Source organism: Pinus tabuliformis, chromosome 7, assembly GCF_031772625.1.
Source record: "Pinus tabuliformis cultivar Carrire ecotype Pingquan chromosome 7, CPIR1, whole genome shotgun sequence".
NCBI lineage: Eukaryota > Viridiplantae > Streptophyta > Pinopsida > Pinales > Pinaceae > Pinus > Pinus tabuliformis.
Genome location: NC_142293.1, coordinates 1,136,085,311 through 1,136,157,399, shown reverse-complemented (window position 1 = coordinate 1,136,157,399; position 72,089 = coordinate 1,136,085,311). Strand labels below are relative to the sequence as shown.

At 38.7% G+C, this 72,089-nt stretch overlaps 1 protein-coding gene across 1 annotated transcript; it reads right to left on the bottom strand.

Annotated features, from left to right (window-relative positions):
* Window positions 1–15,509: 15,509 nt before the first annotated feature.
* LOC149251514 (uncharacterized) lies at window positions 15,510–71,742 on the bottom strand. The gene is made up of 12 exons (XM_089459477.1): window positions 71,199–71,742; window positions 69,484–69,611; window positions 69,062–69,124; window positions 19,722–19,843; window positions 19,447–19,562; window positions 18,295–19,120; window positions 17,455–18,189; window positions 17,100–17,321; window positions 16,878–16,973; window positions 16,467–16,661; window positions 16,234–16,347; window positions 15,510–15,933 (listed from the first exon to the last, which is right to left on the bottom strand). Exons 1-12 carry the CDS (start codon window positions 71,345–71,347, stop codon window positions 15,673–15,675), a joined length of 3,027 nt encoding a protein of 1,008 aa, XP_089315603.1. The 5' UTR covers window positions 71,348–71,742; the 3' UTR covers window positions 15,510–15,672.
* Between the last annotated feature and the right edge of the window lie 347 nt (window positions 71,743–72,089).

The window sequence follows — 72,089 nt, the reverse complement described above, 5'->3', positions numbered from 1 at the left end:
AAAATAATTTCATCTTATACTTGCCCTCTCCATTGCCTCTCCTCTGGATACCTTAGATAATTGGTTGATTGATAGTGGTTCCTCAAGGCACTTCACTGGGTATAAGGAGGCTCTTTCAAATTTGATAGAAAATTATACAAATTTGGAAACCATTCTTGGAGACAATACCACCATTCATCTACAAGAAGTACTTTATGTACCCGATCTAAAGAAGAACCTGGTATCTATCTAGATGATGGAAAACAAAGGATTCAAGGTGGCATTCATTGATGGAAAGGTACATGTTTGGAAAAGAAATTCCAAAGAAGCTTTCACCCTTGGATTCAGGGTCGACATCCTATATCAAGTTGGAGGAAATCCAATGGGAGCTACGTCTTGTGACACATCTCTTCAATCAGAATTATGGCACTGAAGCTTTGCTCATCTTCATTATAAGGCTCTACCCGATGCAAAGAAGATGGTGACAAGTATGCCCGAATTTAAAGTAGAACATGAAGGTGTTTGTCAAGGTTATGCCGAAGGAAAACATACAAGGGGACCATTCCCCTTAAGTGATAGTAAGACTACTGACATTTTGCAATTGGTTCATTTGGATCTATCTGGTATGTTTCTTGTGACATCTTTGGGAGGATATTTGTATTATGCTATTTTTGTGGATGACTTCTCTTGCAAAACTTGGATTTATTTCTTTAAGAAGAAGGACAAAGTGTTCAAATGGTTCCGCTCTTTCAAAGCCTTGGTTGAAAATCAAACAGGGAAGAAGATCAAAATATTGAGGACTGATAATGGAACCAAATATGAAACAAATGAGTTCAATGACTATTGTAGATAAGTTGGCATTAAGAGGGAGACTACTACCGCATATACTCCCGAGCAAAATGGTCTTGCTGAAAGGAAGAATTGTTCCATTATAGAAGCCACTCGTGCCATGCTTCATGATCAAGGCCTTTTGAAGTTCCTATGGGGAGAAGTTGCCAACATTGTCATGTATGTTCAAAATATATTCCTTCATCAAGCATTGGACTCGAAAACTCCTGAAGAAGTTTTAATCGGTAAGAAACCTGATGTTTCTCATTTTAGAGTTTTTGGTAGCCTCGTGTATTTTCATGTGCCAAAAGAAAAGAGAAGCAAATTGGGAAGAAAGGAACATTTGTGGGCTATAGTGAAACCTCAAAGGCATATAGAATCTATGTGCCTTGTCAAAGAGAAGTAGAAATAAGTCATGATGTCACCTTCGATGAAGGTGTTTCCCTTGGGAAGGTTAGAGACCTTCCTATTCCAAGGAAGGAAAAAGAAGAAGATACAGGAAAGCAGGAAGCACCGAAGGACGAGCTAATGCCCGATGTTGAAGGACCAATGGATCCCATTGATCCACCTCCCCATGAGCCCTCCTCCTCAAAAAGGATACCCTCATGGCTCAAAAACACTCTTGAAGATGTCGAGAGACATATTGCACCAAGGGGGACATTTTGTGAAAGTAAGAAGCCAAATAGGTACCAAGGGTACTTAATGCCATTAGCACCATTGTTCAAACTGAGCCCTCCACATTCGAAGAATTTGTGAAGCACCAAGTATGGAAGGATGCTATGAACGAAGAGTATGAGTTGATTATGAAGAATGATGTTTGGGATGTGGTCCCTAGACCTAAGGAAAAATCTGTTGTCACCTCAAAATGGCTCTACAAGATCAAGCATGGAGCTGATGGAAGTGTTGAAAATTTCAAGGCCAGGTTTGTTGCTCGAGGTGTGGACTATGATGAGATATTTGCACCAGTTTCCCGATATACCACCATTCGTTTGATCATTTCCCTTGTTACCTCTCAAGGATGGAATTTACATCAAATGGATGTCAAAATCGCCTTCTTGCATGGCTCACTTAAGGAGGAAGTCTATGTGGAGCAACCTGTGGGGTTTGAAGTTCAAGATCGAGAGACACATGTATGCAAGTTGAAGAAAGCCCTTTATGGGTTGAAGCAAGCTCCCCTGGCTTAGTATGAGAGGATCTACAGCTATCTGATGAAGTTGGGTTTTACAAGAAGTGAAGTTGATCTGAACCTTTACTTCAAGGTTGAAAATGATAAACCTCTCATCTTGGTACTTTATTTGGACGATCTCTTTCTAACAGGTGCAGACCCTCTCGTTTATCAATGCAAGAGGGATATGGCTTCCGAATTCGAGATAAAGGACCTAGGATTGGTGCACTACTTCCTAGGCTTGGAGGTTTGGCAAAAGCCAGGTGAGATTTTCCTTTCTCAAGGAAAATATATTGTGAAGCTACTTGACATATTTGGGATGGTGGATTGTAAGTATGTGACTACTCCGATGGAACTCAACTTCAAGAAGTTATGCGGAAGTGTTGTTGGGCCCAATTTAGGAAATCCTTCTGAGTATCGTCAACTCGTGGGGACCCTAATCTTCTTGGTGAACTCACGTCCGGACATATGCTTTGCAATGAATACATTGAGTCAATTTATGCTCGAGCCTCATCACATACATTAGATTGTTGCCAAGAATCTCTTGAGATATCTCTGGGGTACAATCACCTATGGACTAAGATACACTGTCGGTAATTTGAGGCTCCATGGTTATTCTGATGTTGACTGGGCTAACAGTGTGGTAGATCGTAAGAGCACATCCAGATGTTTCTTCTCACTAGGTTCTGCTTCGATATCCTGGATGAGCAAGAAGCAGAAATCAGTTGCTTTAAGCATCGTTGAGGCCGAATACATTGTTGCAAGTATCGCCTCTTGTGAAGTTGTTTGGTTGAGGAAGCTCTTTAGTGAGTTGTATGGGCATGTGTTGGATACCACCGTGATCTACTGCGACAACCAAAGTAGGATTCATCTTTTTGAGAATCATGTGTTCCTTTACTGCTCCAAGCATATTGATATTAGGTACCACTTTATCCAGGATATGGTACAACGGGGAGAAATAAGGTTCCATCACATTGGGACTGATGAATAGGTCGCAAATATTCTTACAAAGCCCCTGGGGAAGGTCAAATTCTTAACCTTTCGTGAGAGACTTGGAGTCGTGGAAAGACCCTCTCATGAGGGTCCCATTTGAGTTGGATATTGAGCTTTGGGAGCTCCAAGGGGCTTGGGGTACTTCTTGGAGCTATGAGTGACCATAGGGTGAGTGGTTCACCTTCCCCTAGTCGTGCATTGTGCACAAGGTGAGTGGTTCCCCATCCCCTATGATACCCCATGATGGTTGATATATGCATAGAATGAGTGGTTCACCTTCTCTTGTCGATACATCCTACCCATGCAATCCGGGACTCATGGGAAATACCTCTCATCTGGCCAATGAGTTGGGAAATGAGGATAGGGACCATAGCAGTACCAATGGACGCATCGTGTATTGTCATACTCCCTATGCTAGGATGTTTGATATTGATCTGGGATCAATTGAGACTAACTCTAGGTCAGTCGATAGTGGCAAGGTCTTGTGACTCACTCTCGATCTTTTCTTCTTCATTATTTCTTCATGGTTCAACTGAGCAGAGCAGGGATGTTAGAGATGGATATTGAGCTCTGGGAGCTCCGAGGGGCTTGGGGTACTTCTTGGAGTTATGAGTGACCATAGGTGAGTGGTTCACCTTCCCCTAGTGGTGCGTTGTGCACAGGGTGAGTGGTTCACCCTCCCCTATGATACCCCATGATGGTTGATATATGCATAGGATGAGTGGTTCACCTTCTCCTTTCGATACATCCTACCCATGCAATCCGAGACTCATGAGAAGTACCTCTCATCTAGTTAATGAGTTGGGAAATGAGGATAGGGAACATAGCACTACCGATGGACGCATCGTGTATTGTCGCAATCCCTATGCTAGGATGTTTGATATTGATCTGGGATCAATTGAGACTAACTCCAGGTCAGTGGATAGTGGCAAGGTCTTGTGACTCACTCTCGATCATTTCTTCTTCATTATTTCTTCATGGTTCAACCAAGCAGAGCAGGGATGACAGAGATGGTACAAATTGATAGATGATTTGGCAGGTGGATTTCTCCCTAGTTGAGAGAAAGTGTAAAAATTGGCAACTAGGGCCAAACTCCACCTTTGACAACTCATATGATGGAGATGATATTTTTATTGGATTCCTCCTTTCGAGAGGTGCAATATTGATCTAAATATCATCTTGTTTGGATGAGTAGAAGTGAGATTTTGAATTTAATTCTCACACATGCAAATTGTCAAGGTCGACCAGAAGTCTAATGTAGGCTCATGATGCTGCAATAGATGTGTCTCCACCCCCCATCGAATTGTATAAATAAGAGAGACATTCTCCTCATTTGGATCATCGCTCAACACATATTTCTCTCTCTTTTCCTCATTGGTTTGTACAGCAAAGGAGCGGCTCTTTTCTCTTCTCACGTTGACTTGGGTTGATCGAAAATTTCAGGCAGAAATCGCAAAATTGTTTTTGGGCTATTTGCAGGGGCATTGACCAACGTTGACCAAGGGTCAATTCATCTACTTTGGCTACGGTTTTCAGGCAGTTACTCTGATATTTTGACGCTGCATCTTTTGGCACAAAAACCGAGGAAATTGGAGCAAGTTGACCCACATTAACCGCAGAAATTGACTGCAACATTGACTCTGTGTTGACTGATATTTTTAGCACTGTTTTGGGTTGATGTTGATTGACTTTAGAGACCGAGTTGACTAGGTTTGACGAAGCTCATTTGGAGGAGATTTTCTACTCGTTTGACTAACGTTGACTTTCTGGTTAGGGCATCTTGTTGACTGTTGTTTGGTTGGACTGTTTTGACAGTGATTGAGCAAGTAAATTTTGTATGATGTACTCTCTCTCTCTCTGTGCTGAACTTTTGAAGAATAATAAGAAGATTTGATCAAAGGGTTTCCCCACATTGGGGTTTTTCCCCGGCATCCGCCAAATATTGTGTCCTCTTGTCTTGGCTTGTCTTCTGCTTATTGTTTATGTTCTATCTGCATTTACTATCAATGTTAATGTGATTTCTAATCTGCATAAGAAAAATTGAAGTAAATGGCTCTAAAGCATAGAACACACCATTGTTATCTAAAATTAACAACAATCCACATCCTCTTGAAAAAATCACATGGAAGGCCATCCAATATTGGGGATTTATCAATTTCTATGAAGTTCAGATCTTTAAGATGTTCATCTTCCAAAACATTTGCACCAATCATATCTTTCTCAATGCACCATACCTTCAAAGGGGCTACTTTTAACAAGCCTCTTTCAAAACCTCAATACTTATGAAACTTGTTTGTGATTCCCGTTATTAATTAATAGGTAATTACGTCATGAATTATAGCAGTAATTACGCTCTCGAATCCAGTTTACTACTATATATGTAATTATGCATTTCTATCGTCAATACGCTTTTCATTGAAATATCTCTATTTACGTTACCTAAATGGCATGTGTGGATCGCAGATGTTGCACATAGGATATTCAACAAAAAATGTTTTGTAACCTAAACATAACATGTATTTAATATTTTTATAAGAACCCATCAAGATTCCTCAAAAAATATTTTTCTAACATAGTTTTTGCTTAAAATACTTGGCATAATACCAAATAGATTCATCACCCTCCGTCTATTGTGACCAAGCACAAATTTTAGCTCCATCGATATAATATTCATCCAATATCCCTCCATGCAAAGCTTAACACTATGCAAATCCTCTTTATGAATATTCAAATTTTCACGAATATTTTCCTTGCCTACTTCTACATTCTCCAAAATCAAGTTACCATCTTACCCCAACCCCAAAGAAATTTCACTATTCTTTTGATAGTAGTCTATGAACATAAAATTTATCCAAGTTCTCCATGAGATCCTAGCTTCAAATTCCATGCATTTGCAATTAAAGTTCAATAGTCCTCAAGTCTAAATTGATACATTTAATTTGAAAGGAAGCATAATTGGAAAAGGAGAAAAATCCACAATCTTCATATTGGATACAAAAGGAGATGGTCAAATCATGTTCATTTATGAAAAGTTCTAATTCACCATCTCCTAAAAATGAAAGAGAGTTTTCGATACCAATTGTCTTATCAAGTCCCACTTGAATTGTGTTAGTTTCTTTCTTTATCTTAGACTAAGTGAATGAACCCTCAAAATCTACATGTTTTTGGTTCTAATTGGTATCAAATACTTGGAATCTATATTTACATCAAATCCCAATACTTTTTTCTTCTCCATAGATAACAAGACCCTAATGGCCCTCGTTTGTCACATTCCCACTCTTCCATTCTAAAATTTCTAAGAAAACAATAGTGTCTAGAAGAGATGCAACGAGCCAATTTAAAAGAGAGATACAACCATTTGCATGACATTGAGCATTATTTGATCAAAACCAAACACTCTATTGACAAGTGTACACAACACCAACACGTGTTATGTGGATCCATCCCTTAAAGACAGTGTTTAAGCTTCACCATGAGGAAACCCCAAGGATAGTAAACCCCCCTCCACTAAATCCTAGGTCATGATTAGTATTCCGAAAAGAACCATTGCAATGAAATGTCATTCTTTCATGATGTTAAATACTCAAAGTATGAACCTCTTGTAGGCATAGAATATTTGAGTTGTGAATGGAAACAAGATGTTTGACTAGAATTTTTTCTAGCATAGTTTTTGACTTAAAATAATCAAAATAAGACTAGATAGATTTATCACACTCCATTTACTACAGCTAGGTAGAAATTTTAGCTCCATAAACATGATATTCCTCTAATAGTTATCCATGCAAAGCTTAACATTATGCAAATCCTCTTTACGATTATCCTAATTTCAAATAACTTTTCCCTTGCTTAGTTCCATGTGTTTCTCCAAAATCAAGCTACCATCTTCCCTGAACCTCAAAGAAATTTCACTATTATTTTGATATAGTAGCCTCCCACCATAGACTTTGTCAAAGTTCTCCATGAGATCTTGGCTTGAAATTCCATACATTTACAACCATAGACACTCAATTTCAAAGGGAGCATAATTAGAAGAGGAGAAAAGTCCCCAATCATCATATTGGATATAAATATATAATAAGGAAATGGTCAAACCTTCCCCATTTCCTGAAATGAAACAGAGTTTTTCCTTGAAAGCATATATCCTATCAAGTCTCACTCGAATTGTGTTAGTTTCCCTCCTTATGTTGGACCAAGTGAACCAATCCATAAAATCCATATGTTTTTATTCAAAATGACATTAAATTACAAGTATCTATCTTTACATCATGCCCAATAATTATTTTCTTCTGCATATATAACAAGACTGGGTGTCCCTTGTTTGCAACCTTCCACTTTACCATATTAAAATCTCCAAGTAAAAATGATTCGATGTTTAGAAATAAGCAATGGGCCAATTTAAAAGAGAGATACAACTAGCCACATGACACTGAGCATAAATGGATCAAAACCAAGCACTCTTACGACAAACATAGACTATACTCGCGCAAGTGTTATGGATTTGTCCCTTAAAAACAAGGTTTGAGCTTAACCATGAGGCAAACCCAATGATAGTAAATTCCCCTCCAATGAACCCTAGTCAAGATTACTATCCTAAAAAGAGCCATTACAATAAAATGTCATTGTTATACAACATTGAATACTTGAGGCCTTAACCTCTTTTAAACATAGTATATTTGAGTATTGAATTGAACCAAGATGCTTGACTAGCATTTTTTTGGAGGGGGAGATCATCCCCCTTTGTCCAAGAACATACAAATATACATATCCTAACAAATGATTAAATTTCTCCAATGCCTCTTTACAAATTAGTGACCTATGACCCAAGCAAACCACCTTGAGAATATTATGACTTCTTTGCAACCACATCTTAATAAGAATTAGTTTTCTCAACCCCATCTTCTTTGCAAGACTTTGGTTGTATATTGGTACTTTCCCTCAAATTGTTTAAACCTTTTACTTTCCCACCTCATTGGACTTTCCATCCCTGTAATCATGAAGAGGAAGTTGGGAACACCATCCAACTATTGCACTCATACACATTGTTACATTTTCATTGCCACAAAAGAGGGATTGTCTTTAGTTTATCCATTAGGAATGTTTGTAACAATTCCCTAGCTAGAACTCCATTAGCCACAATGGAATGTGGAGTGACCATAGTGGCTTTCCTTCAAAGGGAAAAGAAAATTACATGATGGCTTGAAGCTTGACATATAAACTAGCATGTTTAAAAAATTCGCACCCAAAGCATCCAATGAATACCTTGTTGTATTATTTTTATTTAATCGCATTTGAGAAGCATCTAGGTAAGTCTACCTTAACATTACTCTAGCACTAAGTACATATGTAAAATATGAATGAAAAATTAGGCCATATGGCCCATCTCATGCATTAAATTTGCTTGACCCAACATGTTTGTAAATGCTATCCACAACAAAAATCTAAGTTATTGGATCAAATTTCATCACATCAAGATAGAAAATATAGTGTGCATGTAGCAATATGCCATGTATACTAGAGCAACACTTTACAAGCATCTTGTTTTGTGGCAAACAGTAAGGAAATATAAATAAGACCAAGTCCCGTATAAGACTCCAAAAGTGTATTCACTCTTTCCTTTGTTTTTGTTCACGTCTACTTTGGAAGACCTAATCTTGAGACATTTTTCAAATAAAATTAGAATAATATTTCTCCTACCCTATTCAGAGGCATTTTTTAACCAAATTTAGAATAATACTTCTCTTTTGTAATCTCTACATTTCAATAAATAATGGCCCTTGATAGAGCTCAAAAAGGGGTATCCAAAATGCTTTCCATCTTCCTCGATGTCCACGATTATGGATTGTAGGCAATCAACAACCTCTCTATAACCAATCCCTAAGTTATTACAATGGAGGAGGTTGCTCCTTGTTTCCATGCATTGTCTCATCCCCTTAATAAACCAAGACTATTTGAATCTTGAGATGTAGATTGGCTCTTTCACCTTAAGTTCGCCTTTGTCATCCACAAAAAAATCCTAAAGTTTATGTACATAATGTGGTCAATGGTCAAAGGAAAAAGCCCTAACATGGTTCATTATAGATTGAGACTTTGTACCCTCAAACATAGTAGATGGAGGTATCTATTCTTGAACCTTAACACGCTTGGAAGCCAAGCCTAGTGGACCATTGAAAGTAATATGGGTTGAGACTTCATACCCTAAAAATATCACATGGAGCTATCTATTGTTGAAATTGGACACCCTTGGAAGCCAAGTCCAGCGGATCACTAGGAGTAATAGTGGCACCCGGATTACCAAAAGTTGCAAACCAAGGTAAAAATAAGGGATTAAAATATAAGCAGTGAGACAAGTTTACCAATCCTAAAGGAGAATGAGGATCAATAGTACAAGTATCAACTTGAATAGCCATCACCAAAAAGGGTATAGACACTTGGGTTGTTGTAATAACATTGATTGGGTTGAAGAAGAATAGTTTATGTTCATCTATTTCACTCATGGCTTAAGAAATAGATTTGCATGCATCTCATTAATGTTAGTAGTATTAAACAAACTTATTAGGGCCAATGAAAAAATACTATCACAAGCAACAAGAATCTTAATTGAGCTTTTAAAAATTGATGCTTTCACTGTGTGAATCCTTTTGGGGTTGGTTGACATAGAGATCGAGTATAAAAGAATAAGCATATTGTTTGGTGTGATCCTTGATTCAAATCCCTAAAAAAGACATATCAATGCTGCCACGCCATATCAATGCTGCCACGCCCTAGGTAAGTGAGGATGTTAATATGCCACAAACATAACAATTTTGATGCAAACATATGGGTAAAAGAACATGCATTTGGCATGATCCCCAGCTCACCTCTCAAAAAAATGTATCATGCCATGTCGTAGGTGCATGCGCAGATGCTAGTGCTCCACAAATAAAATGAATCACATAAGTTGTCATCCCTGGTCCTGTAACCAACACACCCTGCCTCTTATAAATTGTTGGAGAAATCAAAGCAATGCTTGAAAAAATCACATGATTACGAGACATAAATTGTTGGAGAAATCAAGGTAGTGCTTGAAAAGTCACATGATTATGAGCAGTGTTGCAGGGAACGTCCACCCTCCCCGAATCAAAACCCCGAAATGCGATCCACGGGTGGCCCGCGCTCCGAAATGCGTTTCATATAGCGGATCGGCCATACAATCCGCGTCGTTTCTGAGTCGGATCCATACAGATCACAACCACTTAACCAGACAAGCAGCCATTTCCGTCGCGCGGGACACAAAGTGGTGCATTTTTTATATTTTTTCCCTTTTTTTTGTTTTTCTTTGTTGGGGGTGGGTCCACCTTGGGTTAGGGTGAGGAGTGAAAGAATTAAAGACCCTTTCATCTCTCATTTTCTCACTTTTATTTTATGAGAGCTTGGAGAAGAGAGAAGAAGAGAAGAGAGGAGAAAAGATGAGAGCTTAGAGGAGTGGAGGAGGATGAGTTAGGAGAAGGAGGAGCTTGGAGGACTTCCATCTACAAGAGCTAAAGAAGTGCGTGCAAACCCTAAACTCTCCCATTTTTTTGACATTGTTTTTTGTATTTTTCTCCTCCCTCTCCTACTCTTTCCCATTCTTTCTACTTGCTCATTTAATTGCAAGTTGTCCACCACCTATATCCATATTCCAAAATGGTGTTCTTTCGGCTTCTATGTATCATTCCCATATTAGTGACCCAATGTATGATGAGGAAGGGTTTGAAAAAGAAGGGGATGAACCTGAAGGGAACACCGAAACACTAGAGGGGCAAGCTGCATTAACACCCTTGTGGAACTATGTGACCAAACTTGAAGGGGGAAAGGGTGTTGGAAGCTACAAATTTTTGTGCCCTCGTGGTTGTCATGGAAGAAAACCATTTAGTGGTTCATATACCTGTGTGAGAAGCATCTTTGTGGGGTGATGGATAGTGATGATAAAAAGGGTGTTGTTGGGATAGAAATTTGCCCAAATCAAGTGCAACCTCTAGATTTGGTAGCTCATATCCTCATGGTACTTCTGCAAGCTCTGGAGGTAAAAGAACAATAGGGGATTTCCTGAATGTTGCTGGGAGGGATGATGTGGATGGAAAGATAGTCTGATTTCTTTGTGCTTACGGTGTACCATTCAATGTGCTTTGCTCTCCCTATTGGCATGAAATGGTAAAGGACACCAATGAAACCCCACAAGGATACAAGTCCCCCAACTATGAGAAAGCTAGAACAGTGTTATTAGAAAGAAAAAAAGCAAAGGTTCAAAGAGCTTTGACACGTTTTACAAATGAGTGGGTGGATTGTGGGGTATCCATTATATCAGATGGGTGGACAAATATTAAAAAACTACATTTGATAAATGTGCTTGGTGTTTCTGCTAGTGGTGCAGTATTTATTACATGTCATGACTCCTCCATCAGTGCATCTTCCCAAAACATTGCAAATCGCCTATTTCAATCAATCAGAGATGTTGGTCCGAATAATGTGGTTCAAGTGATCATAGATAATGCAGCGAATTGTAAGGCAGCAGGAAAAGTTATTGAGCGTACTCATCCACACATCTTTTGGTTTGGGTGCCTAACTCACACATTGAACCTTTTGATGCATGATATTGTGAAGCATAAAGAATGTGAGTAGATTAATGAGTTTTACAGGAGAGAGAAGCAACTCATTAAATCCATCATAGGGCATATAAGGGAAAAATACTTCTATGGCACTTACTCCAAGTTGCAATTGCTTGAACTTGCAAAAACAAGATTTGCCAGTTATTACCTCACTTTTAGGCGGCTAGTGAAGGTGAGACAAGATTTAACTAATATGGTGTGCGTTGAATCATGGGAGGAAATTAACATTGATAGAGATGGTGCTAATGTAGCCAAGGACACTATTCTTGACATGTACTTTTGGTCACAGGTTAAATATGTTTTACAATTCACCAAACCAATTTATTACATGATCAAGTTTGGAGATTCAAATCGACCAATAATTGGGGAGGTGTATGAGCAAATGGATAGAATGTTGGGGCAGATTAAAACATTGTTGAACCTAGAGATATCACCTTGTACAATTATATTCATGCAGAGGTGGAAAAACGATGGAAAATGCTAAATGTTCCATTGCATGCATTAGAATATGTTTTGACACCTAAACATTATCATCGATCATGGCTTTCAACACCAACACCTGGGGGGAGCAGGAGAAAACCACACCGAGATCAAGAGGTTCACAAAAAATATATGATTGCATCGAGTAAATTAGTCCCTGATGAGGAGGCTACCATGGTACGGAGACAGTTGAGCAATTATACGCTAGCACTGGTCCATTTGGGGGCATGCATGCAATTAGAGATCGAGAGACTTTTTCTTCTCTTGAGTGATGGAACATGCATGGAGGTGCTACTCCACTTCTACAGACTTTGGCATTGTAGGTGCTATCACAGGTGCTAAACACTTCTTCTCCAGAGAGGTGTTGGAGCTCTTATTCGTTCATCCACAGTGTTGAAAGGAACAAGTTAAATTTAGACCGGGTAAAGAGCTTGGTTTATGTTCATTACAACTTGCGATTGTTGTCCCATTACTGTGATGATGCAAAGACTAATAAAGACCTTAAGGTTTGGGACAGGAATCCAAAGGAGCCCAATTTGGAGGATGGAGTGTTGTGATTAGAGCAATTAGAGGATGCCCTTATCCAAGTATGTCCATTGTGGTATGAATTTTGCTTATAAAGCATTTCTCTAATACCTGTTTTTAATTTTTGTGTCAATTAGTGGTTTTTTTTTTATGAATTTTGAGTGATTCCAATATGATGATGATCGAGTTGAGATGCCACCCCCATATGGTCCCTTGGTTCTCAATTTCCATGGTTCAACACCAACAACAAGAGGTTCGTCTTCATCAGATTCAGTGCCACAACATCCACAGGCACCATCTTCTTCATTGCCACCACGTGGAGGCCCACCACCATATTCTCTTCGTGGTGGAAGGAGGAGAGATTAGTATATATATTCACAATTTACTACTTTTGTCATAGATTAATCATTAGACTTGTAGGCTTCTTGTGAATTTGAACCTTTTTGTCTTGTCGATAACCAAGTGACCTATTTTGTAAACATTATTATTTGAACTTTGGACATGACAAATGTTGACAGTTGCTCACTTGCTAGACAAATCATAATATGCTCTATGTTTTATGTTTTATAATATGCTTAAATGTTTTATGTTTTATAATATGCTTAAAAAATTGATGTATGTTTGTAATTGCTAGAATATAGATGGTTGATGCTCTAATAATTAATCATTGATGTATAATGGAATCATGGATGCCATATCTATCTTGATTTATGTAAAAATATCCATGTTTTCATGTCTTCTACCATTAACTTGGTATTTGGAATGTTTGTTTTGAATATAAATGCAAAAATTATAATATATATATATATACAGTGGACGCTTCCGAGATGCTTCACTTCCTAGATTTTTGGAAAATGAGGCTTTCGCATCCCTGCTTCGTGCAACATTGATTATGAGACACAATTTCGAGGGGAGCGTCAAATACACAATGGAATCATGGATGCCATATCTATCTTGATTTATGTAAAAATATCCATGTTTTCATGTCTTCTACAATTAATTTGGTATTTGGGATGTTTGTTTTGAATATAAATGCAAAAAATATAATATATATATATATATAGTAGATGCTTCCGAGATGCTTCACTTCCAAGATTTTTGGAAAATGAGGCTCCCGCATCCCCGCTTCGTGCAACATTGATTATGAGACACAATTTGGAGGGGAGCGTCAAATACAAAATCACCTGATAATTTATTCCAAATTACTTTCAAAATAAGTATTAGTCAAGGTTTTCAAATTATTCAATAGCTTCAAATCTCCCTAGTTTTCAGAAACAATGGAAGACCTCACCAACTGCCTTAGTATTTTTACCCTCTAGTGGTTCTGAGACTCCTTGGCAATTTTATTATAGGTGCAGATGATGAGCATGATCAAATCCCCTTTCCTTTGTGTGGCTTATCTAATTTGGACCCTCTAGTGCTTTGAAAGCACTTATTTAGAACTAGATTTAGAATTAACCACAATTAAGGAGTAAGCTCCATTGACTTGTTTTGGTGAGAATTGTAAACATCAATAAAATTTCAACTTTCTAAGTATTTTTTATTTCCATGATTGAATTATTAATTATTTGGCAATTCACTCAAAGTTATCATTCTATACTTAACTTTGGAATTCCGCAAACATCCTTGGATATGTTGTACTCGCAACAAGAGATACTAGGATATCCTGGGTAATGGAAGAATTATCATTGAAAAATAAAACAACAGCAATATAAAACATTGCTCATCCACATTACTTTCTTAAGAAGTGGAAACCCTAGCGTACAGTTGAAATTTCAAGTCAGGATGAAGCTGGCTTAAAACTAATTATGCTCTTTAAAAGAATTAACCAGTAATTTTCACCTTGTATCATAGTAAATTAAGCATCGGTTACATAGAGGTAGTTCATTTACATTATGGAGGACCATCTAATATGTAGTTTGCATTTCACTACTATAATTGACCTGCTCTGCATAGAAATCATTAGGATCGTCAATAGCACAAGGTATAATATTCTCCCAAAGTTAATTTTAAAAGACTGAATGTTCTATGAGCTCGAGTTTCTACAAATTTAGCATATGTCTAGCATGGCTGAACACCTCTCTCAAGACAGCATAAGCACCACTCGGATCTAGCCTCTTACCTTCCAAGATCAAGCCAATGTACCACAAAGAATTTAAGTATATATAAACGTAGTACCATACTGGAAGCCATACTCCACCTTGTTAGAGTAGCTCAAACTCTTAAAATTTGCTACTGCTACAATGGCACAGTGAGGCCAAACATGGATGGGTGATGCATTCAAGTAGTTAAGAATCAAACTCCGAGAGTCTGCCTGGAAAGATCAACCACAAACTGTGTGTTGCTTCCATGAAGCATGACAGTTAATATGCATAAAATCCACTAAAAGGGATCACAAGGACAAAAATTAATAACTTTAAGCTTGACCTAAAAAGAGACATAAGTTATTAATAAAAAAATATTATGAACGCTGAACATACAATGTCAACTAAAAGAGGATGCAGCATAAGGACTAACGCAGTTTTCCTATAGTAAAATTTGAAACAGAAAATATTTAGCTTTGCATTATATGGTTGGATATTAAAAATCAAAAAAATAATAATGGTCATATTAATGAGGGATGGAATCCTCAACAAGGGATATGCCACTGAGATTTAGTAACCTTACATTTAAGAAGGCATCACAAAGACAACCACAAGCAACTCACTGGCATGAAAATAAAATTTAGATTAGCATTCCTGTCAATTCAATCTCAAGAATGTAAAATCTACTTAATCACATTGCAACAGTTTACCACTAAAGAAAATAAAGATTACAAAACTTTGAAACAAAAGGTTAAATCTCAATTCTGTAGATCAAAATCCATTTCTCATTCTCAGCGATATGTGAATAACATTACCCATTATGCAAAAAAATAAAAATGGGGTTGAACCCAATCTGGAAATTCAAATAACAAAGAAAATGCTTAGAAAACAAAATGTTACTTAACAAAATGATTCTTGTCCATTCTTCCTTGGACATCTGTGATATAAAATTAGTATCACTAACAAAACTGCAATGGCAAGAAGTAAATTGATCTTACCTCCACTTCTCTTTCAGTTCTTTCTGCTCAGATAAAACCCATGTTACAATAATTGCTACGACAAGGGCAAAGATAGTTATGAGAAGAAGAGCATAACTAAAGTCCTCAGTCAGAGAATCATATGTCCGAGAAGGCGCAGTCCTTGTGTAGAAGAGATCAACACCGTAAACAAAGACCAAACATGTAGACTCAAGCCTAGCAGGAACAGTTACAATTCCTCGCAAACCCTCCACTTGAAGTGAATGTGTAATATATGACTGCAAAGTACAACCCATGCTCAATTCAATAAAAATATATATATAGTAAGAGATATGTTCAGGGCTAACCTTAGAAACTTCACATAGATGTGATACAAACCAACCAACCACTCCCAGTATAACAAATTACTAATGCTCTAAAATGAAACACTTGTAAGCTAAATGCCACACTCACGAGAAGAAAAAACAAGCACAAACAATGAAGACAACATGAAGCTAGCAGAAAACAAAACATATTTTTGAACTTAGGAAGAGAGTAATAACCATATCAACTAAATAATAAAGGAATGGAGTCACAACCTGGGGAAATATCGGTATTCCCTCAGAAAGAGGTAAAATTCCATCTTCCCTCTCTGCAGGAGAAGGAATTTGAGAACGGCGAGGATCAAAGAAACGCTTGTCAAGAGCTATAACCTGTGATTTAGTCAGGTGTTGCTATTCAGAACATGACTTCTAATTCACAAGAATTAAAATTAACAATGATCAAAGAATTTGGGCAACAATCCCATGGTCCATACAAGACCTTTGCTGACCTGATCACCAATTGTTCCAATGAGAAGTTGCTTTGATGTTATACCCTTGGCAGTTGATGTTGTTGCTATTGTTTTAACCGACGGGCTAAAAAAGTAGCTTTGTGATTTTACCTCAACATCAACATGAGAATATGAAGAAATTGGTGAAGTAAGATTATGGTGCCCAAGCATAAGCTCTAAAACATTTTTAGTGTCCTGTTAAAAGAGATCAGCACAGCAGATAATCAGGGCTCGAACAGACAAGGACAATCTTACAAATGCTTTAACTGCCTTAGACAAATGCTGAAGCGATTTCAAATATCAACATATCATAGGCTACAAAATGAGTAGCACTGTAAACCAACAAAGAGATCATGTACTGTGAAGAGATACCAGTTCGAAAAGATTAGAAGATATGTATGGAAGACATACCGCACGAGATCGATCATATATTTCAATCACTGACATCTCATAACGATGAGCCCTCACATTGAAGTAGTGGTAAACCACCCAGTTTTCACTGAAGACCTTCAGACATAACAGAAGAGGGTTAAAGTTTCCTGCCTTGATGATAGCACACTAATCCTTGAGGTATATTAATATGAAGGAAATTTTGCCCAAACGAGTCAGAATAAGGCATTGAATAGTACTCACTGCATGGACAGGTCCCTGCATTCCTTGGTGAGTAACTCGGTGTAGTATCCGTCCAGTGACTGTGTCTATGAGATATGCCACCAACCAAGCCTCCTCTGGAGTAGTGGATCCTATTGGACCAGCAGCTCTTGGTGAAACAGTTACAACAAAGAGTACATTCTTTCTGACGTATTTGTATAAAACTTCCTGATCTGTTAGAACCCTTGCTTGTGTGTGAACCACCTATGAACCAAATGACTGTTAGATGAACCATGCATTTTGGGGTTTAGCAAAACGAAACACGCGCAACCAGGGAAAATGAAGCCATTGTCACAAAGAACTATCGTAATAATTGAAGCATGAAAAAAAGAATCACCTCATCTGACATTTTTGTGACAGTGGCAACAATTTTCTCCAATTCGGAAGGAAACAATACAGACCACAGTTCTCTAGTTTTGAAGCAATAATCCTTAAACACCATATCTGACATGTCCTGATTGTTGATACCATAACCTTGGATTGATCCTTTTTCTATATCAACAAAATATAAGTAGATATTTGACATCTGTTTAAGAAACATAGTCAGTGCTTCATTGGTTCTAGGAAACAAGTGTGCCCTTGCATTGTTATCAACAAAAAGATGTAGCCGTTGCTCAGTTGAATCTGTCATTGGCAGAGGAATCACTTGAGATATGGGATAGGAAAGCCTATAAGATTCAAGTTCTTTGCCACTGTGAGAATCTACAAATGAAAGAATCCCTGTCTCATCATGTCCTAGACCACATTTCCCCATTATCAGAACAGCTGGACTCTCATCTAAAGCATGCTGGTGAGGGATCCGCCAAGGAAGGACCTTCAACACAGAAGGAGCTTGGCATTCTTCTGTTTTCCGGAAAGCAGGGAGCAACTGTGACCATACAATGCGACCATCTCCAGAGTGAAGAGCCAAAAGTTTTCCTGCCTTCGTTAATACTATAAACAATTTTCGAAATCCATTATGATCCCTGGTCATTTTTGTTTTCTCTGCATTATGCAGCCTCCTTGCTTGTATAACAGCTATCTCATCGGCACTTGCTAGCATCAAGGTTGCCTTCAATTTCAGCAAATGACCCTTTCATAAACCAGCAAAATATAACCAATCAGTACAGTTCTAAGCATGATGTAAATAAAGAAATAAGCATCAAAGAAGGGAAAGATGTCATTTCAACCTAAATACCTTCAGCCATTCGAATAAGTTGTGCTCCACTTCAGCAACTGAGACGCCATCCCATTCTAATGGTAATTCTGCAGTAGTTGCATCTACGATTTCAGCAAGACCATCCTCTCTACTCCAAACGATTTCACCTTGTTGCAATAATGCAAGAGAATGGTCTTCTGCGGTTACCAAGGCCCTAAATCCATGAGACATATCTACACGCAGATAGTTATTTATAAAAACCTTTTGTAAGATACCCCTTTGAGGATCTAGTTCAACAATCTCCCTCAAAATTTCATTCTTTTGACCATCATCCAGCATGACAGTCAGGGAAACCCTGTTCTTGTCTAGGTGTTGCACCACTGCAAATGCTTGCTGCTCTGGTGATAACAGTAGGCCATCGCTAATAATAGCCGGTTCACTTACTTTCTCAAGTAAATAAAGCTCACTACAAGTATTTCCAACTTTTATTAGTAATATATGTGAAGCAACTTTTAATGCAAAAGCACCTACAAATTTTAATGGAAGGAGTTCTGCCTCAGATGAAAAGTCTTCAAAAAGACTAGAAAGAGTTGTCTTATGTAGTGACAGCTCTCCATTTGTAATGCCACTTGTAATAATAGTTGATCTTGCAGAATCCAAAGCAACCAATGTATCCTTTGTCACAATTAGCTTGTCTAGTGATAGGCCTCCATCATAGGTTGCCACTTCATGTTTCATTATTTGCCCATTCCCAGGATTCACTACCCAAACAGCCACACTTGATTTCCCAATAAAACCTATTGCATAAATGCTTTCTCTATCAGGAGATAAAACAATCCTTTCAACGCTGACTTCAGTTTGCTCACTGCCCCAAAACAAAGTCACCATCAATTGATTGAAGGATTAGTTTCCAGACTATCAAATTTAAATTACTAGAAATCAGAGAAAGCTACACTACAGTGAGAGAATTACACCCGTGATAACATGTTTGGCAACCAATATAGAAAATATCATGATAATTCTCTGAAAGATAAAACCAGAATCATGTGTTTGGAATGCTCTGAAAACTGATGAAATGAACAAAACATTTTGTATAATAAAATTTAATTTATAAGTCAAATACTTCAAAGCTCTTTATTTCTTGCAAAATACTGCAAAAGAGCTCCAAAAACTGCCTCATGTTAAGCTAACCTTCCAATAGAAAAGTCTGTTCGCCAAAGTAGTTCTCCATCAATGCCTGACACGGCATTTATCCAACCTCTACCATAAACAAGAATAGCATTCTCCTTGTCATTTTTTAAATCCGCCTGCAATATTGCAAGACCAATCATGAGTCCTAAAAATTACCTACAATAGTGAATATTATAGAATAAATATTCCAAATGTTCAGCAGCATATGATCATTGTAGTTTATCATCAAAGTTGGTCAAATATTCAAATAAAAACTGCAAATATTCAATCCTTACCGGTACAGATAAAAGGCTCTTAGAAGAATTTGAGCCCTCCAAAAATGATTCCCATACCAACTGACCATCCGGAAGGTTCCAAGCTCTTAGAACACTTCCTGAACTGGACAAAGTAATGACATCTACAGCCCAAAAATCAAACATTCAAAATTAACTATCTACATCAACCTTAAATAATAATAGTTCTCCATATAAACCACCGTATTGTATAGTTAGCATTAATTGAACAATTCCAACCTTCACAGAAGTTAAAATCTGGCAATTCTTAATTCATCAAAAGTGAAATAGGCAGAAAATTCTCAGAATAAAAGAAATATCAATATGTCTTGGTAACCAAAAGTAGTTAAAGGGTCTCTAAAGTATGTCACAATATTCAAATTTCAAACCTCATGCCTCATCTGAGAAATTAAAACTAAGATCTAATCTAGTAGAAATAAAAGTTCAAATTCAAATGCATGTAGTGAGTGTTCTTTTTCCACGATCTTGGGTCTAGGATAGAATCTTAGAATCTCTGATGCTACAAAACCAAGAATCACAACGATACTACTTTGCACAGCGGAATATAAACAGCAGTACATCACATATGCACAAAATATGGACAACCTTTTACAATTTTCAACCCAACTTCATTATATTAATACAACAGTCTATGGCTCTCGTACCAGGGATAATGGCCCTCATACATCCACTAGTACAAGATACAAAACTGGGGCTTGTGGTCGATCCATCGACAACCAATCTACCCTCAACAAGATACTTTGACCATCCGGCTGTCGCATGCTCTCTCAACTCCTCTCGGTCGTACCCTGTACTTGCCCGGTCCTTCAGCCCCCGATCTGCAACCCTTGCCTCTATCAATGCTCCAAGTCCATCTAGCCACTGAACCTCAGCTATCAATCTTCTCACTAGTTGTGCCTTAGTCCATCAAGGGCACAACACATTGAGACTCCTGTTGATTTGTTCACAGCTCCACTTGTGAACAACTATCAACTACCCACTATTGCCCCTCAGCTACTCAGGGACATCAACCCACTATGGTCTTCCTGCACTGCTCCAATGAAGACTAACATAGGACACGGAGGGCTACCACCTATCACTGCAAGATGTCCATCTCCCACAATGAACATGGGCTAGGAGGATTGCCCATCATCTGTTATAGAAGTCCCTCTCCACACACAAGTCTAGGGCTCCACAAACTGCTCTTGGTTGATCAGACCCTTAAGCTCAACAACTTCCACTCTAGCAGATACTTTTGTCCATCACAGTGTTGCACACTGAGCTCCAACTTAGGCACTATCACGTTGTCCTCTAGCAGACCATAAACGCCCAATCCATGTCCACACTTGGTCCACTCTCACGCTGCCCTCCAACAAACCACGAGAGACCAATCCTCAATGTAGCATTTGCCTCTGGCTAGGGCATCATCACACCTAAGAAACCCTCCTCTTGGCTGCCAACAAACTCCATCAATTTTCCAACCCTTGGACACCCATCCAACTAGCAATCAACTCTATCAAAACACATACCTCTACAAGTCCTTAAGGGTTGATGGCTTCCTTTGCATGGTTGTTGCTTAGTTGCTGCTATTCGGTCGTCACTCAGCTACTATTACTCGGTCGTTGCTGCTACTCAGTGGTTGCTCAATTGTTGTTACTCGCCCACTGCCGCTACTCAGTCGTCACTCAGCTATTGTTACTCGGCCACTGCTGCTACTCGCCTGTCGTTCAGCTGCTATTACCCAATCGTATTTTCTCAAGAGATAAACGCACTTTTGGATATTTTCAAATGATCCTCACCTCATATTTATACACAAACATGAGGGTTACATGTGGTGTCAACAAGTCTAAATTGGACACAAGTCGACATGCTCTTTTCTCCCAAATTAATCCACAACCATATATATTAACTTCAGAAATTCATGACTCCATTTCTACCAATGTTTTAAAACTCCGACTCGACCGAGGGTCGACTTTGACTTCGACTCCGACTCGGTATCGACTCGATCGGCTCAATTTCAATGACTCGGTCATTGTAAAAAACACGTTAAATATTTATTTTTTAGAAAAAAACATAATTTTAAAGATTTTCATTCATGTTTCCAAACACACAGCATTAGAATATAGATAGAAGACAACATATGATCAAAGTAGGCTCATGAATATATCCATTATATCAAAATGGCACCCAATGCACTGTCCAATACATACATGATCATGATATAGAGATCAAAACAAAAATGCATAACCAAGGAGGCTAGAAATGGCCTCCACAACAAAAGTAAACTATGACCAATACTACTGGCTACTGCTAGAGGAACCGAGATCATGTGCATCAATCTCTAGATCATCATCAAAGTCAGGCATGGGGCCCCATGGCTCCTCCTCATCATCATATCCAACTGCAACTGTAGAAGTGGTAGCAGTAGCACTAGCAAGTTGTGCAGCAGCTGCAAGCTGAGATAGACAAGATATGCACTTTTGTCGTGGGCGCCTGCAACTGGAGGACTTGTTGGCTCTGAGGCTGAGGCTGAGGCTGGTACAAGTGGATCAGGATCTGCGTTCAACTGAACATTATGTTCGAGTGATGCTATCGTCTGTAATTCATAATCCATATCCTCATCAAAAGCAAAATCTGTTGGATGACTCTCCACTACCCAATCTGATGTTGGATCAATGTCTTCCAACACAATGGGATCTGAATCAGGTCTTTTGTTCAACGATTAGTTGCACCTGAGCCGGAGGTTGTATTGGACATATACTAAATCATTTAACCAATTTTTATCGAAACGGTTTCTCTTTTTGTGTGAATCCTCTCAAAGACAGATCAATTGCGCTCACACCCAGTCGCACTGCAAGTTTGACTCAAAATATGAATTGCAAACTTCTGCAATTCAAGACAATGGCTGCCAAAAGCCTCCCACCATTGTGCTGCAAAAAACATAGGAGTGTAATGAGTTAGCTCAACAAAATTACAAATTATATCCAACTTTCAAATTATAAACAATTTAACAAAATAAGTATTAAGAACTTGAAAATTGAAATATTTTGTTCACCTGGCTCATCTGCTTCCCTTGCAATCTTTTCTAGGTTCTTCCCAAAGGTACCTGAGGCATTGCTAAAGGTTGTGACTTGTCGGTGTATCTCCAGCTGATCACACTCCAATGCGATCATGCGATCAATGCAATCAATCAATCCATCTCTAACCTCCCCCCTCAAAGCTCCTGTAGCCTTAGCTTTATAATGATACCGTGGGTTCAAAAAATACCCAGTTGCATGTATAGGGCGATGGCGTTGATTGTTCCATCTTTCATCAATGATTTGCCCAAATGGGCCCATACTTAGCCACTTTATCCTTGTATGCCTTCTTTATTTGCTCCTTTGCTTGATCCATAGCCTCATAAATGAAGCCCATAGCCAATATTTCCCCATCCACCAACCGCAATACCTTAACCAGTGGCTCAGCAATCTTCACAATCTCTGTTGCCTTTCTCCAAAATATTTCTTCATTAACTTTCTTTTTCAATTCTTTGCCTTCCAGTTTGAGAGACCACTGGCTTTGACTCCATTCTTCACTGGAAAAAATCTTTTGCAAGTTTCTATGTTGTGAAAGCATAGATTGCAATGTCAAAAAATGAGTAGCAAATCTAGTGATGGCAGGCCTAATAATATCCCTGCCCCCTGTGTGTTTCCTCATCAGGCTCAAAATCCATGAATGATTGTAGATAAATTTTGTTATGCTTTTGGCATGATCTACAGTGTTTTTGACCCAATCTAATTTGCCAATATCCTCAAGCATGAGGTCTATGCAATGTGCAGCACATGGGGTCCAAAAGATGGTTCTGTGTTTTTCCTCTAACAGTTTACCAGCAAGAACATAGTTAGAGGCATTATCTGTGATGACTTGAACAACATTAGCCACCCCCACCTCCTCAACAACCTCATCCAATAGCTGAAACAACAATTGCCCATCTTTTACCTTATCAGATGCATCATCAATTGCCCATGAGTCCTTGAAATCTTTCAAATACTCATTAATGGAGAAAAAATCTTTCTGCAAACGATACCCCCTTAGCTCATGCATAGTAGGGCCTTTGAAGCCTTTTCCAACAGCATGTATGGCATCAAACATAGGCTCATAATATGGCGAACGGGAAGCATTAAAGGGGATATCAGCATCATACCACCATCTAGCTATATAATCACAAGCAGTATCCATCAATTCTTTCTTCCAATGGTCATCTAAAGTGGGCTGCATATGACTTCTACTAGCTTGAGGACCATGTGCATCTGATGGAGAGGAGGGAGTGAAATAACTTTTGATATTCATATCACCCTTTTTCATTTTACCCTTTCCCTTTTTTTGAATAGACTCAAAAGAGGGAGGAACATATCAGAAGGGGTTGGATGCATCAGTACAAGGGATAGAGGAAGAACCCTCAAAATCAAAATGGGGGTTGGTAGGCATCATTTTTGTATATTCTTCTTCCTCCCAATTTCAGCCTCTAACTCTTATTGCCTAGCCTTATCTTCTTTAAACTTCTCAAAGCTGGCTAACAAATCCTTCCTAATCTCCCCAATTTCCGGTGAGGTACATGGAATAATTTGGCCTCTAATCCCCGCCAAGTGTTGTTTTAGCGTATTAATGCCCCCAAGACCTCCTTAATTTTCCTATGGCAAAATTTGCAATGCATTTGACTATCAACCATTTCAACATATGCCCAAGCAGCATCTTTCACTCTAGATGCCATTTTTTGACTTGGAAATGAAAGCAAAAAATCTGAAAATGAAAACAAAAACAAAAAAACATTGATTCAATGTTCATTTCTTTCACAAAAAACACTCTTTAGGATTTCCATATTTGCACATAAAATTTAATAAGCAAAAACAGATTTTTCCAAGTGAAAAAAAAAATACCTCCAGGCACAAACTACCTCCTCAAGCTTGCTCCAAGAAACCAACTCCTCAATGGCAAATGCTGCTCCAAATGGCTGCCCAAGAAGCTCCTCACTCTAGCTAAAATGCTTGCCCATGACTCCTCACTGCTGCTCCAAAAATAAACTCAACAACTCCTCACAAACTCTCACTAAAATTCTCACTCAAATGCATGAGATGGTTGTGAGAGAATGAGAGGGGTTGGGTGGATTAAATAAGGTTTAGGAGAGGGGAATGGACCCCAAAGACCAAATAAGCAAACTAAAAACTGGTTTGGAGTCCCCCAAAAAAACTTTTTTTTAAAATCGTTGTTTACGGATTTTGTGGGCCGCTCTCCAACTCGGCCGAGTTATTGCGGACTCGACCGGCTCGGTATTAACCTAGCCGGCCGAACCATTTCCATGGCCGAGTCAATTTTTTTGGCATCGGCTCGGACCAACTCAGCCGAGTCGGTTCCGAGCCGGCCGGCTTTCAAAACGCTGATTTCTACAACTCGGAATCGGGCGATCTTCGTTGCGTCAGATTCGTCTCAACGAGAGCTATCATCCTCATCCACCACATGTCGAAATGTGATCATGGTTTTGTTCCAAATCACAATGGGTGCAAAACCCCAAGCTTGGGTTTCAAGCCCATAAGACCGCTTGTGGATCTCCTTCCTCCAAACCCTCGATCCTCAAAGCTTGGAGTACCTCCCAAGCTACAAAAATCAACACTCCCTCTTAGCAAGGAAGGTTCCAAGGCTAGGAAGTACCATCATCCGGCGACACTAACCCATCTGGCGTCCATCACTGTAGCATACCCTGTAAAATGAACCTGACAACCTCGGTAGTGCCTCTGTCTCATCACATCTAATCCTGAAGATCCAAAACCTCCATAGGGTTTCTCCCTCCAAGGCTAGACTCCATCTGAGCCTACACAATCTCCACTCGCTCAGTCATGTAAGCACTCATCCTCCTAGATCATATACTAGTGCAAATCCCTCCAATCTCGGATATGCAACATCACGATCCGATGAAGACTATAGCCTGCCAATTTGTAGTCCATCACATGAAGCCATCTCAATCAACCTGATCTCGTCCAAGCCAAAGAAACCCTCGAGTTGTCCCAAGTACCAATGTTGCGAAAATCACAATATTATCGCGATAACAATAATTGAAAATGTCGATATTATCGCCCGATTACTACGAAAAAAATCTCAAAAAATCGTGAAATTATCGCGCTAACTTCAAATTATTGCGATAAGTTCGTAATAACCGCGATGCAATCTGATATTATCGTGGGGGTGGCGGACAACGGGTTTTATAAGGCAAAAAATGAAAAGAAAAAAATATATATATATTTTGAACAGACAACGGCAGCGACGTGGATTGGGAGCAAGAGGTGCAGAGGAAATCTGTAGTATTAGACTTTAGTTATTTGGTTCATTTCATTGTATATGACATTATGACTCATGATATGAGATACATTATTATATTTTTTGTTGATCTTTTGAGGCTGAGTTGGGACTCAGGAGTCAGGACTTACTATTCAGGGCATGATTCACTTTTATGTGTGATGTAAAACTAGAAATGATATTACACATCTTATATATTAGTTCTTTTATCATATTTATGTGTCAATGTATTTATTTTATGTTGTAGATGCTTTAGATATTTAAAAATTGAAAAAAAAATGAATATTTTTGTATTTGTCGATTTTTATGATTTTTTTCCGATTTTTTCCCTCGCCGATATTATCCCGATAACGATTTTCGCAACATTGGTCCCAACCATCCATGGCAAGTCAAAGGAAGTCCATGATCAACAACTTGCCCTACAACAAACTGTTGTTCACTGGGCTCACCACCAATCCACCAAAACTCCCAGCCAATCTCGTTGCCAAGCCAGTCAAGACCACATCTCCATGTCTTCAACTGAACCCTCTGCTCCATGATCTAGACACTCACAACTCCCTCTGAGTTGCTTCGCAGTGCACACTCGGATTCACTGTCCCTCAAAGTAGCTCACATCCGCTCTGATACCATGTTGAATTCCCACGATCTTGGGTCTAGGATACTTAGAATCTCTGACACTACCAAACCAAGAATCTCAACAGAACTACTTTGCACAGCGGAATATAAACAATAGTAAATCACACATACACAAAACATAGACAACTTTTTACAATTTTCAACCCCACTTTGTTATATTAATCAACATATAATACAACAATCTAGGGCTCTCATACCAGGGATAATGGCCCTCATACTTCCACTAGTACAAGATACAAAATTGGGGCTTGGCGTCAATCCATTGACAACCAACCTACCCTTAACAAGATACTTTGACCATCAGGCTGTCACATGCTCTCTCAACGCCTCTCAGTCGTACCTTGTACCTGCTCGGTCCTTTGGCCCTCAATGTGCAGTTCCTGCCTCTATCAATGCTCCAAGTCCATCTGGCCACTGAACGCCTTAGTCCATCAAGGGCACAACACATCAAGACTCTTGTTGAGTTGTTCACAACTCCACTTGTGAACAACTCTCAACTACCCGTTGCTGCTCCTCAGTGACTCGGGGACTTCAACCCACCATGGTCTTCCTACACTGCTCAACTCTCAACTACCCACTGCTGCTCCTCAACGACTCGGGGACTTCAGCCCACTATGGTCTTCCTACACTGCTCCGATGAAGACTAACATAGGGCACAGGGTTGCCACCTATCACTGCAACATGTCCATCTCCCACAATGAACACAAGTTAGGAGGACTGCCCATCATCTATTGTAGAAGTCCTTCTCCACACACAAGTCTAGGGCTCCACAAACTGCTCCTGGTTGATCAGACCCTTGAGCTCAACAACTGTCGTTCTAGCAACTACTTTTGTCCATCAAAGTGTTGCACATCGAGCTCCAACTTGGGCACTATCACGTTGTCCTCCAGCAGACCATAAAATACCAATCCACGTCCACACTTGGTCCACTCTCACGTTGCCCTCCAACAAACCATGAGAGACCAATTTGTTTCATTTGTGTTGTTATCTTTCTCGATTGTTCGATTTCTTGTTTCGACATATTATTTTAATGGTGTAGGCTGCAGTGTATGTATTTCGATGTTTATCATAGGAAACTACAAATAACTTAATCATGTAAATCTAACAAGTAGGAGAAATATCATCAGTTGTTGCAGTAGGGATTCCAGGTGTTCTAACATGCATTTTTATTGTTTATAATTTTCATTTTTCATTCAAAAATGACTTGAAAATACTTCAAAAAAAGAGATAAAAGCAAGATGAAGAAGTGATAATGGCATAGCGGAATCGCTAAAAGAATTGTAAAAGAATCGGCCCTGGAGTAGCCAAGGTTGCTATACAAATCACTATATAAATGGTTATATGGAGCTAGACCCGAAATATTATAAGTTGTGTTTTATAAAGTTCGGCGGGTCCATAATGATATGTATGACTGGTTCCGCTGATAGCGTTGATTGCGATTTGCAATCGCGGGCTAGACACGAAAGGTATATACATCGTGGTTTAAAATCCCGCCAGGTCCACCGGACCGCAGAGCTATGGACGTTGGGATGCGCCGATTGCGACTTGCGATGGCGGACCTGAAATATATACATGTTTTGTTGTAAAGTCCCGGCGGGTTCGCGATCATCGCATAACACTTTATATATATATATATATATATATATATATATATATATATTGTGTGTGTGTGTATATACATATATATGTGGCTATGCCGATTGCAATTTGCAATGATGGAACCGAAAACCTATATATTGTGTTTTATGATTCTGGCGGGTCCGCGAGGCGTACGAAAAGGCGGGTTTTAAGCTAAAAGGCGAAATTTCGGGCGGATGCAATGGGGTAAGTGGTTTTTAGTGGAGCTCACCCAATTCCACTTATTGTTCGACACGTAGCAGCTGGGCGGAGAGAGAAAACCGCCCATTTCGGGCGGGTATTCTCCAGGCTTATGTCCCACCCGAAATCTTTGTAGACCGTCTGATCCACTAAGCGCAAATCTACGGTGGGGATCTATCGGGCAAATCTGTTGCCTAGAGAACTATGTAGAGGCTTTGAAAAGTGCGAAAAAGGTATGTTATGCATGCTTTATGGGTATGTTCATTATAGATGGTTTATAATGAATTTAGCACGGATATAAGGGTTTATAGGTAAATACCATGGTATAAGCATAGTTTTTAAAACCGGAACCGGTGACCGGACCGGTCCACCTAATCAACCAGTTTACTAACCAAAACCGGTCTAACCGGGACTGGTTTGGTCTAAAGAAACCGGTTTTAGAAAATACATTAAATAATTAATTTTTAATGAAACAAAACTATTTTTAAGATTTAAAACCATGATTCCAAGCCAATAGAGACAAATATGCAAAGTTTTCTCATTTATATACCATGTAAAGGTGAATATATCAAAATGGCACCGAGTGCAATACATATCATCGACAAAATAGCAAAATACATAAGCAATGAGGCTCTAAATGGCCTATAAAGTCCAAAAACAATGTTGCAAGCTATAAGGCCATTGACCTACGACAAGTCTACAGTGTACACATGATCAATCATCAAGTTCATCACCACTACTAGCCACAAGATCATCATCAGGAGCTACATAGACATCAACTGGTTCAGAGTCTGAGGATGCCTCAACCTGATCTGCAACTTCAGTATCAATGCCACCAATAACAATAGAAGTGGACCTAATGGAAGCATGAGTTTGTCGACCTGCACGACTAGTGCATTCCATTGGTTCTTTGCCTTTCCTTAATGCCGCTATTGATCCTGGTTCTGATGCCACCACATAATCTGCTTCATCCCCCGCTAAAGCCATGTCGATATCAAAATCAACCTCAAACACAGATTCTTCAGTCTCCTCCACCCATTCTGATGTTGGATCAATATCGTCCAACACAATGGGATCTAGATCAGGAGTTTTGCTCATCATTTGGAGCTCTGATTGCATTTATTGTTTACCCCGAAACCATGAAATCCTGAAAACCATTAAGTCTACTGAACTTTGAGTGAAATCTAAAATTCCAGTTTCTCCATATGAAATCCAATGAGGTCGAAACCACTCTCAAACATCCTAAGTCATTTCATGGTAATGTTAAAAATTTAAGTAAAAGGATGAAAATGAAAATTAAAATAAATGTCACTTTTACTTTAAGAATTTAACATTACCATTAATTGTCAACATTGTTAGGTTGAAATGTGTCAAGAAAATGAGAGGGTAGGCATGTTTTTCTTGGAGGGACTATTTTTGGAGGAAAACAACCCCAAATTTCCCTCAAAATAGCTTCAAAACTCACAAAAATGCATTTTGTGGGGGTTATACTTGCCCTGGCAATAAACCGGCCGGTTTAGGACAAAACCAGCCGGTTTGACCACAAACCGGCCGGTTAGGACCGGTTAGCTCCAATTTTTGGCCAAACAGGGTGTCTGACCGAGTTTTTTGACCGGTTCCAACCGATGGGCTTGCTAACCGGCCGGTTAGACCAGTGACCGGTTAGCTGGGCCGGTTTTGAATACTATGGGGATAACCAATGTTAAGGAGTGACTTAAGCGGGCATATATATATTTGGGTTAATAAAAGGATATTGAACGTTTAGAAGGGTTGATTGAGTCCCGATAAGTGAATGTGACTAAGGGTTAGTCTATGTTGGGTTTAATAAATCATTCCGCATAGGGATTGATGAAAGGGGCCTTAACCATTATGGATTAAAAATTTGACTCGGAAGATCATTAAAGACACAGGTCCCGGTACATGCGTAAGCCCATGTTTACACAGGTCAACACCGTTCATTACAGATAAAGCGAACTAAACATCATTTAGGGCATTTACAAAGGAACTCGACAGCGGATTAACAGAGCAAGCCAACAGTTATCGTCCTCTTTTGAATTCAATTATGTTCCTATTATTTCATGTTCTTTGAGGTGTCTTTTACCCTCTGTAAAATTCTGTAATAGTTTTTACTTCATATAGTTAGAGAAACAATTAAATAATTTGGGTGGTTTTAGATGTTTCACAATGTATAAAAAGATGAAAATTTACAAAGAAAGGATTCGAATTTTGGAGAACCCGAAGACTAGGCCACTGTATTCCTGATATCATCGTTGATTAATGAAAGAATCAGAAGTTTCCATGAGTTGTTGGGTATATTTTTGTAACCTTCTCTGTCATGTGCCATGTTATGTTTTCTTCTTTCAAGTGTGGTAATGAAGTTGCAGGTCTTTATTTGCTTGTCTAGATAAAGTTAAAATTCCTTAAAAAGCGCTCCTATACTTAAAGTTTCCACCTTCCTTTCTAATTTATAGATAATAGTTCTGTGAAAGACCAGCATATTATCTTTAACTTATCCAAGAGTCACAAATAGTAGTTTCTGTGTTAAGCAGCATATTGTCTATGATTTAGTTCTCATTTTCATAATTCTTCTAAGTTACAGATAGTAGTTTCTATGAAAAACCATTGTTACAGATAGTAGTTTCTGTGAAAAACCAGCATATTATCTTTAACTTCTCCTTCAAGCTTTCTTCACTCATCATTTATATCTAGCAACAAATGGCATTCTGAGATGTTCCGGTCGTACATGTAATAAGGGTTAAAAGACCAAGTTTGCCAAGTCCTTCATTTGAGAACACAACAAACAATAAGTGACAGTAAACAATATTTATTAATGTCTTAAGCACAATTTCACTACAGCCAGGAAATTGGTTTCTTAAGGTACAACACCAGGTTTGAGGAATTTTCACACAATCTAATTCCCAAATCAAAGGACAAGCTACAGTGATTTGATGAGACATGTGTTTGAAGACCTTTTTTTCATTCAAAAACTCCACCAAGGAACAAAGCCCTATTCCAAAAGATTTTGAAACGACTTGTTATTTGTAGAGGTGAGGACGTCCAACAGGGTTTGAAGGCATACGAAGCCTCACCCAGCGACTATTGATATGGAAGAAAGGTATGATGGCAATGTGCTTTTAAAAATTTCATATCAGTTTTTCATTTTGAAGATTTGAAAGTGAAGAAATATAGCATCATTCCTACAAAAGTTTACCAAAGAATTGTTTGGTCCTCTAGAATTTTGTGGAATGAGCTCCCTCCTCCAAAATGGTGTAGGCATCCCCAAAAATTCCATGGACTCCCTTGTCTAGCCACATAATATGTTACATTTTTCAATGATTTCATTTCAAATCTTAACATTGTCTAGGAGGATGCCATGGTAAAATTGCTTGCATATAACTTGGATAAAGACGCAAATATACAGTTTGAAAATCTTGGTAGAGAGGAAATATCTTCATTTTCGTGTTTAATCAAAAGAATTTCACAAGTATTGGGATTTTAGTTATGAAGAAGGGGATGCATGTTGAAGACTCGATGGATAAGCCATGTGATGCCCATGCCTTATCTAACGAAGATTATGAAAATATATGGTAGATACAGGATCTTGTGCTTGCATTTCATGGCATACCTTCAAAGGCATTATTGGTTAAAACAAAGGAAAACGTTGGCGCATTGAAGGTCCTTGTTTTCCTAAAAAGAGATGTTATATCCACTAATGAGTAGTAAAGAGATCAGTACAAGGAAGGATTTCTTAGTAGATGACCACACCATTTCTTTACTAGAAGACCCATTAGCACATGGTATTGCAGATCTAAATGGAAGTCCACTGATGAAAACCTTGAAAATATTGTTGCAACTCCTCATGTGGAACATCCCAATGTTGACAAGTGCATTGAAGACTCGACTAAAGTTGATGAAGAGGCATCCTTTGGTTTTAGCATACACTTGCATAAGGGGAACATTCCAACAACCATCAATGTTTCTGAAGAAGAGAACGTTTTGCTAAATTATGGTGAATTGCCTTTTCAAATTTCTAAACATGGTGATGATGTTTTTGAAGAGTTGAGAATCATAGATCTTGTGGAGAAAGAATTAAAGAATGAAGAAATTTCAAGTGCTTCTATTCTCTCATGTGATAAAGAACACGACATCCAAGATCATGATAACCTAAGCAATTTTTGCTTGGTTGGAAAATGTACATTGGCTGTTGACTGTTGGTTTGATCATGAAGATCCCATCTATAACATAGTTGGGTGGTGGAAAACATGAATTCATGAGAGCAAATTCATGATGCTTGAAGAGAACAATTCAGATTTCATCACTCATGGCTATGGAAAACCAAAGGGTATTGAGGTATGTTGTACATATTAATTCTAGTCCTAATGAATGACTTCTATACATTTTCATCAGCGGAGTAGATTTCACGCATCTAAAGTCAATGGTCATCATAAGATAGTTAAGCATGAAAGAGAAATTTAACAAATGGTATTTTTAGTCAGCACTTATCCCTTGCATATTAAAGCAGCAAAAAAGTGCATCTTTTAGGCAGACAATGGACCAACAACATAGGCATGTGTGGACATGTAGCAATATTTTTCAACCATTGAAAAATAGGCATCAAACCCTAACCTTTGATCTCATATATCTTTTCAAATATGATTTTTCCAAGCATATGCCTCATGGAGTGGATGGCAATGAAAGATGGTTGATTTCTTGCAGATTTCTCTTAAAGCCACCCGCTAATTCCTTATCGCTTCAAGCAATACTAGTGAGTTTTTATAGCAACAATCGAGGGGGATTGTTAGAAGATGAAAATCAAGAAAAAAAATACTATCTAAGTCACATGACACGACGACACAAAGGACACGTGAATACGAGTATTTGACTTGAGACACGACAACCCCGGAAACAAGACACGAGGGATACATTCTATATATATATATGGAGTGTGTGTGTGTGTGTGTAGTGCCCAATCCATATTTTTTAGAAATTCAAACATCTACATAAATGAATCATGATGATATCTATTTAGAAATTTACTAATTTAGTATTTACAATTTACAATTTTAGAACTAGTTGGTTTATTAATTTACTTCATCAATGATGTTCACAGTTCAATGTTCATTGTTCGTGTTATTAACAATTGTTCAAGCACACCCAGATGCGGGTGCCACGAAGGAGAAGGACGGTCCGCCACTTGGTAAGCATGGGCGGCCTCAAGATTAGAAGGGTCATTAACTGCACTCCGCTGCCCTGGATGGCAAGCGTGAGAGCAGAGGCACGAGAGGACGGCAATTCATTGCCGGGTCTGAGCTCCATTAACTGTTTCAGAGGGGAGTTATGGCATACCAGGATCGAGGCAGACCAGTGCAGCATAAATATGTTAAGAATTGGGAATGTTATGCATCAGATCAAGTTCGAATTGTGGAATTGGGTTTCTGGACGTCAGGTCACCGAGCACAGGCTCAAGAGCTCCCTTTGGCAATTGGAGGTGGACACAGGGCAGCAAGGGTGGGTGAAGGCGGTTTCACACCCTCCATATCCTGCTCCCCTGCTCTGTTATGCTCATCGGACATCAAGGAAAACATGGTGCCGCCAAGACAGAGGCTCATTAGCCGTCGAGGCACTGGAAGAGGTGGAACTTCACGCCCCCGGTTGCCAATCCACCTTCAAGCTGCTGTCGTTGTCTGTGCCACCAAGTGGCTGAAGCACACCCCATTCAGTCGAACCAATTTATGGACGCCAGGACTCCGGATTCGAGCTCTGCCCCGCTACCTGCGTTTGGAACAGCGGTATTCTCCTTCAGCAGCGCCCAGGGCAATTCCAACATTAATGCTCATGTCTCGGTCCTATTCCTGGAGGAACCGAAAGAGGAGGTTGGGGAGCAACCCAGCGCCCAAGTTCATCTTGCTGAAAGCTCCAGGGCTGCTGAGGAAAAGGCAGAGGTACAACCTGAGCCCGAGGTCGTTCCACCATCGTCTCAACCGGCGCCCGCTTCAGGCAAGGCCAAGGTTGATTGGGGACCTCCCCCGGAAGGCGAGTACTGGATTTATGAGGAAGATTCGGACGAATAGGAGTCGGCTCAATCAAGCTCATGCTCTCAGACAATGCTCAGGTTTTTTTGTGAACTGTTACTCTTATCACAAGTGCTCAATGTATGTCGTGAATGTCTCTGTTTGGCTTGATAATTATGTAGTTTTGTGCTTGACTACGCCCTCGCGAGGGATATTGATGAAGAACTTCCTTTTCTCTCTTTTGCCCCTGCGTGGGATAGATAATTTTGCTTTTTCTGTTCCCCAAAGGTCTACAGCCCCTGCGTGGGTAACCCGTCTCAGTCATGGTGCCCTTGCATGGGTATTTGGTCTCAATGGTGTTGCCCCTGCGTGGGCGTTCAGTATCGATGAGGATGCCCCTGCGCGGGTAGTTTTTTGTGAGCACTATCATTCCAGAATGCCATCCTTGGCCTCTGACGACATGAACTCCTGGCTGTAACTGTTTTCTCTTGTTAATGTAAATAATAGAAATAGCATAGTTTGAACGATAAAAAAAAAAACAATTGTTCAAGCACATAAGAAACTAGAAATTTAGAAATATCATGATTGATAAAATAAAACTAGAAATTTCAAACAACTTAGACATTAAAAGTTAAAATACAAAAGAGAGTGGATACAAAATAGGTAGGAATATCACAGCTCGTCAATGGTAATGGTCATGACTCACTAGTCACGAATCTATCAATAGTCCAAGTCCTCCTCCATGTCATAATCACCATCACTGCCACTGCCATTTGACCCTGCTCCATCCTCCTCCTATATGCCCAATCCAAGTTATGTTATTGCATTTGTTGGTGTGGAGGATGACCCCTCAAGGGACTCATCGTCAAAAGTGATTGGCTCTAGCACTAGGTCATTAAGATTCATGTTGGATTACACCAACTCAATATTGTTGTCCAAACCCATATCATCAGGAAGCACATCCCACATCTTTGGCTTTCCCTTCAACCACTCTTGCCTCCCCCTGTAAATAAGACGAAGGTTGGTGTGCACATACACCATTGTCTCTGCCCTAGATTGCTCATGCCTGCTCTTTTTCAAACTGTATAGATTCCCATTTGTGTTCCAATTCCTCTCACAACAAGAGGATGAAATAACTTGAGAGAGGACCCTCAAGGCTAATTGTTGTAGAATAGGGCATGCTACCCCATGAGTTGCCCACCAAGCTAAGTCACAAGACACAGCGCGCAAAATCCACCCACAAATCCCTTTGTCTGCCTACGATTTGATGATAGTGCACACTCAACAGTATTCCTCTCACGAATGGACACAAAATTGATAGAAAAATGGAAAAAAATCAAGACGCGACATTTTTTACTTTGGGATTTTAGTGAGACACTTGTCCTAAAATCGAGACACATTAGGGCACGTGTCCTGATTTTTGGACGCGTTGAAAAATGTGTCGGCCAAATTTTATGGGTCATGTCATGTCCAACACGTAGAATACCGGAAACAAGACCCCTAAGGTTCGTGTCCTATGACTTAGGTTACCATACATATGATAGCCTTATCACAAGGCTAGGGGATCCAACTAGCATGAATCACTCAAGCTAGTCCTCCAAGGCAAGATGTCTACTCTTCTCCACCAAAGACAACCTAGATTTTTATCTCAAAACCTTAATCTCAAAATCTCCAAAGGACGAAACTCTAAACCTAGACTTCAAGATGCTCCAAGAAGATCAAGAAACCCTAGCAACCCCAAAGAGAGAAAGACCAAGTGCAAAAGAAGATATAAGAATGAGAAGATGGCTAGTACACTCCTCCTAGTCACTTGCTAGAGAGAGAGTGATTTGTTTGAATCATCAATTTATTGAGTGGAGAAGGCTTCCCAACCCCCCACAGTTGTTGGTATATTTGCAGGTATGTCCACCTCTTTTCTTTTTTGTTTTTACAAATTTTTTAAAGGTTTTCCATGCCAATCAATTTTCCCTCATTTTCCTTAAATTTTTATTGGACTGTGGGAGATCTATTCTTTATGTAAATTTTAGATTTGTCTTTTTTTATGAATTTTTTTGTATTTTGATTCTAAAGACATTGATTTTAATTTTTTCCAAATATTTTTTGTGCCCTAGTTTTAACCATTACATTGAAGACTAAAAAATGCTAAGACATTTGGAACTTATGAGTGGTTCTTCAACATCACCTTCCACAATGGTCGGCCCCTTATCTACCTCATCATATTTTGTTCCTAAAACCACACCTAGCGCACAACCTTCTATTAGGTCGATGCTTAAAAGAACAGAGAAGGAAGATGTTGACATGTTGGTGGGTAGGTGTTTTCTATGAAGTGACATTCCTTTGAATATGCCAAAAACAAACCATTCTACCAACCTATGTCTGATGTCGTTACTATAGTTGTCACGGGGTACAAAGACCCCTCCTATGATGAATTGAGAGGGCCTATTCTTCAAAATGAAAAGGCTGATTGCACTACTAGATTGGAGGAGTTTAAGGCATCATTGGAACACATTTAGGACCCTTCTTAACTTCTTGGTTAATTATCCTAAGAGACAACATTTATTAAAGATGCATGTGCACATATTAAGGATGCACAATTATTATCATAGTTGTTGGACTTGTTCATTCAAGAGGTAGATCCATAGAATGTTGTCCAAGTCATAACGAACAACATTGCAAATTATGTCATTATTGGTAGGTTGCTTATGCAAAGGTATCATAACTTGTTTTGGACACCTTGTGTTGTGCATTGTATAGATTTGATGTTAGTGGATATAGCGAAAATTCCTTATATCAAGGATATTATTGAATCATCCAAGAGCATAACCAAATTTATATATAATCATGCATCCATGATTAGCTTGATGCAAAGATTAACGAATAATAAGCAGTTGGTGCATCTTCCCATTACATGATCTACAACTAGCTTCATATCTCTTCAATCTCTCTTGACATGAAATGAATGTTTCTTTCAGAGGAGTGGCATACTTTATATTTTTCCTACAAACCAGAGGGGGAGGCCATATGCAAGCTAGTTTAATATCAGGAGAGTTTATAAGCAAGAGTGGAGGGGGTGTGTGCCATTACCAAACCTTCGGTAAAGCTTCTTTGGTTAGTTGATGGAGAGAAGCCTACAATGGGATGCTTGTATGAGGCCATAGACAGGGCCAAAGAAGCCATTCGTACCTATTATGAGGATAAGGGGGATGAAGGGTTTGAGAAACAACTATTGATATGAAGAGTGACTGAGGAGCTATATTCCATCATCACATTCATGCTACAAGGATCTAACTCAACACCACATTTTCTTACTCCTATGGTTTCAAATTTGATGCTAAAGTGATGAATGGATTCCTCATTTGTGTTCAAAGGATGGTGCCATCTCCGTAAGAACACATATAGATTTCTAAAGAAATGAAGATATATAGGATGGCAAGCAAAACATTTAGCTTTGACATGGCTATCTAGGATAGGAAGACCAAAATGCTAGGTAAGTTTCATTATGTTTCAAATTTCATTCTCTCTTCATACTTTGCTTCATCTTTCAAATTTAATGTTTTTTCTCATGTTTCTCTTGTTTGTTGTAGATGCTTAGTGAACAAGCTATGATGCAAGAGTACCCAATCTCCAAAAACTTGTCATTCGAGTCTTCAGCCAAACATTTTACTCCTCCAAATGCGAGCGCACCTAGAGTGTATTTGAAAAAACACAGACCAAGAAGCACAAGTTAAAATATTTCAAATTAAATTTTGAATTCGTTATAAATTATAATTTATTATTTTATCATTTATGCCCATCACCCCCTAATTATAATATGTATTATAATTATTAACTTATAATTATGACCCTCATACAAGTTGGAATCCCAACACCTTAATGAAATAGTTTACATCCTACTACAATCGCCAATTGTGGGTGAGGTAACTTCAAAAATCACCACATGGATGCCATCTCATGAGATGGGATTGACACCACTACTGCATAGAGGGTTGAGGCAAAGAGGCCTAGCATGGAATCAATCCTTGACTAGTTAGCAAAGAAAGCACCAACGGAGGTAGCAGGGGAGGAACAGGTAGAGAAGGTGGAAGAGGAGCAGCAAGAGGAGGAGGTGACACCAACACCTTCAAGGACTCAAACAGAGAAAGTTGGAATTACTAGTAGCATGAACACCTATAGAGGACGTCTAAGTCTACCTGCTACTTCTTCTAAAGGGCGTCAAAGTCCAATGCCAACCCCAGGGCCTTCTTCCTCGAAAGGAAAATCCATTACCTTTGCTTGTAAAAGGGGGTAGAGGAAATCACTAAGTTGTGTATCTAATTACATTATAGATGGATCATGATGATGAGATGCATTTATTATATTTTTTGTTGATATTTTAAGGTCGAGTCAAGACTTAAGTTTTGAGAAATGATTCTTGTTGATGTATGATGTAGTACTAAACATCTTATACATCTTATAAATTAGATTTATTTTCATATTTATGTGGCAATGCATTTTGGATGCTTTAGATGCTAAAAAAATGAAAAAATAGAATATTTTTGTATTTTTTTAAGTTTGCCAATGTCTGTTGACTTTTAACAATATTTTCCCAATTTTTGCTTTTCCGAACCTTTGTGGATTTTACCTAATGTCGATGTCAACAACATTGGTACAACATGAGTGACGTAAGGACTCTCTTCTTCCTCTATATACATGGGATGTAAGAAAGGCCAACAATAAGGTCATTACAAACAATCTACAATAACCACATGTAGGTTCATAGAAGTGAAGCGCTCAAAGGGTACACGTGTCAAGCTCCAACATATAGTCATACACAATAATGGCTCTAGGATGATGTCACTACACAAGGCATGTTCACACTCAACCACAAGCCCACATGGACTCCATCGTTCCTCCTAAACCATGTACTCATCTAGGTCCACTCTGTTGGCATTATGGCACAGGTTTGGAGCTATGGCACAGGTGTTGTCCTTGATGGCAACTCTCTTTGGTAACAGATCTCAGTCCAGGCTTTCAGTATGAAGAAAAAGACATATACACAGGTTCATCTAGACGGGTTAGACATTTCAAAGGCGTGTATGCGTATACACGCACTTTCATGCAAGGAAAAGCACGTATATGTTGGAGAACTTACCTTTGGTCCGTGGTAGTTAGTCCTTGGTATTTGAACCTATGGTTTTGGACCATGGTACCTCGTCAGAAGTGTTGATCCTAAATATTGGGTCCAAGGTATTGGTTTATTATGGTTTTGGACCGTGGTATTGTGGAATGCCTAAAACTATAAAAGAAGAAGGAGATCATGTGGCAAAGATTATCTGAATTATTGTTGAATATCTGATAAAGTGCTAGATCTGGAACACTGGTAATTGGGTTAAGGTGCAGATCTGGATCTGAATGAAGGAGGAACCTTAGCGCAAAAAGAAGGATAAGTTCTATTGATGGGTCATAATCTTTAAGCTTGAATGATAGTATCTTTGTATGATTTTGATCTGCTATATGTGGCGCTTGCTTGATCTATAAGTCTGATAATCTGGGTTAATTAGTGTTTGAATATCTGAAAGAGCGAATTATCCTTTATAGATCTGTACGCAAGTTCAGTGAAGCGAAGACGCGTATACACGTTGGTTCAGTGAAGCGATGAAGCGTATACGCAGTTTGTTCCATACGCAGAAGCGTATGCACGCAGGTTTCATTCTGAAAATTTATGAAATGTGGTCCCTGAAAGAAAGAGAATGTTCTAGCCTTCTGTAGGCCAGCACCTACGTACTAGTATCTTGGCTAGTGCAAGAGCTAAGGGGGTTGTAGCTCCCTTCCAGGAGAAGCTGGAAAACGAGAGAGAGTTGTAGCTCTCTGCAGGTTGCAGCCTGCGTAGTGGTAAAAGACTGCACCAGTACAATTGTAAAAAGAAGTTTCTAATTAAAGAGAAGATAGAGACGAATTGCAGCAGGTGGTTTTCACCCACATTGGGTTTCCACCTTATATCTTGTGTTCCTGTGTGCGATTGTCTTTCTGCTCTGTTTTACTGTTTCTGGTTACTGGTTATTTGCTTCTGAAACACAGATTAACAATCAACATCAGAAAGTTAAAGTAAATTAAAAAGTTTGCATTATATACGTTGGTTTCCTTCTGCATAGTTGCATATATATGCGGGTTTAATTAACTGAAGTAGCATATATCGTTTGACTTTGAAAAAGGAATATTTGACTTGATAATACTGATTCAACCCCCCTCTCAATATTATTTCCAACAATTGGTATCAGAGCAAGTTCTTCAGAAGAAGCTTGATCGCTTGAAGAAAGATCTTTCATCTTGAGCAACTACGAGAGGGAAGCATCAATCAGGCCACCGATTTTTGATGGGACAAACTTCGTTTATTGGAAAGTAAGAGTTACTGCCTATCTTCAATCTCTTGGTACAGAAGTCTGGGATATCATAGATACAGGGTATACTTTTCCATCAGCAACTCCTACAGATCCGGCTGAGAAGAAGAAATATGAAACAAATGCAAAAGCGGTCAATACTCTATTAGGATGCCTATCTCAATCAGAATTTGTCAAGGTAATGCAGTTTAAATCTGCAAAAGAGATATGGGACAAGATTGTTCTGAGCTATGAAGGAGATGATCAGGTAAAACGAGCAAAACTTCAAACCCTCAGGATTCAGTATGAAAATCTCAAGATGTATAATGATGAAAGTGTGGCTAACTATTTTCTTCGTGTAGATGAGATTGTTAATTGTATGAAAAATTTGGGTGAAGAAATAAAAGAGGTTGTTGTGGTTGAAAAAGGTTCTAAGATCTTTGTCCCCTAGGTTTGAATCTAAAGTTTCTGCAATAGAAGAAAAAAGAGAATCTACAAAACCTTAAAATGTCACAACTGCACGGAATTCTAACTGCTTATGAAATGAGGAAAGGAGGTCCATCAGACAGGAGAGAAGCTGCCTTCAAGGCTTCAGGCAAAGGAGAGTACTATGAGTCAGGACACGTGTAAGAAGAAGAAGAAGAATCAAATTTTGTCAGAAATCTTCAACGGGGTACTGGAAGATTCAGAGGTAAGTTACCTTTCAAATGCTTTGCTTGTGGAAGAGTAGGTCACTATGCTGCCAAATGTCCTCATAAGGATAAGATTGACAAGGGAAAGGAACCTATTAGATGGAACAAGAAACAAAATGCAAATAAGAAAAGCTATTACACTCATGAAGACAGTGATGGACTATCAAATAGTGATGAAGATGAACGAGGTAATGACTATAAACTTTTAATGGCTTTTGAAGATGATGATTACATGGATGCTATAGATGTGGATAGCTTTTATGAAGAAATTTCTAGACTCAAGACATGTTTAGAAGAAAAGAATGTGATCATTGATACTCTGCAATTTCAACTTGATGAAAAAGAAAAATTTCTTGAGAAGTTAGAATGTGAAATTGTTGGCCTTAGAAAAGAAATTGAGAAAACAAAGGCTCTTAATCTTAAATTTGTTAAAGGATCTGAAACTCTGGATGAGATTATCAATGTACAGCGTTCTCCACTAATCAAGACAGGTCTGGGTTATAATGGAAAAACATCTCAAGCATCCACCTCAAAGAGTTATCTTGATGCAGCAAGGAGGAATGAGCAAAAGCCCAATCGAGATCACCAGGTAAAGCAAGGACGAATTACATCAAGAACAAACAAAGACTACCAGGTAAACCAGAGGCAATCCATCTTAAGGGTGAACAAAAGCTACAACCAGCCACAGGTAAAAACTTCTCAATTTGCTTCAAGAATGGATGACAATAGAAATTACAATCATTTGGCTGGTAGATTTGATAATCGCAGAAGTTTCTTCAATGGCCAATGTTTCTCTTGCCATAACTTTGGTCACAAAGCAGCTCAATGTGTTCCTATAAGACAATCATGACTAGAGAAGCTCAAAAATAAAGAAGTACGACTGGGATTACGAAAAGGACCTATAACAACTTTTCGGCACTTGAAAATGAAATTGTATGCTCTATTTGTAATAACTTCGGTCATGAAGATTTTGAATGCAGGAGCAAGTTTCGGCAGACAAAGGAACAAGCCTCAAGCACCAGAACATGGAGAATAAAGGAACCACAACCAGAAAGATGTGGGATAGCTTTTTATGCAGAAGGACAGGAAAATCTATGGTACATCGACAATGGATGTTCGAAGCATATGACAGGTGATAAAGAAAAACTTGAATCATATACTGCTTTAGAAAAGGGAAAGAAAATTTCTTTTGGAAATGATACCCCTGCAGCCATAAAAGGAAAAGGCACTGCTCAGTTGAAAGAAAAGGTCAAAGCTGGAAATGTTTTGTATGTTGATGGCTTGAAGCATAATCTACTGAGTGTCAGTCAGATGTGCGATCAAGGAACCGAGGTAATATTTCGATCAAATGGATGTAGTGTTCGTGATCTTGATACAGGAAAAACAGTGATCAAAGGTAGAAGAACTCCAAATAATTTATACATATTTGAAGAAGGACAACAACAATGCTATTTGAGCAAAGGATGATGAACACTGGTTATGGCACCGGAGGTTAGGGCATCACAAATAAGGAAAGCATGCAAATACCAGGCAGTTCGTGGTCTTCCAGATATCAAAATTCCAAACAACACAACATGCAAATCATGTCAGTTTGGTAACCAAACCAGAACTAACTTCCCTGAGAAGGAAGAATCAGCTAGCAGGCCTCTTGAGCTAGTCCATACAGATGTATGTGGTCCATTTAGGACAAGGTCACCTCGAGGAGAAGAATACTTTATATTATTCATTGATGACTTCTCCAGGATGGTTTGGTTAGGACTTATGAAGCACAAAGACGAAGCATTCGAAAAATTCAAATCCTTCAAAGCCTTGGCTGAAAACAAATCAGATCACAAAATTAAATGCCTCAGGTCCGATACAGGTGGGGAGTTTACCTCAAATGAATTTTTCGATTTCTGTGAAGGACATGGAATAAGAAGGGAATTCTCTACAGCTAGGACTCCTCAGCAAAATGGAGTGGTGGAAAGGATGAACAGAACAGTCCAACAAATGGCTCGTGCTATGCTTGATGAATCTGGAACTCCCGCAACCTTCTGGGGTGAAGCTGTATTTGCTGCGGTTGTTATTCTCAACAAAACAAATGTCCGAGTGAACAGCACTCAAACTCCTCATGAGCTCTGGTATGGTGAAACTCCTTCAGTAAAGAATTTCAAAATTTTTGGAAGCAAATGCTATATTAAGAACAATGATGAACAGGTTGGCAAACTTGAACCTAGAGCAGATGAAGGCATTCTCCTTGGTTATTCTCCCCACAGCAAGGCATATAAGTGTTACAATAAAAGACTTGGAAGAATTGTTGACAGCGTTGATGTAGTGGTTGATGAAAAAGGATACATTCCTAGGCAAGTAAATTATGAAAATATCGAAGAGGATGAAGACTACTCTCCAAATCAGACTGATGATGAAGAAGAACCTCAAGAGGCATCAGAGGAACAGATAAGGATAGAAGAAAAGACTCCATCCAGGTACGTTCAGAAGAACCATCCAGAATCTCAGATTTTGGGGCAAAAAGAGGCAGGTGTACAAACAAGAAGAACAATTGCAGAAGCCTCAAGCTATTTGGCATTGCTCTCCTCCACTGAGCCACAAAATGTAAAAGAGGCATGCAAAGATGAATGCTGGGTCAAGGCAATGGATGAAGAACTTGAGCAGATCGAAAAGAACAACACTTGGGAGTTGGTTCCTAGACCAAAAGATAAGAATGTCATAGGGACAAAATGGATCTTTAAAAATAAGTTGAATGAAAATGGAGAAGTAATCAGAAACAAGGCCAGACTTGTGTGTAAAGGGTATGCTCAACAAGAAGGAATAGACTTTGAAGAATCTTTTGCTCTCGTTGCTAGACTTGAGGCCATCCGAATGTTGCTTGCTCTCTCAAGCTTTCAGAAGTTCAAAGTATTTCAAATGGACGTGAAATCAGCCTTTCTGAATGGAGAATTAGAAGAAGTGTACATTGAGCAACCAGATGGTTTCATTCTTGGGAATGATCCAAATCTTGTATGCAGACTAAAAAAGGCTCTCTATGGTCTTAAACAGGCTCCAAGCGCTTGGTACTACCGGTTGGACAAATATCTTCATCAACAAGGTTTTTCAAAAAGATCAGCAGATAGCAATCTCTATATAAAAATTGAAAATGACAAATTTCTAATACTTGTTGTGTATGTAGATGATATTATATTTGGAAGCAATGAAGAAGCTATGAGTTAAAGCTTTGCCTTGGTGATGCAGAAAGAATTCGAAATGTCCTTGCTTGGAGAACTGACATACTTTCTTGGATTGCAAATCCAACAAAATGAAGGCGGTATCTTCTTGTCTCAAACCAAGTACCTCAAGCAGATTCTGAAGAAGTATGGCATGGAAGATTCGAAACCAGTATGTACCCCCATGGTTACAGGATGCAGCCTCAGTGCAAATGATGAATCAGCAGCAGTGCATCAACCAACCTATAGATCTATGATTGGAAGTCTACTTTATTTGACAGGTACCCGACCAGACATCATGCATGCAGTAGGAATAGTTGGAAGATTTCAGGCAAATCCAAAGGAAACTCATCTTCAGGCACTGAAGAGAATTTTCAAGTATCTTCAAAGAACTCAAAACTATGGCTTATGGTATCCTAGAGATACAGATCTCACTCTTCATGCTTATACAGATGCAAATTGGGCTGGAAGTGTGGATGACAGGAAGAGCACAAGTGGTGGTGCATTCTTTATGGGTTCCAGATTAGTATCTTGGTTCAACAAGAAACAGAGTTCGATTGCTTTATCTACAGCTGAAGCGGAATATGTGGCTGTTGCATCTTGTTGCACTCAACTTCTTTGGATGATGCAAACCTTGCAGGACTTTCAAATCACTTGTACACCACCTATCTCCATCTTGTGTGATAATACAAGTGCAATCAGCATTTCAAAGAACCCAATCATGCATTCAAAGACCAAGCACATACCGATCAAGTATCACTTTCTCCAGGAACAAGTGTTGGAACAAAAGGTCAAATTGGAGTATGTTCCTTCTAAGGAACAAGTTGCTGATATTCTCACCAAACCACTGCCCAGGGAGACATTTGAATACCTCAGACAGAAGCTGGGAGTAGTTGATGCATCATCTTGTTGTTAAAACTTGTCTGTTTCAGAGAAAAATGGGTGTACGCGAGTTGCCTGAGGAGGATCTGCGTACATACGCCGATTTGTGCAGAGACAGTCGCCTATATGGAGATTTGATGGATATCAGTAGGGACAGGCTCTGGTTGAAGATATTCTGATATGGGTCTGACAGAGACCATCCGGCACAGGTTCAGGGGGAGCAGATAATCTTCTAATAATGCATTGTTGGCATTATCTTAGAAGCTTTTGGTTCTAGTTCACAGCTGTTGTTGGTTTCAAGTGGAAGAGAGGTAGAGGGAGAACAGAAGGAAATCTTGGTTGCTAATCTGAATGGTGATTGACAGATGCTGCTGCTATCAGTTATTGGTGACTATCATAAGTCTTGTTCTAGATATTTCGTCTCTATGTCTCTTTTATGGTATCAAGGTCATGTAACGGCCTATTTTGGTTTCCCCACTATGCCTGGGATGAACATGTAATGAACTTGGTTGTCATATGTAAAATTATGATGTATCCCCACTTGGTTGGGGGATGGATGTATGTATTGAGTCTTTTGGTGATAGGAAGGTCTTTTATCATGTGTAAGTCATGGTTCTTCTTGAAGAACATCTTTTGCAGATCTTGCCTTCAGTCAGGGGGAGCATGGTCAGCACAGCAGGGCAGAATTTTCAGCATGTACTCAGGGGGAGCACAACTCTTTGCCCTTGATGACAAAGGGGGAGAATGACTTTGAGGATTTTGGGTTGCCATCAAGTCCAAAGGGGGAGATTGTTGGCATTATGGCACAGGTGTTGTCCTTGATGGCAACTCTCTTTGGTAACAGATCTCAGTTTAGGCTTTCAGTATGAAGGAAAAGACATATACGCAGGTTCATCTAGATGAAGACGCGTATACACGCGGGTTAGACATTTCAAAGGCACATATGCGTATACACGCACTTTCATGCAAGGAAAAGCGCGTATATGTTGGAGAACTTACCTTTGGTCCGTGGTAGTTAGTCCTTGGTATTTGAACCTATGGTTTTGGACCATGATACCTCGTCAAAAGTGTTGATCCCAAGTACTGGGTCCAAGGTATTGGTTTATTATGGTTTTGGACCGTGGTATTGTGGAAGGCCTAAAACTATAAAAGAGGAAGGAGATCATGTGGCAAAGATTATCTGAATTATTGTTGAATATCTGATAAAGTGTTAGATCTGGAATACTGGTAATTGGGTTAAGGTGCAGATCTGGATCTGAATGAAGGAGGAACCTTAGCGCAAAAAGAAGGATAAGTTCTATTGATGGGTCATAATCTTTAAGCTTGAATGATAGTATCTTTGTATGATTTTGATCTGCTATATGTGGCGCTTGCTTGATCTATAAGTCTGATAATCTGAGTTAATTAGTGTTTGAATATCTGAAAGAGCGAATTATCCTTTATAGATCTGTACGCAGGTTCAATGAAGCGAAGGCGCGTATACACGTTGGTTCAGTGAAGCGAAGAAGCGTATACGCAGTTTGTTCCATACACAGAAGCGTATGCACGCAGGTTTCATTATGAAAATTTATGAAACGTGGTCCCTGAAAGAAAGAGAAGGTTCTAGCCTTCTGTAGGCCAGCACCTACGTACTAGTATCTTGGCTAGTGCAAGAGCTAAGGGGGTTGTAGCTCCCTTCCAGGAGAAGCTGGAAAACGAGAGAGGGTTGTAGCTTTCTGCAGGTTGCAGCCTGCGTAGTGGTAAAGGACTGCACCAGTACAATTGTAAAAAGAAGTTTCTAATTAAAGAGAAGATAGAGACGAATTGCAGCAGGTGGTTTTCACCCACATTGGGTTTCCACCTTATATCTTGTGTTCCTGTGTGCGATTGTCTTTCTGCTCTGTTTTACTGTTTCTGGTCATTGGTTATTTGCTTCTGAAACACAGATTAACAATCAACATCAGAGAGTTAAAGTAAATTAAAAAGTTTGCATTATATACGCTGGTTTCCTTCTGCATAGTTGCGTATATACGCGGATTTAATTAACTGAAGTAGCATATATCATTTGACTTTGAAAAAGGAATATTTGACTTGATAATACTGATTCACCCCCCCTCTCAGTATTATTTCCAACACACTCCCCCTGAATGAACACTTTCGTAACCTATGCGTTCTCGAGCCAAATCCAAGCATCATTCCCTAATTGAAGATGCATTATGATCCTCCTCCTAAGTAGGGTGTTCTTCAAGCAAACGAACCTCTCCATGTGGCCATCATGAAGAACATCCCCAAGCTATTAATAGAACTCCAATGCCTTAGGGAATGGCAAGCGAGCACCAAGGAAGGTATCTCCAATGTGCAAATCCATCATGGACCATCTCCCGTGTACAAATATGTCTCAGGCCATCTAGGGGCTTAAAGCTAAACATACATCATGTACTCCAAATCTCATGAAACACCCCCACACATTTTGGAAACACTTTTGAGACTCGAGAGTTAACAAAACAAGCTCCAAGACTTGGTATGTTGAAATTGGCTACCATCTTCAAGTAAATGGTTTCAAAAGGAGTCCCTATCAACATAGGTATGGAAAGAAACAAGCTCGAAGAGCTTGGTATATTGAAATTGACTACCATCTTCAAGCAAATGGCTACAACAGGAGGCCCTCTAACATAACTTTGTATGTCAAATTTATATATATGGTGAAATTATCACTCTCGTTATGTATAATGATTTGGTATAACAAGTAATCAATGATTGAGGAGTTTAAAAACCACTTGCATAAGGCCTTTGGAATGACACATCTCATGTTATTGCACCATTGTTTATGTATACAAATGTGGTAGGCAAGAAACAATAATTTTCTTTCACAAACAAATTGAGCAAGGGACTCTCGAATGGTTGGTTGTAAAGCTTCCCTAACATCCTAAGATGCATATTTGAAATTGTCAATCATTGTGACTCGCATCTTGTAGATGAGGTGTCGTACAATAAAGATGGTTAATTTTTTTTGTCTTACCAACACAAAATCTGATCTCAACTATGTAGTCAGTATGGTTATTTGTTTTATGAATTCACCGAGAATCTATTAGAATGCAACGAAGAGAATTCCAAGTGATGTTGATGATTAGTTAGGTTTTGAACTTAGTTTGTAAAGGCTAACAGATTTCAATAGATTGATTTTACAAATTTAAATTGCACATGGTATATGGATGAAGCTAAGTCCACTTTTGGTTTAAGCAATCCAACTTGATTCCAATCTTTACTCATTACTTGACAAAAAGCAACCCATTGTTTCTTTTTTCTATAGTAGCACGGGATGAAGTTACAATAAAAGTGGTTCCTAAGGCCACTTAGTTAAGGTCCAGACTCCAAAAGAATAACTAGAGACATCAAATTAAAATTAAGTCAATAAAGAATCCAATCTATCATACCCACAGAAAGCACATTGAAGTGCATTGTCACTTTATGAAGAGATTGGTGCAGAACAAAGAGATCAAGCCAGTGTAGTGTCCAACTCAAGAACAAGCCATTGATACCTTCTTTACCGAGTCTCTCAATGGGGCAAATTTGAAACAATTAGAAATCTACACAATGTACAATCATTTAATCAAGGCTACAATCTGTGTACAAGCAATTTAGTCTTATTAAATTGGATTTATATTAATATCTAATAGTGGCCTTCCACAAACTAAAATCATTCAATACCTAGTGGCATCCATCCTTTCCAACACCTTCCCAAAAGAAGTATTGTCCATTTTCTTTGAATATTTCAATTCTAACATCCATCGTTTCTAGCAAATTATTTATAGAACAATCAAATTTAATCTTATGTCCCAACAAGTAAAAAGTGCTCCAACTTATGAGAAGTTATAGGGAAGAGGAAAGTCAAGATGATTGCTTACCTCTACAACGGAATATACCAAATAACTCTAATTTGAAGAATAGATTAAATGTCTAGACTCCTTACAAAATTAAAATAAAGTTATAGCCATATGTCTTCCACAAAGATAGGCTAGAGATATCTTAGTTTCCTTGGGTTATACGTAGCCAATCTATGATTTCAAGTAGTCAAAGAAATAGAAAGTCCTTGATCATACTGCTCAAGGGCCAACCAAGTGCACACACCAAGCCAAGGTAGATTAACCATAAACTTCTTGTTAACCAAATTATTGATCATGAGTATCATCAGTCCATAAATGATTGGGGTTTACAAGCATAAAATGTTCTAATGATGTTATCATTTAGAAAATGACTTGGGTAAGCACTAGTTTAGAATAAGTTTCTACCATCAATGGAGTAATTTGAAAATGACAATTTCTAATAATCCTATCTATTCCAATAATTACCATTTGATTAGTGGAAGTAGTTAAGTTTGGTGAGAGCCTTTATTATCATCCATCATATTCCACAAGAGGAGACCTAGTTGACTAATGTCCTTAAGATCTCAATCAAACAAGTAGATTGTTGAATTTAATTAATTCTCAAATTAAATTTCAAACCATAGCATCAATCACACAAGCTAGAAATTAAACAGTGGAAGCATGACAATTAGTTCGATTGTAAGCTTTTACAACCTCCACACACTTAAAAAATAACACTGCATGGATACCTAAAACAACATGAAGTAAGCTTCTACAACCAACCAAAAACAGTAAAAAATCGTTGTTCATCCTGCTAGACAACATGCACATGCTTTATGTACAAACTATATGAATCTAATATGACTCTATCCATGTGAATGTACGGATTTTTGTACAACTATACAGAACTATACAAACTGATGAAAGCCTCTACCTTGCCCTATGTTTAAATTTTTAATGGAGAATCTATTTTTAAGATTTCTCCTAATCTAAGTCATGGATGAGATATAATTTTAGACTCAACTTGCTAAATATAAGATGTTCACTTTTTTTTTGCTAAATTGACTTACAAAATAGAAACTTATTCAAAAAATAGAATAAATTTTCGAACATATCTCGAACTACTTCTCACATGTTCACACTGAACATGTGCAAAAGTTCTTGTCTGAGCTATAATTCTCAACACACCCTCTTAGAGAGAAAGGAATTTTGTACCAATCGAAATTTGTCTCTAAATGCCTCAAACTTTCCTTTTGCCAAGGGCTTGGTCAAAATATCAACTACTTACTGTGGCAAAATGTTGGAGCTTCATTGCTCTCATCTAAACCTTGTCTTCTATGAAGTGATATTTGAATATCTATATGCTTGGACCTATCATGAAACATTGGAATCTCGTAGAGACTGATACAATTCTAATTATCAGATTAAATGAATATAGGCTCCAACTCCTAATCAAACAATCTTGAGAGTAACTTGCAAAGTTAGATGGCTTCACAACTAGCATTGCTAGCTACCATGTATTCTACTTTGATGAGCTAAGTCACACATAAGTCTACTTCCTGTTGACCGACAATATTATCATTGATCCCAAAATAAAGCAACACCCCAAGGTGCTCTTACTGTCTATAGCACTACCTGCCCAATCTGCATCTGAATAACCCTGCAACTTCACTTCACCATTTCCAAGATATCTCAGACCATACTCCACTATGCCCCCCAAATACCTAAGCACATTGCTACTACCCAATGTTCCTACCTTGACTTCACCATGAACTAACTCAAGGTGTTCACTACAAAGCATATATCTAGCCTAGTGTTAAACAAATACATCAAGAAACCTATCAATAACCTGTACATCGTGAGATCCACCAAACTTTGAATCTAAAGTTCTCATATTCTTCTAATTAGTGGCCATAGTAGCCATAGATTTGCACTCCTTCATTTACAATGTCTTCAAGATCTAAATTGCATATTTAACTTGCCCAAGGAAAATATAACATAGTTAATGCAAAACCTCCAACCCCAAGAAGTAATGCATCAAGTTGATATCCTTCATCTCGAACTCAACTACCTTGCATCCTATAATGAGCTTCTCTGTACCTGTCAAAAACAAGGCATCTACACACAACACCAAAATAAGCATATCAATTTAAACAAACATAAAATACAAGTTAGAGTCTGCTTCACTTTTAGTGAAGCCCATATTCTATAGATATCCATCAATGGTGGAACACCATGCTTTCGGTGCTTGCTCAAGTCCAAACAAGGCTTTCTTAAGCCTACACACATGGGACTCCTTCCCATTTACCTCAAAGCCCTGAGGCTACTATACACGTTTTCCTCAATGATCCCATTAAGGAAAGTTGTCTTCACATCAATATAATGTATCCTCCATTGCATAAATGAAACCAAGGACATAACAACTCTAATAAAAATGTACCTATCGACTAGAGCAAATGTCTACTCATAGTCCACTCCCTCTATCTCGGAGAACCCTCTCGCTACAAACCTCACTTTGAACCCCTCAATGTTGTCATCTGCAACAAGCTTGCTCTTGTAGAGCCACTTTACATTCTAGCTCACTACCATTTTCCTATACTCTAAAATATAGACCCTATAAGCCTTTGAACTCTCATTGTAACCCACAAAGAAACCCTTCATGTTGGACGACTTCAACTTGGTCCTCTTCTCTACCAATGCATGGATTAAAGTTAGACATCAAAGCTACGGAAATGACTCACCTTTGGCTTCACACCAGTGAATGCCTCCTTTGGTGTCTTGTCCTCCAAGATCATGTGAGGACGTCAATTTTGGATGTAGACTATCATATTGCATGCCTTTGCCCAAAGAAGCATTGGCAAGTCTTGATGATGTATCAAGTCTTAGCAGCCCCTATTCTCAATCCTTGGGAAAACAACACTGGCATGCTTGCCAAGTGTACACCCTCTAAATACACCATGTTGCTCAATACTGTACTTTGGAAGACTTGTGACTATCTCCCTCAGAATAGGAAATGCCCTATGATGCAAGGCCCCATCCTCTTATGTCTGAACTCACCCAAGTTGTCATTGTTATTCACCAACGCTTGAACAAGTTCACCTTGCAACCTATGCAAATTACCTTCCCTAACCCCTATTACCCGAGCTATATCTACGCTAGAATGTTTCAACCTAATCAAGACTTGATTGCCCTTGAACTCAATTGCAAAGCCCTTATCCTCCATGACCAAAACTAAAAGCAATTCTTCCTGAGACCTAGTAAAAACAAAACATCATCAAAATCTAAAGAATTACCCGATTCAACCTAGAAGGGAATAGTACTAACTCTTGCTACTAGGTACTTGGTATCATCATAAAGCTTAACTTGTACTTTTGAGTGTTGAGAAATCATAGTGCATGTATATTAGGGTACATTTCTCTTACTTGATAATTGCTTATGAATATTTGTTGGCTTCTCATTACTTTTACTATGTTCTCTTGTTATTTTGGTATGTTCTATGCTTATAGCATATTTACTTCAATTTTCATATTAGCTCAATATCAATTCCAGATTAGCAATCACATTTAGCATGATAGTAAAATGCAGATAGAACATAAACATAAATCGCAGAAGACATGCCAAGACAAGAGGACACAAGTTGTGGCGCCAGCTAGGGACAAACCCCAATGTGGGGAAACCCTTGATCAATTCTTCTTATATTCTTCAATAAATCAGCAGAGAGATAGAGAGTACACATACATCAGAAGTCGACACTTTGACTTGTCAAAATAAGAGCAGAGATCTTCACCATGAAGATGACATAATGAGGTTGCAGATCTCATGACAAGGACTGCAAATCTGAACTCAGGTGAAGGCATACTTCTTCAACTAATTCTCTAAGGTGATTCCATCACCATGCTGCATCCAACCATCAAGCTGCATCTTCCAGAATGTTGTCCTCCTCCTGCAGTACTAGCAGTCGTTGTTTTATCAACTCATTTCAAACAACAATGTAGTTGTATCAAGGTGGGACACCACCTCTGCCATGCTGTCAAGACTAATACAACAGCGTTAATCATTGGCTATGGCCTACAGCCTAGCCCAGCAACAAGTTAAGCAATAATCAAAAAAGCAGTATTTACAAGAGCTTGACTTTGCTATCAGCACTTTGATTTACCAACCATGTAAACAGTGCTAGAATAGCCTTCTAACACAATGTTGTCATCATACTTCTTTTACCACGCTGCCACAAATTCCACAATGTCCTTTCAGGCCTTGATATATCGATAAGGCTTCTCCTTATCTGTGGATAGTAGCCTTTCTATTTGACTGTGACTAGGGCAAATTGTGACAACGAATTAGGTCACCTTCTAGACAGTGATTAGGGCCTCTTCTAGGCCTCCTTACTGTAGCTTAAGGCACCCTCAAATGCTACGTATAGAAGCCTCCCCTTTGCTGCGTGTGAGTGCCTTTTCTTGCTGCATATAAACCTCTTTGACTGCGGCCATACAACGTATAGTTTAGGTGACTTTCAGACCTGCGACAAGGGCTCTTTTAGAGCTTCCCTTGACAGCAAATGGAAGGCCCCATAGACATCTCCTTGTTGTGTAGACAAGTCTCCTCTTGCTGCTTATAAAAGCTCCCTTTTACAACAGCTAGGTATCTTCTTCCTCTGTGGCTAGGAGTCTCCTTTAGCGTATAGGGCTATTAGTCTAGCGTTTAGACCTTTCCTTGCTACAATATGGAAGCCTCCTATGTTGTGCCTAGGGTACTCTTCTTGACTATAATTTAGGGCAACGTAGGCACTCCTAGTAGACCCTTTCTCCTCTATGTTTAGGGCTTCTCCCTGACTGTAATTTAGGGCTTTCCATGGCAACGTATAAGAAGTTGGGTATAGGACTCCTTCATGATAGCGTTAAGGTCATCTCCATGACAGCGTTAAGGCTTCTTCCATGGTTGTGTTAAGGCTTCTTCATTAGGGTAGCGTAGAGCCTTCTGTTCCATAACTGCATGTAGATTTAGGGCAGCGTATCCTCTTTAGATCTCTCCTTCCACCAAAACCCAAACACAAGTGGAGAGGAAGAGATCACAAGAGGTGTCCAAATGATTTGTACGCCACCTCTATTATAGTGCAACGTTGAGGACAAGTGGGGGTAATTTGGTTGTTGGCCGACCTTGACAAATTGTCACATAACACAAATAAATTCATATCTCCATGAATACATGTCGGAATCAGATGATCTTTGGATCAATCCTACACCTATCGACAAGAGGAATCCAAGAAAAATATTAGTTGCCGTGAATAAGAAGACCCACATGGAGTTTGGCCCTAGTTGCCAATTTTAACATCCCTTCATCAAACAATCACTAAAACATATAAGACATGAAGATCACAAGAGACAAAGAACACAAAGATGTAGGCTCCAAGCTTGGGCAAAACCCCACAAGGGGTAAAACCTAAACAACTTCTCTTCTTATAGAATCAAATCAAAGTCAGATATCCAAGACCAAGACCAAGACTACCACATAAACCCAAGTTAGCCCTCCTTTAAGCCATCTTCAACAAATCATAGTCAACAAAAGTCAATGCAAGTCAAATCTTTGAATTTTGGTCACTTCCTAAAATTTCAACCTCTTCCTAAAATTTCAAGCCTGTACCAGCTCTAAAATACCACATAAAATCTTGTAGGTGTGGATAGATTAGGACAAAAAAATTAAACCTTTCTCTCTCCTTTAAATTCGCTCTCTCTCTCCCATGACTTCGTTGATTTTCTTCTTCTTGCTTGCACAGAAATCAAATTGGTTGCCAAAATGTGGAGCACAGTTGCCAATATATAGTTTGACCATATGAAGAGACACAACTTATGGGTTGGCCAACTTGTCCATCTAGAGGTTCGACTTGGTCTTGTGCTGAAAAAATTGACTCTATTGACTCAAAATAAAAAAAAATAAAAAAAATAAAAAATAAAAAATAAAAAATATTTTTCTTACAATTAGTCCAAATGGGACTTTGACTCATAACGAATTTTCTTATTGACTCGATAAACCCTAGAAGCATGAAGAACATGCTTTGACAAGAAAATAATAAAATTTATCTTTTTTTCTTTTTGCTTTTACATTAAATACATATTAATACAATGGTAATTATGAAGACCAAACCTAGTTACATTTTCAACACTCCCTCTTAACTAGGTAGGTATTCATAATGACACGACAGGATACAAGGATACTCTCAAATTGAAATATTATCATAAGAAGAGTTCATATTGATAAGCATCATAATAACAAGCATTGTCAATTTCAAAAATAGCAAGGCCTTGACTTGACAAGCTCTATCTCTCCACTAGATCAGAGCACAATGTTGGGACGCATATATTTGGACACCAGCACCGCCTCTCAAGCCACATACCCCATCTAGATGTTCACCAGGTATGGATATCTCCCCCATCCTCAAAGAATGTTGGTCCTTAGGACTACTCTTATCTTGGATTCCTAATCCTCAAAAACTATCAATCCTCAGGACTACTCCTATCTTGGATACCATTCCTCGAAGAGTATCGGTCCTAGATGCTCCAATCCTCCATTCTCCCTACCAGTGCCTTCACTAGGCTTACAGTTGTTAGTCCTGGCCCTACTAGTGCCTTCACTAGGCTTACAGTTGTTAGTCTTGGCCATAGTGCAGGACACATGGAGAATATGGTGTCCCTCAACACTCCCTCTCAACGAGGGAGGTAATCCTCACTCCCTCTCAAGCAAGGAGGAACAACCACAATACTCATCAAAGCATTGGCTACATGTTCTTTCAGGGAGATTTATTGTAGTTGCTTGGCTCCTATCTGTATCAGATCATAACAAGCTTCGACCTTCCTGGACCTTTGCCGGTACTCACATAGCTTCAATATGTCAACAAGTAGTTCATCATCTCATGGAACCAAACTTCTTCACAGCTGATTGCATAAAACTTCACATCTTCTTCCTTTATAACAAAATTGTGCTTTCACGTTATTCCATGCAATTATATTAGCTTCCAATCATCTATTAGCATTAGTACTATCAACCACTATGTTCCTAGATTGAATCAATCAATTGTCGGTACAGTGATATCAGAACTCTTCATTTTCTACATCAAGGATATAGCCTTAGGATAGTCATTTTCTCTTTTTGATCACATGCTTCTCATTCTTCGATTAATATTGTATCCATCCAAGATCTTAGAGTCAATTTCTATCTTTGGTTCCCTATGAAGTCGATATTACTTCCTTACTGTCTAGCTTCACATCATATTAGCTCCCAAAAATCAGTAGTATCTCTAGCAGCATTAGTACCTGTCAATCGAACCAATCAAATTTCCCTCTTTCCAGCTGAGGTATGTAAACTTCTTGCTATCTAATCGACTTTTTCCTTCCTCCTCCTTCATGCTTTGCCACGTTCTCTCAATCCTTCCATCTGCTGATCAAGCTTATATAGGTCTTGACTTGACTTGCAACCTTGTCTCCATATCACCATGATGTCATTCCTATCAAGCTCAAGAACTAGATTTTTCTTTTTATAGCAGAAACAATTAGCTAGGGTTTTTATTCCAAGGATTTCCTAACTTGAACCTTTCCTAGGGTTTAAAAACCCTAGATGCCAAAGTCTTCAAGACCTGCCATTTACAAACTGCAAAGTTCTACAACCACACAAGAGAGTTAGTTGCAAAACCATAGGTTCTTCCAGGTTTTCAAGATCTATCATGTTAGGAATTGCAAATTCCACAAGCATGCAAATAGGTTAGCTGCAAAACCCTAATGATACCATTGACCAACCTTTTATTCATTTCATTTACAAGACCTAGTCTTCACATGCAATGAACTAGTTGGGCATGGTCTCTAATATATATTTATGCAGACCTTTTACTATCTATCGAATGATCATTGCCATGACCTAAAGAACTTAATATAAACAACATAGATCATGAAATGTATACAAGAATTATGCATACCTCTACAACCTTAACATATCTCTTCAACGATCTAATCACCATATCTCTTCAAAGATTTGATCCTTTATATTCAATTGTCAAGTGCCAACTTTCTTCAACAAAGGTACCTTAACTCCTTCAACCACAGGAATTTTGTTGAGTTGCTTTGTTTTGTCTTGGTTCCTTTCAAACAGGTCGGCTTTATTGATGTGGTTAGTCCTTCGTCTACATATAGGAAGGAAGTTGCAACTACTTTATGAAGTTGTGCCTAAGAAATGCACCCTAAATACTTCATATTCTAGTGATGATTTCAGTTTCTTCCATAGAGTTCCAGTCCCTTCATACCATAGCAAAAAGTTATAGTTTTGTCCTTCATGAAGATTTGTACAAGGTCAACTTCAGAATCAATTGTGAGTCTTAGAATTTTGATGACAAACTTTTGTTCTTGTACCAAACCTCCAGATCAGACCTCAAGACTTCACACTAATGAAAGTATTTCGGATCACCTAATGACATGCTTATACTGTCCCTTGTATACAGTGCCTTCGAATTTGCATTCTTCACAAAAAAGTCTTGCTATGGAATTGTGAAAGAGCTCGAACGTTATGTTGTTTGATATCATCATTTGAAATTCCTGTTATTCTCCACAGTTCGCAAATACTCTTTGACCATAAGGTTTCTTTGACTATAATACTATAACATGTCGTATGCTATCTCATAAATTCGAATATCCATAAAGTTGAAGTTTGGATGCATTCCTATCTTGCTCGTGTATTCCATAGATGAATGTCTTTTTTTAAGCTCTCAAACATGTCGCCTTATCTTCTTTGTCCAGATTATATCAACAGTATAGATGTCTTTTCTATAAGATTCCAAAAAGATTGAAAACTTGCTTCTTCAGTAGTTTCCTCGAGTGTTAAAATATGTCACCCTTTTTTGAGTTCAGATTTCAATTATGAACTGATATAAGGATTTTGGACCTTGGATTCCTTTTGACATATCTTTGGACTATTGTCTTAGTTTTGCATTCAAATGAGAGATATATAAAGCCTTCCTCTACAAGCAAATTGATGCTTCTCAAAGGACTTGCTTCAAATGTTAGGTTAGGCTTTGAATTATGTCATACTTTGTCACACAATGATAGTATTTTTTTCGCATATGGTGCCTCTATCGTGTCCATATTTACACAGAGATATATATAACTTTGATTCAGATGCCAAACTACAGGCAACTTGGATTGATTTTGACTCTTGGAAAGATTATGTGAGAGCTTCTTTTTCAGGCTTGGTTTAAACCTTGCGATGACACAAGGATTATGTTGTCAAAGGTGAATGATGACTGCAACTTCAAACATGAATGATGATTGGTGCTTCAAATATTCTTATTCTGCCTTGTAATTGCTGGAATGATATCTTCAAGGAGTCTTCAAATAAGCCAACAAGAGTGATCTTCAAGCTGACCTTCCTTCACCTTAGCTCTAATACCATGTTGAAAAATCATAGTGCATGTAGATTAGGGTAGATTTCTCTTACTTGATAATTGCTTGTGAATATTTGTTGGCTTCTTATTACTTTTATTATGTTCTCTTCATCAAACAATTACCAAAACATATAAAACATGAAGATCACAAGAGACAAAGAACACAAAGATGTAGGCTCCAAGCCAAGGCAAAACCCCACAAGGGGAAAACCCAAACAACTTCTCTTCTTATAGAATCAGATCAAAGTGAGATATCCAAGACCCAAGACCAAGACCAAGACTGCCACATAGACCCAAGTCAACCCTCCTTCAAGCCATCTTCAACAAATCATAGTCAACAAAAGTCAACGCTGGTCAAATCTCTGAATTTTGGTCACTTCCTAAAATTTCAACCTCTTCCTGAAATTTCGGGCCCTGCAATTTTGGCCCTGTACCAGCTCTAAAATACCACACAAAAACTTGCACATGTGGACAGATTAGGGCAGAAAAACAAACCTTTCTCTCTCCTTTAAATTTGCTCTCTCTCTCCTTTGACTTCGCTGATTTTCTTCTTGCTTGCACAGAAATTGAATTAGTTGCCAAAATGTGGAGCACAGCTGCCAATATATAATTGTTCAACCATATGCAGAGACACAACTTACGGGCTGGCCAACATGGTCTTGTGGTGACAAAATTGACTCTTTTGACACAATAAAAATTTTATTTTTCTTTAAAAAAGTCCAAATGGGGTTTCGACTCATGACAAATTTTCTATTCTTATCGATTCAATAGACCCTAGAAGCATGAAGAACATGCATTAACTAGAAAATAATAATAATAATAAAATTTCTTTTTCTTTCCTTTTGCTTTTACATGAAATACATATTGATACAATGGTAATTTAGAAGACCGAACCTAGTTACATTTTCAACACTGAGTCCTACTTATTTAGACTAGAAAACAATTGCTAAGTTGATGTTGTATGTCAAGATGCTCCACTATCCCATACCACATATCCCTCAAAAATTGCAATAGTAAAAAGCAATATATCATCGAGATACCATTCTCAAATGTTGACACCTAATCCTCTGAGATTGGGTGAATTTGGAATGTGAACAGTCATCAGAAGATGAATTGAGCAGTCACATCCTTTGTATATAACAATAGCTACCTAATGAAATATATCGTATCAGTTTTCTGCCAAACTGGCGTTACTCCTGGCCTGACATGGTATCAGAGCCAGCTCCCTGTTTACCCTTTATGTCTTTGTAACTCCTGATCTGCTCCATTGCTCTCTCTATAATTCTATCTGCCATACCTACGTTCTGTCTGCCACACCTGCACTGCCCTGACATATTCTATTTATGATTTTTTGCGCCCTGTTCATTTGAATGCGCTCAGAATCCAAAACAGTTCCATATTCCTGCGCCACTGGGCTCTGTCCATAATTAACGCATCTATCATGGCCTGTCTTGTGTATCACTGACCGCTCCTCCTTGATTGCTTGGTTAACGCCTGAATGATATACGTTTTCTGCTTTTCGGTGAACTGTTATACTACCCTCCATCAAATTGTGCATCCGTTTGTAACAGATTTGTTCTGTCGTAGAGTCAGCAGGGTCATACCTTGGCCTCACTCAATAGCTGTGATCTCGTCTTACCCTCCATCTGTCTGAACGGTGAATACGAGCTTCTGCACACTCTGCGTACCCTCAAACCACCTCCATTTGCTTCAGCTCCATCTCGCCCCGTCGGACCTCCGTCTCCGCGCAAAGACGCTCGGAATCCTTGTATAGTCTCATCTTCGCCTACTCCAGCTTCACAATGGAATCCGCAAAGGAGCGAATGCTCTCGGCCACTTCACTGCTGGAAGCGTGGTTGTGAGCATGTTTTAAATGCTGGCCTGTTCATATCTTTAAACGCTGGCCTGTTCATATCTTTAAACGCTGGCTTGTTCATATATTTAAATGTTGATCTGTTCTGCCGTGGAGCTACTTGTTAGCATGCACATGCCTCACTTGAGGATCTTCACTTGGCATTCCTTGATCATGGTGGTATCGAAGCGTGGTGGTCTCTGTCCCGTATATCGATTGGTATATTTATTTGAACAGCGCATTTAAATCGAGGGATAGAAAGCGTGAAAACATCAAGCTGTCGTACCAATCACTTGCTCGCTGAGCAACTGGAACTGGGCAGCCCAATTCTTGGCTCATGTACAGTAGCTGCTCCATCATCCCGCAATCAAGAATGTTGCCTGCGTGTAAATGCGTGTGAAAAGTTGTGCCTGCGTAAATGCGTGTGAAAAGTTGTTTTTTCCATTGTGATTTTTTCTGCCAAGGGCGACATGCTTCTGCCACTGCAAAAGCAAATTTTCGAATAATGATGTGCTGATCGATTGGTTTCAGTCTTTTCCGAATGAAATACTCTTCAAACTCTTTGAACATAGATTTTATCATTTAATGGCAGCAATTAGTCAAGAAAACAGAGCTCCCGCCTGTCATCCTTTCTTGTGAAATCTAGAGAGAATGTCTGCACTTTAACACTGCCATATTTTTATTACTGGTCTAGAGAATCAAAGGGATTTATGGTGATTTTTTTTTTAGTCTTTTCACTGAACTTTGAAATTGTAATACCATTGCTGCTCCAACTTTGTAGAGCTCGCGGTTAATACCGTTGCTGCTCCAACTTTGTAGAGCTCGCAGTGAATGATTGATTATTTTTAAACAACCAAAGTTATTTCCCACAGAAATTTTTTGAGTACAATTTCACTGTATATCAGCAGAAGTTTTTTTTATCAGCAGAAGTTTTTTTTTACAGAATGCATTCAATCATCTCTATGGTGGGAATAGTTCTCACTGGCAAGGAGAACTATCCTGAATGGTCCCGAATGATAAAACACACCCTCATCTTCAATGAGTTGTGGAAAGGAGTGTGTGTCGGAGAAGCAGACAATGACCCAGTGCAACCTACATCAGACAAAGAGCTCGTCATTTGGGAAAACAAGAACAGCAAAGCCTATGCATTAATCGCAGCATCTGTAAATGAAGAGGTGAGTCGCCATATTTCATCATATTCAACTGCCTTTGAAGCTTTACAAAAGCTTAAAGAACTCTATGACTCACATTCTGCACTTGAAGTTGTTCAGCTCATGATTAAACTCTTCACTCTTGAACTGAAAAATAATGATCCTCTTGCTCTTACATCTGAAGTAAAGTCTATAATGCATGATATCAAATCCACTAAGGTTGAGCTGGATATCCCTCTTATTGCTTTTCTCAAGGCACTCTATCCTACCTACTCCAATTATCTTGAGCCTTTACAAGCAAATGGAAATCTTAAAGATATAACCTTTGACTCTCTTGTGAAAAAGTTCGCTGAAAGAGAGAAAGCCTTTGGAAAGAAGACAGCCCCTGAATCTTCTGAAGAGACTGTGTGCCTTGCTCATAAAGAAAAGCACCCTGCTCAAGATTCTACAAGAGGAAGAGGAAGATACTTCAGAGGCAGGGGGGCAGACATTCTCAAGGAGAAAAGGCAGACTTACACTGCATTCGCTGCAAAAGAAATGGATCACATGATGCTTCTACATGCAAGCTACCATGGCACAAAATTGAGCAGAAAAGAAACCAACAGAAAGGTAAAACTGATGATACAGACAAAGGTAAAGCACCTAAATCCGCTCACTATATTGAGGCACAATGTAACATTGGAGTAAATGAAGATTTGTTTAATGCTTCACTTGCTTCTTCGAAAAATGATTGGTTGCTTGATTCAGGAGCACCCTGTCATATGACTCATAGAAAAGATTTTTTTGAAGATTTCACTAACAATGTTGATGGAGCAGTATACTTTGCAGATTAGACAAAAATCAAGCCATCAGGGCTTGGCACAATCAGGCTTAAACTGCCTAGTCTTCCAGACTTTCTTCTGGATCATGTTCTATATCTCCCACAGCTTAAAAGAAAGTTGTTGTCCTTGGTTCACATCCGCCAGCAACGTCACTCCATTCATATGTTTGATGGCAAGCTTGAGGTAAGAAAAGCATCTGACCACTCAATTGTCATGAGGGGAATAGAAGAAGAAAGGCTTCTCAAACTGCAAGGAACCTCTGCTCATGCACAACATTTCTCATATATTTCTCATCATGAAGAAGGTACACTTCCATCAAGTTTATTATGGCATGCTAGATTTGGACATTTAAACTATGACAGTCTCCGCTTATTGAAGAAAAATGGTGTTGCTGGTTTGCCTACAATTCCTAGGAAACATAAGCAATGTGATGTTTGCATTCTAGAAAAGCATAGCAAACAGTCTTTTCATGATTCACATTCAAGAGCACATAGGAAGCGTGAACTCCTTCATTCAGATTTATGTGGTCCAATGCATGTTCCTTCTGCAAATGGAAATAAATATATCATGACATTTATTGATGATTACACCATAATGTGTTGGGTTTATTTATTGAAGAACAAATTTGATGCCTTTCAAACTTTCAAGAATTTTCATAAATGGATTGAAAATGATGCACAATCTCATATTGGGTCTATTCGCACTGATAATGGAAAAGAATATACATCAAATGATTTTGAAAACTATCTTCGCCAACATGGGATCAAACATCAAACAACTATAGCTTATAATCCCCAACAAAATGGTGTAGCTGAAAGAATGAATAGAACAATCTTGAATATGGTACGATCCATGCTTTTCTTCAAAAATGTAAAGATAATGTTTTGGGCTGATGTTGTTCTATGTGTTGCGTATATAAAGAATAGATGTCCATCTAATCCTATAAGAAACAAGACTCCTTATGAATTGTGGTATGGACATGTTCCTTCGGTAAAACATCTCAAGATCTTTGGTTCCACCTGTTATGCTTTGATACCAAAGGTACATAGAAACAAACTTGGTGCTAGAAGTCGTAAGTGTATCTTCCTGGGGTATTCAAAACACCTCCAAAGCATACCCCCTCTATGATGAAATAAATAAAAAGTTTGTTGTATCTAGAGATGTAATTTTTCTTGAATCATCCAAACCTGACAATGTTGTTGAGCGGCAACTTGATCGCTTGGATAGATTCTCAAAAACGAAATCAGTTCAAGAATTTGATAATCAGATTCCACATCTTGAAGGGGGGATTCCTATACTAGATCAACATGTGGAATCTTCTTCTGAAGAACACTCTCCCCCGAATGAAACTCCAACAACGGATGATGCTTTAAGTGATGTAATTGATAGAATTAGGAGACTCAATCTTGATTCAATCCCAACTCAATCAACAGAGCAGCCTGGACCATCTCAGAAAGGTCCCCCAAAGTGGTTGACAAAGACACTTGAAAGTGTTCATCCTAATGAAATTGGAAAAACAGGAACCAGAAATTCAAACCGACAAAATGGAGGTGATGTAGATGACTCTAATTCACCTGTTGATATGGATGTTACTTATGATTGTGAATTGAACTTGTCTACAGATTTTGAACCAACTTCCTTCAAAGAAGCTGCTTCTCATGATGAATGGAAGGAAGCGATGCAAAAGGAGTATGATGCCCTCATAAAGAATGGCACTTGGAAGCTGGTTGATCCTCCATTTGGAACCAAACCAATTGGCTACAAGTGGGTCTACAAGAACAAGTACAAAGCTGATGGCTCACTTGACAAGCACAAAGCTAGGCTTGTGGCAAAAGGTTTTGCACAGAAGGAAGGGGTCGATTATGAGGAAACTTTTGCCCCCACAGCAAAATGGGCCACCATCCGGACACTCTTTGCACTAGCAGCTCAGAACGGTTGGAAAGTCCATCAAATGGATGTAAAAACTGCCTTCTTGAATGGAGATCTAAAAGAGAATGTTTTTATGTCCCAGCCTGAAGGATTTGTTGTGAAAGGACATGAACAAAAAGCATGCAAACTTGTGAAGTCCTTGTATGGCCTCAAACAAGCACCGCGAGCCTGGTATGAAAAACTAACTGAGCATCTTCTGAAACTCAACTTCAATCATTTTGATCTTGATGATGCAACTTTATTTGTCAAGAAAGTTGGCAAAACAATTGTATATCTTGTGGTATATGTAGATGATCTTTTAATGACAGGGAACAATGAAAGCTACATTGCATCCATAAAAAAGGAATTGGGGAAAAGTTTTGAAATGACTGATTTGGGCTATGTTCATTACTATCTTGGCATTGAAGTAACCCAACATCCAAAATCCATATTTATTTCTCAAAAGAAATACATTGGAGATTTGTTAAACAGATTTGGCATGACAGAGTGCAATCCTCTTTCTACTCCAATGGAACAAAACTTAAAGCTCACATCTATTGAAGGAAAGGAATTTGAGGATGCAACAAAGTATAGACAGCTTGTAGGAAGTCTCATCTACCTCACTACTACCAGACCAGACATTTCATTTGTTGTTGGAATCCTCTCCAGGTTTATGCAAAAGCCTTGTGAGGGACATTGGTCTGCTGCAAAAAGAGTTCTAAGGTACTTGAAGGGAACTCAAGACCTTGGAATCAAGTATACACAGGTGGACGACTTCAGCTTGATTGGATACTCTGATTCAGACTTCGATGGAGACAAAGAAACTGGGGTATCTACTTCAAGATATGCTATGAGTCTTGGATCAGGAGCTGTCTCTTGGAGATCACGCAAACAATCAGTTCCAGCAGATTCCACAACAGAAGCAGAATATGTGGCAGCAGCTGAAGCAACGAAAGAAATTGTGTGGCTCAGAAAAATTCTTGAAGATTTGCAAGTAAAACAAGTACAATCAACTCCACTCATGATTGACAACACCTCTGCAATAAAGTTGGCCAAGAACCCAAAGTTCCATGATCGTACAAAGCACATCAATACTAAATATCATCTGATCCGACATCATGTTGAGGCCAAAACAATCCATCTCCGTCATTGTTCCACAAATGAGCAAATTGCAGACATCTTCACCAAAGCGCTTGGAAGAGAAAAGCTTGAAAGATTCAGAACGATGCTTGGACTCACCAACATCCCTTTAGATTAAGGGGGGGAATGTTGACACCTAATCCTCTGAGATTGGGTGAATTCGGAATGTGAACAGTCATCAGAAGATGAACTGAGCAGTCACATTCTTTGTATATAACAATAGCTACCTAATGAAATATATCGTATCAGTTTTCTGCCAAACTGGAGTTACTCCTGGCCTGACATCAAATGTAGCAGCAAACGCGTTCATCTAAGCTTCTACATATGCTATTCTCGCCAACCAACTGTTCATCAAAGTCCACTGTAATAGCTAGTCCTTTGGCTATATTTTGGTGTTTGTACAACAAAGTCTTAGATCTTATTTCAATCAGTACTATAATGGACCAACTTCCTCCATTCAGAGACATCCCCCTTCCCTAGAGACCTCCAAACATCACTATACTAGATCTCTTACCAGTAAGGAATTGACATCAGCAGGCAGTTGAGATCACCTAAACGCCAGTGGTGGGTTACTTCTTCTCAGTAGCAACACAACAAAGGATCCAAATCTTCCCCATCCTACTATATTTTGAGAATTCTTCATTCAGCCTCAAGTGTTAGAAGAGGTAGATCTAGTGACCCATGACCAAGTCCCCGGCTCCTTTTCTACAGTCGCCAACACTTGGAGTCAAGGGTTTTCCATGATTTAGCATATAAACATTATGCTTTTACTTCTTTTTTTTGTTCTTTATATAAGAGACCTTTTGGTACTCCTACTCGTATCAGCATCATTGTACTCAACAATCCCATTGACCTACTTTTATGGTCATTTATTGGACATTAACACAATTATCTTATCTTATCTAAACATTGTGGCATAATGATTGTGCTTATGATGAACAAAGCACTTGATTTACAAGAGTCCTTTCTTAGCTGTGAGGTGGATTCCTCACTCTTTCCTTTACCCTCGATGGAGCCTTTACCTCTGCCCTTATTTGAATGACCAAATAGAACTAGGTCATCACCATCTTTCTTGTTGATCTTTGACTCCATGTAAGTCTTCTCATGGATACAGCCATCCTAAAGCCTCTCAAATTCACAAAGGTTTTCCCAAGTGCAAATACCTTTAACAAATGGTTCCTATGAAGTTGGCAAACCATTCAATGCCATGTTCACTAGCTCTACATCTGCAATCCTCACCCCAACCACTACAAGTTGATTGTGTGATCTTCATAAGGTAACTAGAAACTGAGCCTGATCTAATTATCTCTATGGACTATCATCTTCCTGTTTATGTTGAGACTTTGGAAAAAACTAACCAGGACATCAAACATCTCCTTCACAGTATTCTTTTTGGATACATGAGGGATTAGATGGTCCTTTATGGCATCCAAGATCATCTGCTTGGCCTTCACTTCCATTTTGTTGTAAGCTGCCAAGTCCTGCAAATTTGTAGGCAGGGTCACAGAACCATTGACAATACCCCAAAGATCGTTCTCTTTTAGTAAGAGTGTAACAATAATCCTCACCTTCCATGCTAAGAAACTCGAGGCACCATCCAATCTATCCTCAAATCTAGCATCTTGTTGTTTATGTTGAGACTTTGGAAAAAACTAACCAGGACATCAAACATCTCCTTCACAGTATTCTTTTTGGATACATGAGGGATTAGATGGTCCTTTATGGCATCCAAGATCATCCGCTTGGCCTTCACTTCCATTTTGTTGTGCACTGCCAAGTCCTGCAAACCTGTACGAGGGGTCATAGTGCCATCGACAATAACCCAAAGATCATTCTCTTTTAATAAGAGTGTAACAATAACCCTCACTTTCCATGCTAAGAAATTCCAGCCACTATCCAATCTATCCTCAGACCAAAGACCCATTGCTGCCATCTCTGGGATCCATTACACAACTCCAAAATCAGAAAATAAAATTTTAAAATTGTCTTACTGTCGGTCCTTCTTCCAAGCAATAGATTTACTGTTGCAAATCCCTAAGAATCTCAATCGGAAATCAAGCTCTGGTACCATGTGTGAATTTCAAGTCCTGAGTGACTCCTTTCAAACAAGTAGATTGTTGAGTTTAATTAAGGTTGAAATTAAATTTCAGACCATAGCACCATTCACACAAGCTAGAAATTAAACAGCAAGAGCATGAAAATTAGTTTCACACATACATAGGAATTACTCCTTCTAATCAATTTTTCATTCCTTTGAAAATAACTTACAAGGAAACCTCCAGCCTGTTTGAGAAAGTACAGCCTACTAGAAAAAAAAAAAACAAAAACAGCAGAAACCTGCTGTGCACCCTGTCCGATGGCCTGCACAAACTTTCTATACGACTATACAGATCTGTCTAAAATTCAAATATGTACAGATATGTTTGTACAACTGTATATATTTCCATGTGATGTGCAAAACTGTACAAACTGTTGTCTTGAACTATGTGCTCTCTCTCTCTCTCTCTCTCTCTCTCTCACACAGCCACTCAAGTGCTCAAGAGTGATGAAAGCCTCCACTTTCCATATCTTTATATTTTTAGTGGAGAATCTACATTTAAGACTTCTAGTCTAAGTCTTGCAAGAGCTATAATTTGAAGACTCAACTGCTAAATATAAAACTCAAACATTTTTTACTAAAATGAATTACAAAATAAAACACTTTTCAAAAAATAGGATTACTTTTTTAAAATATCTAAAACTACTTATAAGTTATCGCATGTTCACAGTGAACACATGCCATGAGGAAGGTCCTGTCTGATCTATAATTCTCAGCAGGTCAGAGGATAAATGGAGGAAATATTTGCAAAGAAACTTATCTTTCTGTTTGACAAGAGAATATTTAAATGTTATGACTCAAACTACAAGAAGGTAAGGAACATAATAGGAGTATGAAATATACGCAAAAATTTTAAAATCCCAAAAACCCGTTCTCTAAATATTGATGGTTCATGAAGCATTAGTTATAGGCTACAAATATAATTCCAATGCCCAAAGCAGCTATGCTCACAGACCAATAGGACAAGGTTCCCTGACAGTCTGACCAACAAGTAGCATAAAGAATTATCTACCAATAAGAATGGCAGTTGTTCAAAGACTGTGATAAGCCACCAGAAGAAATAAAGTCCAAAACAATATCTAAAATATTCAAATTAGTGAAACAATCCACATCCATAAGTGTAAGCTAAGCATATATATAGATCAGATTTGAATTTTTAAATGAAAATCTAAAAGCGCTTTGAAAAGTTACATTTTCCAAGGGCAATGTCAATTTCATCCACGACATCTGTTTCTGCCAGCACGTGTCTCCAAACTGCATCCATTCCAAAACAGAGCATGTTGCTGATTTAGATAAAGGTTATTATGAACAAATTTGAAAACAGATCAAATTCACGCCTCTCCCCGTGAATTTTGTATACTAGTATAATACCACTGAGAATGTTCATCATTTTGGATAGAATTTAAGCATAGCCCAAATTTAAAATTAGATGTCGGTTATCCATGGATTTCACATTCTCCATTAATATCATTGAAATCTGAAACTAATGTTACCATGAACAATTCATTGAATAAATTAAACATCTCATCTAAAACTCAAATGCAAAAGATGAAAAACTTAAGAAAGCATAATTTTGATATAAGGCAGTAGAGCAAGCTTAGAAATAAACATACATATCTCGCCTCTACGTAGATTAAGAGATGCAATCACATTTTCTTCAGTGGCCACTATAACACGCTTCCTCCCTGATTTCTGGCTATGGAAAACTGCATGCTTTACTTTGCCTATGTACTGCTGATGCCTGCAAAACAATATTATCTCTTTAAGGGGAAGTAAAAACAACTCATGTTATGTAACCTAAAACAACCAAACATAAGAAAACTGAAACAAGATACAGATCATTATCTTGCAATATCTTCCAAATAGATGATTAAAAGATACAGGTGCTCTCAATCAAGCTACTCATATGTTTGCAAAGACTCCCTAGTATATATTTTGATTTGCAATTATCAAGTCAACTTTTATATACTGTCAGATACCTAAGCAAATCAGACGTTAATGTAAGAGATCTCCAAGGAGGAATTAGAGGCAGTCCTGATTTCTTTCAAAAGGAGCAAAAGTCCTGGGCCAGATGGATGGCCAGTAGAATTTTATCTGGAGTTTTATGATTTTCCAGAAAAAGACATCTTAAGGGTGATACAGGAGGTTAGCAGTTTAGGGAAAGTCCTTGGAGCATTTAATGCTACAATTTTAGCTTTAACATTTAATCCCTAAAAAGACAATCCAGAAAATTTTGATGAGCTTATGCATTTATGGAAGTTGAATGAGTAAAAGAAAACATAAGAAGTCGCAGGCCATACCATTCTTGACTATTTGGAGTTTGCAGTTGGTGAGGAACTCGACTATTTTTGAGGAAAAATTGATTCCTTCATTCAATGGTTTCATCATATCAGATCCATGTCCTGTCATTCAAATGTAGGAGAGGCAAGTGGGCAATCTGGTAATCAATAAAGAACAGGTCCGGTGAATTTCTGACGGGGCTACGCAAGGCCCGCATGACAAAAGCAGCGCTGGTTGTATATGTGTCTTTCTGAGAATCACACAATCAAAATAAAGGCGGGCCTTGGAACAGGAACCGATAATTTCACAAAATTTATGGCATTCGGGCTCCTTCTCAAATGTGATGTGGAGAAAAATGTAAAACAGATACAGGTCTATGGTGACGGCGGTCTGGTGATTAAGTGAATGAATGTTACAAGCCAACTTTTGAATATAACCCCCGAGCCTTTAGTTGACTAGCTAAAAGCAATCGCAAGTTCGTTCAAGTAAATTTCCATTACCCAAGTGCATAGGAAGCAGAATGTCGAGGCAGATGCCCTGTCAAAGGAAAGGTAAAGTGGTCTTTGAAGAGAGCAGAGGTGATACAGCTCTGCTTCTGGATCCAATATATAATGGTTGCATCTTAGGAGTTGATCGTCGAAGACTTATTGAAATTTATGGCCATTCAATCTAAGTTAAAATCTTGAATTTGCTGTCTATGAGAAAGTTATGAACTCAGTTCATGTTTGAAATATATAGACTTTATATTTTAGGCTGTTGAGGACAGTTTTCGCTCATCATATTTAAGCATGAAGCTGAAAATGTACCTTTGGTTTTGTTTTTTATTTGGAGGAAAAAAATGCTCTATTTTGATACTTGTAACTGTTGCAGCAAAAGTGTAATTTCTTGTCTTCTTAAATAGAAATCACGATTTTTTTCCTTGAAGAAGAGAAGAAAAAAAAAGATCTAGAAATGTTGAGATGGTGAAACCTATCTGTTGGAATCATGATAGCCGTTCATTACAAAAATTCCAACGTGAATTACCGAGTGGATTGTGCGCTGATCTTACCAGTCTATGACCCCGACTTGATCTTCGTAGAGCCCATTGCAGGAGATGACGCAAAACCCTGCAAAAATGGCTGTGAAAACGGCGAACATGAAACCCGCCCTGAGTATGTTGGGACTTGCCTTGTGTAATCTATCGCCAGTAGACGCCATGCTCTGCTACTTTACTGATTTCCAGAGAAGAAAATACTTTGTAAGCTTGTGTTCGGGAGGAAGTAAAAGATCGGAAAATGGCGTCTCTGATCTGGAGCAACTGGGATTTGTTGAGATTTTGGGCAGCAACAGAACATCTTACCCCTAACAGAACTCTAGAGAGCTGTTACAGCTCCAATATAATCACCTACCTTTACTAATATACACAGAACCGGAGACTAGTTAATTAGAAGGGTTTTCTGCCCGCGTGTTGGGCGAGGCTGCTCGGTTCGGCGACGTACAGGTTTCGAGCGATCGATCCAGGCCAACACAACTTCTCCGCCATCTCATAAGGAGAAAACCTTCGCCCTATAAACGCACCACTCCCTAATTCCATCCAAAAGGGGGAAAATTACACGCATTGACTCCACGTTGCTATGTAATACATAAGCTACTTTCACCAACCATGTGACCACGTTTTGTCGAGCCCCTTTATATCATGTAATGCATAAGCTACTTTCACCAACCATGTGACCACGTTTACTCGAGCCGCTTTATATCATGTAATACATAAGCTACTTTCACCAACCATGTGACCACGTTTAGTCGAGCCCCTTTGTATTGTGATTGAGCACTGTTCGTCTTTTCAACGAAAATGACGATTTTTATAATAATTAAATAAAGTTATAAATATTAATGGCCTGACTATTTTTATAATAAGTAAATAAAGTTACAAATATTAATGGAGTGTAGTTTGCGTGGG

What these genes read in the sequence shown, in the direction of transcription:
- LOC149251514 (XM_089459477.1), bottom strand. Translation starts at nt 71,347, where the DNA reads ATGGCGTCTACTGGCGATAGATTACACAAGGCAAGTCCCAACATACTC. An exon ending in AGAGCCTTTTATCTGTACCG is followed by an intron (nt 19,563 to 19,721) that starts GTAAGGATTGAA and finishes GCAATATTGCAG; the next exon opens with GCGGATTTAAAAAATGACAA. An exon ending in TCACAAAAATGTCAGATGAG is followed by an intron (nt 17,322 to 17,454) that starts GTGATTCTTTTT and finishes TTTGGTTCATAG; the next exon opens with GTGGTTCACACACAAGCAAG.